This window comes from Trichechus manatus, unplaced genomic scaffold (genome assembly GCF_000243295.1).
Source record: "Trichechus manatus latirostris isolate Lorelei unplaced genomic scaffold, TriManLat1.0 scaffold00154, whole genome shotgun sequence".
NCBI classification, from domain to species: domain Eukaryota; kingdom Metazoa; phylum Chordata; class Mammalia; order Sirenia; family Trichechidae; genus Trichechus; species Trichechus manatus.
The window spans coordinates 248,004-313,459 of NW_004444090.1; the positions used below are offsets into that span (position 1 = coordinate 248,004).

Consider the following 65,456-nt stretch of genomic DNA (forward strand, 5'->3'; position numbering starts at 1 on the left):
CTGCCATCCTTGCTGTGTGAATGAAATTTGCTTTTGAGTCTTCCTACTGCTAAGGATCAAAAGAAAGCATTCCCCAAATCAATAGCTGCATACAAGTGCCAGAGTCTAAACTCATGTCATGGCACCTGAGAGTGATGCTACCTACCAACCTCCCAAAAAACACAGAAGCATGCACACACACACACACAAAGTTTACAGTAGTCCACTTTCATCCACTGTGATACATCTGGTTTTTGCAAAGGCCTAGTAGGTGAACTGAATGGAGACATGATGGAGATCACTTTGCGTTTTTAAGTGTTTGATGGTGGTGCTAATTTCTTCAGTTCCTCTCAGGATGTAGTATTGTTTCTGATATACTTATTCTGGCCAAGAGAAGTAGGGGCCTCGGGGCTTTCAACTGGCCCTTGTGAAGGTTCTATCAGTTGCTAAGTATATATCTCGAGCATAACCACAAGGTGAATCTGTGAAGTCAGTGGACTCATGATGAGAAAAACTTGGATTAAATGTCCACGTATTATCTGACCTCCATAAATCCCCACTCTAACCAGAGAACCCCCCTGGTATGTCAGGTCTCCTACTATCAGTATCAGCTCAGTTCCCATATCTTACAGTACTCAAAAAGTCTGGGTATTTCACTTTCCTCATAGTACAATCACCCCGGCCATAGATCCCTTCGGGGAAAAACTTGTATATATTTATCATATGTATTTGAGGTGGCATTTCAGGTTGTTTTTCAAGAAGACAGGCCTCTTTTTCAACTGATAGACCCTGGTTCTGTGAACTAAACTATATCTGAAAATTGGGTAAGGTACCATGATTTTTCATTGCTGACACTGATGTCAGCCTTCTGCTTGCTGGATTTCAATTTTTTTTATCACACAAATCAAGCACAATCCAAGTCAACTTCCCATCTATCTTAGTTCTAAGGCAACTATGTCTATTAACATCATAGATCCCTGTGGGCCAAGGCTCACTGCCGCTCAGACCTTACCACCCATTATAGTAATTGTGTCCACTTTACCTCTGATGAAGGAGCCCTGGCAACAAAGTGGTTAAGCGCTCAGCTGCTAACCGAATGATCAGCAGTCGGAACCCATCAGCCATTCTGTGGGGGAAGGTGTGGTAGTCTGTTTCCCCAAAGATTACCACCTTGGAAACCATATAGGGTAGTTCTACTCTGTCCTATAGAGTTGCTATGAGTCAGAATCAACACAACGGCAACGGGTTTAACGGGTTACCTCTGATGATTAATGCTGCTACCAGCCTCTGTTATTATGGAATCTCATCATCCCTACTGATATTGATATTGAGAATTCCAGTTCCATGGCAGCATCTCTCACTGTCAACCATGGCCTTCAGAGGATAAACACAGCAAATTTTCTTAAAGATGGGATCCCCTTCACCAGAGCAGTCCTTATGGCTTTAGAGAAGAGATTTTTCTCTGTTACCTCTCAGGGACCACAGGTGTCTCATATAGTAAATCCATTCTAATATTTCCACCATACTGAGACTTCTGACCTTTCTTCAATACTCTGCCAAGAAAGTCCCAGTATCACCACCTCATTTACTGTAGGCCATTGCCATGTCAAAGTTTCAAGGAGCTGTCTCAGCAAATTATTGGGACAAACTACAGGCAGCACACAACAACATACACATACTTGCCTGAATTCTGAGCCAAGACAATGAATTCTCACTTACCTTACTTTCTTGTTGCCCCTCCCCACATTAACCACCTCAAGATCAGATCCTACACGTGTCCCCTTGTTCATCTCGTATAGGTGTATACCCTAGTTCTACAACTCCTTTCATATGTAGGCTGTTTCTTCCTGAAGCAAGTTTCTTAGTTTAGTGCTGCAATAACAGAAATACCGCAGTGGGTGGCTTTAACAAACAGAAATTTATTTTCTTGCAGTTTAGGAGGCTAAATGTCTGAATTCAAGGTGCTGGCTCTAGGGGAAGACTTTGTCAGCTCTGGAAGAAGGTCCTTGTCTCTTATGAGCTTCTATTCCTCCATGATCTTCATGCAGCTTGGATTCTATCTTTCCCCCATCTCTGCTTGCTTGCTTGGTTACTTGCTCAATGTGCTCTTTTTATATCTCAAAAGACATTGACTTAAAACATATCCTACACTAATACGCATAGCCTCATGAACATAACAAAGAAAACCCATTCCCAAATCGGATTATAACCACAGGTAAAGGGGTTAGAACTTACAACACATATATTGGGAAGATACAATTCAGTGCATAACAGCAGGCTTCTACTTCCCTCCTCAGGCTGTGCTGAGACCTGACCCAGGTTATTGTCAGTTGTTGTTGTTAGTTGCTGTCGAGTCAGTTCCGACTCATAGTGACCCTATGCACAACAGGACGAAACACTGCCGGGTCCTGCATCCTCACAGTTGTTGTTATGCTTGAGCCCATTGTTGCAGCCACTGTTAATCCATCTCGTTGAGGGTCTTCCTCTTTTTCACTGACCCTCTACTTTACCAAGCATGATGTACTTCTCCAGGGACTGATCACTCCTGATAACATGTCCAAAGTATGTGAGATGTAGTCTCGCCATCCTTGCTTCTAAGGAGCCTTCTGGTTGTGCTTCTTCCAAGACAGATTTGTTTGTTCTTTTGGCAGTCCATGGTATATTCAATATTCTTCACCAACACCACAATTCAAAGGCATCAATTCTTCTTTGGTCTTCTTTATTCATTGTCCAGCTTTCTCATGCATATGAGGCGATTGAAAACACCATGGCTTGGGTCAGGTGCACCTTAGTCCTCAAAGTGACATCTTTGTTTTTTAACACTTTCGAGAGATCTTTTGCAGCAGATTTGCCCAGTGCAATGCGTCATTTGATTTCTTGACTGCTGCTACCATGGCTGTTGACTGTGGATCCAAGTGAAATGAAATCCTTGACAACTTCAATCTTTCCTCTGTTTATCATGGTGTTGCTTCTTGGTCCAGTTGTGAGGATTTTTGTTTTCTTTATGTTGAGGTGTAATCCATACTGAAGGCTGTGGTCTTTGATCTTCATCAGTAAGTGCTTCAAGTCCTCTTCACTTTCAGCAAGCAAGGTTATGTCATCCACATAACACAGGTTGTTAATGAGTCTTCCTCCAAACCTGATGCCCTGTTCTTCATATAGTCCATATAGTTCCATTCTCCACAATGTTATCCATAATTTGTTATGCTCCACATAGTCATACGCCTTTGCATAGTCAATAAAACACAGATAAACATCTTTGTTATTCTCTGCTTTCAGCCAGCATCCGACATCAGCAATGATATCTCTGGTTCCAGGTCCTCTTCTGAATCTGGCTTGAATTTCTGGCAGTTCCCTGTCAATATACTGCTGCAGCTACTTTTGAATGATCTTCAGCAAAATTTTGCTTGTGTGTGATATTAATGATATTGTTCAATAATCTCTGCATTCGGTTGGATCACCTTTCTTTGGAATAGGCATAAATATGAATCTCTTCCAGTCGGTTGGCCAGGTAGCTGTCTTCCAAACTTCTTGGCATAGATGAGTGAGCAATTCCAGTGCTGTATTCGTTTATTGAAACATCTCAATTGGTATTCCATCAATTCCTGGAGCCTAGTTTTTCGCCAATGTATTCAATGCAGCTTGGACTTCTTCCTTCAGTACCATCGGTTCTTTATTATATGCTACCTCCTGAAATGGTTGAACGTTGACTAATTCTTTTTGGTGTAGTGACTCTGTATTCCTTCCATCTTCTTTGTGATGCCATAGCATACCTGGGATTATTACCACAACACTCCTCATAGCAGTTGCCTTACCCTTGCTTTTCTACAGCTTTGTGACTCAAAATGTGCTCCACTGGCCAGCAGCATTGGCATTACTTGAAAGCTTGTTAGAAATGCCAATCTCAGGGGCCAACCCAGGCTTATTGAGTCAGAATCTGCATTTTACTGGGCTTCCCATGTAATTGTTATGAAAATTAACTTGTCAGGAGCTTTACTCTAGAAAACAGACTTTGAACAAAGCCAGTATACTGTCATTTTGGAGAGTTTCAAAACAAAACCTGTTGCCATTCAGTCTATTCCAACTCATGGCGACCCCATGTGTTACAGACTAGAACTGAGCCCCATAATGTTTCTTGGTTGTAATTTTTACAGAAGCAGATTACCAGGACTTTCTTCCATGGTGCTGCTGGGTAGGTTCAAAGCACCAACTTTTAGGTTAGCAGTTCAGTGCAAACTGTGCCACACAGTGATCTTCGTAGAGTATAATCCCAGTGATACAAGAGAAAAGGGAAAAGGAAATTGATGCAGAGAAAAAAAAGATAGGAAGAAAGCAGATGCAAGGAGGTGCATTACCAAGTCATCACAATTTCTCAAGAAAACACAGCTGGATAATTGGTCACATCATATTACTCCAGAGAGGCTACGCAAAAAACAAAAACAAAAAACAAAACCCATTGTCACTGAGTTGATTCTGACTCATAGTGACCCTACAAGACAGAGTACAACTGCCTCATAAGGTTTCCAATGAGCAGCTGGTGGATTTGAACTGCTGACTTTTTTGGTTAGCAGCCTAGCTCTTAACCACGGCACCACCCACATGGAACCAAAATAACTTGTGGGGAGAAGGGAAAGAAAAAAATGAGCTGGTTCATTTCTGTCCTCTGCCTTCCATTGGTCAAAGATTGTCCCGAAGTGTTAACTTCCCATCACTTCTGGATGTGTTGCTTGGCCACTCCACGTATCCATCTAGGAATCCAGAGCTACTTTGGATCCCGTATGAGCCAGAATCAATTCAATAGCACACAACAACAGGTCATATCTGGGTGCTAGAGCAGTCAAGAATTACCAGGAACCCCAGAAAAACCTTTACAATGAAAGATATAAACCAAATTAAATCCAGAAAAAGAGAAAACAGGAACAGTTTAGGGAGATGAAAACATGAAAAAAAAAAAAAAAAAAAAAACTTATAAATAGTATCAGAGAAGATAGGATAAGTGGAAAAAGTGCTTATTATCTATACAGAACATCAAACATATCAGTTGGAACTGCAATGCAGTAGTATATCTGCTATTTGAACTTATGTCAGTCTCTTTTCTGAAATGTCATCAGAGCTAACTTTGAAATATGAAGATGATTACTCTACAATGAGACTAGAGATGAAAGATGGTGATGCATTCACAAAGCAAAGTGAAAATTTTAAAGGAACATTTAGAGAACAACAACGATAAAAAAATTGGCAATAAAAATATGATCATAGAAATTTTTAAAGATTATATAGAAGAGACAGAGGATAAAGTTCAGGAAATCTCCAGGAAAGTAGGGCATAAGGAGAAAGTGAAGTAAAATAGGTGAGAAAAAGTTTTGTTTTGATTGTTGAACCTCCCGAACTGATATACATATATAAAGACCAGATATATATAAAGACCAGATCAGGAGGTTCAACAATCAAACAAAAGGAGTTTTAGAAATAGATTTTAAAAAGGGGGGAGGGGTGTTGATGGTCAAGATTGTGTGTCAACTTGGCTGGGCTGTGATTCTTAGTGTTTTGGCAGTCGTATAATGTTGTGGTCACTTCCCTGTTGAGATTTGATACGTGATCACCCCCATGATGGGATCTGCTGTGAGTGGTACTGGGAAGGGGGGGCCTGTGGTAGCTCACTGTCCCTTCCGCCTTCATCTCTCTGCCCTCTGCCACCTAGTCTTTCCTCCTCTCCTTGCCGGGGCTTTTGTTTTGTTCTAAATCCTGCAGCCGGCTCCTGTTATCTGACCTCTGGTTCTTGGGACTTGAGCTAGCAGATTACCTGTGATCTGGCCTGCTGATCTTGAAATTCATCAGTCTTCACAGCCTGCAAATGCCCTGCTCTCCAGCCTGCCTATCTTGGGTTTGCCAACACCTACAGCTACGTGAATTAGCAGAAGCCTGCGACAGCCCTGCTTTCTGTCCTGCCAATCTGGGGTTCACCAGCCCCTGAGGCTACGTGAATCAGGAGAAGCCTCTTTCCTACCCCACAGACTTGGGACGTTACAGCCTCTAAAAACCATGTGAGCCATTTCCTTGATATAAATCTCTCTCTCTCTCCTCTCTGTCTCTGTCATCTGCTTTCTTCCTATCTTCTTTTTTCTCTGCCTCAATTTCCTTTTCCCTTTTCCCTATATATATATAGCTTTACTGGTTTTGCTTCTCTAGAGAACCCAGCTGAAGACAGGGAGCACAAAGATAAAGAGAAAATTCACAAAGTAAACCACAAGGTAATTTAAGAAAAATTTTCATATTTGAAGGACTTGAGTTTCTAGATTGAAATGGCCCATCTAATGTTCAACATAATAAATTTTTAAAAATCTACATCAAGACATATCACCGTGAAATGTCATAACACTGGAATCAAACAAAATATAGAATTTCCAGGGGTAAAACTGATTACATTCAACAGATCAAGAATCAGAAAATCAGCGTTCTCAAGAGTAACATGGGAACTAGAAGAAAATGGATGTACATAATGGATATAAAAATCTTCGAGAAAAATATTTCTTATCTTAAATGATCGGCCAAATGCAGGGGTAAAATAAATACATTTTCAAATATTCAAGCTCTCTAACTTTTTACTTTGCATATGTTCTATAACAGGAAGCTCTGGAAGGAGGTATTCTACCAAATCAAGGAAATATACCAAGAAATAGGAAACACTGAGTTCAGGTACAGGGAATCCAATAATAGGGAGAAGAAAGGGGAATCTACTGGATTCCCTTAGTCCCAGAATCAGAGCTGTGCCTAGAGAGTAACTTGTACACATCAGAACAGGTCAGAAAGCTCTGCGATTTGAAACTGATAGAAAATGTAATGTATTTGAATGCACTGAAAGGAGAATTTGATATTTGAGTGGCAGTTAGGTGGAAGGACATTTAAGTGAAAGGAATGATGTGAAATGGAGGCTGAAATGAGCAAGATTTTTTGAGAAAGTGTAAAGTTTTTAGTGTGATTGTGATGTATGGTGTTTGTGAGAAAGTGGTAAGAGATTTGCATAGAAATGTAGGGAAGCTTGTAGTGATGACGTATGCATAATTTAGATATTTTTCTGCAGATATTGTGGAGCCATTGTAGGATTGTAAGATGTTTGGATGTGTCTTAGTAGTGCTGACCCCAGGTGATTCATGGATAATAAAATGGAAGAGAGATTAGAAGACCTACTTACAGCAAGAGAAGCACACACAGGGATCACAATTTTCATATCGATCTTGTGTGTGTGTGTGTGTGTGTGTGTTTGCTTTTTTGTTTGTCTTGTAATTTTTTTTGAAAGCTGGACATATTGTGCAGTACGGTTGAGACTGAGGTAAATAAATTTTATGCTTGTAAATGGCATGACTCTTCTACTAGGCACTTAGTGTGGGGAGTTGAGTCAATCTAGTCAGGATTTTAGCTGGTTTTGGAAGTTATTGTTGCTATGGTTACTCTCAGTGCACCACAAGAGGAATTCTATTCCTCTAGGATTACTTTGTGTTTAGAATGGTGGCTGGTTTCTCAGAGGGTTTTCCTCAATGTCTGCTCCAGCTTTAACTTCAGGTCTTTCTTTTGTTCCTGTGCCTCAAGAGGGATCTCTCCCGACACTGTTGACCCTCTCCCGAAAAGCAGACTGCTATTAGCTTTGACTAGAAGATTGTTAACCTGGCTTGTGGGTAGGGATGCTTACTCTGTTCCTCTGATTCAGTGTCAGCCTTATGCAGGAACTGTGTCCCTGAGGCACAGAGCTGGGAACTTCTCAGTGATCCTACCCTGTCCCTACTTGTAAAAGATATATAATGATCTGGGCCCAGGAGTATTTCTGCCCCTCCCTCAAAGGTAGGGGATTTTTATGTTCCCTTTCCCCAGCTGTAATGATTCTCCACCAGTACACTAACTGCAATAAGGGTTTGCTGTTCTTTACCAACAGCTTGTATTCCTTACGAAAAATTTAGGGGAGAAAGAACTGGGCAAGGATTTATATTTTTTCTGTTGTGGCTGCTATTTCCCTCCCTAGACCTGCACCATCCCCACTTATCTGTCAGTTTGTCTTACTGTGGTGGCTTGTGTGTTGCTGTGATGCTGGAAGCTATGCTACCAGTATTCAAATACCAGCAGGATCACTCGTGGTGGACAAGTTTCAGCTGAGTTTCCAGACTAAGACAGACTAGGAAGGACTCAGCAGTCTACTTCTGAAAAAAATTAGCCGGTGAAAACCGTATGAATAACAGCGGAACATTATCTGATATAGTGCCCGGAGACGAGCCCCTTAGGTTGGAAGGCACTCAAAACATGACTGGGGAAGAGCTGCCTCCTCAAAGTAGAGTCGACTTTAATGACATGGATGGAGTCAAGCTTTCAGGACCTTCATTTGCTGATGTGGCACGACTCAAAATGAGAAGAAACAGCTGCAAATATCCATTAATAATAGGAACATGGAATGTACAAAGTATAAATCTAGAAAATTAGAAATCATCAAAAATGAAGTGGAACACATAAACATCAATATCCTAGGCATTAGTGAGCTGAAATGGACTGGTATTGGCCATTTTGAATCAGACAGTCATATGGTCTACTATGCCAGGAATGACAAAATGAAGAGGAACAGCATTGCATTCATTGTCAAAAAGAACATTTCAAGATTGATTCTGAAGTACAATGCTGTCAATGATAGGATAATTTCTATACACCTACAAGGAAGTCCAGTTAATACCGCTATTATTCAAATTTATGCACCAACCACTAAGGCCAAAGATGAAGAAATTGAAGATTTTTACCAACTTCTTCATGCTGAAATAGATCAAACATGCAATCAAGATGCATTGGTAACTACTGGTGACTGGAATGCAAAAGTTGGAAACAAAGAAGGACCAGTAGTTGGAAAACTATAGCCTTGGTGATAGAAACTATGCCAGAGATCACATGATAGAATTTTGCAAGACCAATGACTTATTCGTTGGAAATATCTTTTTTCAACAACATAAACAGTGACTATACATGTGGACCTCACCAGATGGAATACACAGGAGTCAAATCCACTACATGTGTGGAAAGAGATGATGGAAGAGCTTGATATCATCAGTCAGAACAAGGCCAGGGACCAACTCCAGAACAGACCATCAATTACTCATATGAAAGTTCAAGCTGAAGCTGAAGAAAATTAGAACAAATCCACGAGAACCAAAGTACGACCTTAAGTATATCCCACCTGAATTTAGAGACAATCTCAAGAATAGATTTGACGCTTTAAACGCTAATGATCAAAGACCAGACCAGTTGTGGAATGGCATCAAGGATATCATATATGAAGAAAGAAAGAGGTCATTAAAAATACAAGAAAGAAGGAAAACACCAAAGTAGATGTCAGAAGAGACTCTGAAACTTGCTCTTGAATGCACAATAGCTAAAGGGAAAGAAAGAAATGATAAAGTAAAAGCGTTAAACAGAAGATATCAAAGGGGGGCTCAAAAAGACAAAGTAAAGTATTATAATGACATATGCAAAGACATGGAGTTAGAAAATAAAAAAGGAAGAACACAGTTAGCATTTCTCAAGCTGAAAGAATTAAAAAAAAACAAACTCAAGCGTTGAGTTGCAATACTGAAGGATTCTATGGGCAAAATACTGGACGCAGGTAGCAATCAAAACAAGATGGAAGGAATACACAGAGTTACTGTACCAGAAAGAATTGGTCAATGTTCAGTCATTTCAGGAGATAGCATATGATCAAGAACTGATGGTACTGAAGGAAGAAGTCTAAGCTGCACTGAAGACATGGGCAAAAATCAAGGCTCCAGGAATTGACAGAATACCAACAGAGATGTTTCAACAAACAGATGCATCCCTAGAAATGCTCACTCCTCTCTGCCAGGAAATTTGGAAGACAGCTACCTGGCCGACCAACTGGAAGAGATCCATATTTATGCCTATTCCAAAGAAAGGTGATCCGACAGAATGCAGAAATTATCGAACAATATCATTAATACGACACACAAGTAAAATTTTGGTGAAAATCTTTCAAAAGTGGTTGCAGCAGTGCATCAACAGGGAACTGCCGGCGATGCAAGCCGGATTCATAACAGGACGTAGAATGAGGCATATCATTGCTGATGATGGATCCTGACTGAAAGCAGAGAATATCAGAAAGATGTTCACCTATCTTTAATCAACTATCCAAAGGCATCTGACTGTGTGGATCATAACAAATTATGGATAACATTGCGAAGAATGGGAATTCCAGAACACTTAACTGTGTTCACGAGGAACCTGTACATAGACCAAGAGGCAGTCGTTCAAACAGAACATGGGGATACTGCGTGATTTAAAGTCAGGAAAGGTGTGTGTCAGGGTTGTATCCTTTTACCATACTTATTTAATCTGTATCCTGAGCAAGTAATCTGAGAAACTGGACTATATGAAGAAGAACGGGGCATCAGGATTAGAGGAAGACTCATTAACAGCCTGTGTTATGCAGATGACACAACTTTGCTTGCTGAAAGTGAAGAGGATTTGAAGCACTTACTGATGAAGATCAAAGACTATAGCCTTCAGTATGGATGACACCTCAGTATAAAGAAAACAAAAATCCTCACAACTGGACCAATAACCAACATCATGACAAATGGAAAAAAGATTGAAGTTGTCAAGGATTTCATTTTACTTGGATCCACAATCAACACCCACGGAAGCAGCAGTCAAGAAATTAAACAATGCAGTGCATCGGGCAAATCTCCTGCAAAAGACCTCTTTAAAGTGTTAAAAAGCAAAGATGTCACTTTAAAGAATAAGGTGCACCTGACCCAAGCCATGGTGTTTCCAATTGTCTCATATGCATGCGAAAGCTGGACAATGAATACAGAAGACCGAAGAAGAGTTGACGCCTTTGAATTATGGTGTTGGAGAAAAATATTAAATATACAATGGACAGCCAAAAGAAGGAACAAATCTGTCTTGAAAGAAGTATGGCCAGAATGCTTCCTATAAGCAAGGATGGCGAGACTTTGTCTCACACATTTGGGACATGTTATCAGGAATGGCCAGTCCCTGCAGAAGGAGGACATCATGCTTGGTAAAGTAGAGGGTTAGCGAAAAAGAGGAAGACACTCAACGAGATGAATCAACACAGTGGCCGCATCAATGGGCTCAAACATAACAATGATTATGAGGATGACTCAGGACTGAGCAGTGTTTCGTTCTGTTGTACCTAGGGTCACTATGAGTTGGAACTGACTCAATGGCATCCAACAACAACAGACCTGCACATAGGATGGCTTTCTTGGCACTCTCACCCTACTCCCAATGTTTTTGGTGAGCACTCCTTGAGGTCTCTGCAGAAGAAACTGAAACTGATGCTATTTCCTCTTCTGTTTGTTGCTCCAGGTATTCTATATTCTACACTTGGTCTTTAAAACCTGTTGCTGTCGAGTTGACTCTAACTCATAGTGGCCTTACAGGACAGAGTAGAACTGCCCCATAAGGTTTCCAAAGTTGTAATCTTTACAGAAGCAGACTGCTGCATCTTTCTCCCTCAGAGCGGCTTGTGAGTTTGAACCTTCGACCTTTCAGTTAGCAGACAAATGCTTAACCACTGAGAGATTTGCTATCATTTGATCTTTAACAATTAAAAAAAAATTAGCAGAATTTTTATTATTGACTTGTGCAGTGTCTGGCAGTACCTGCCCCTAGTAAGCAATTTATCCTGCTCTCTCTCTCTCCTTGGAGTCACCACTGTTTCCTTAGATTTTTGTGTTAGCTGCCATATGATTTCAGCTCTCTGATGAGTTCAAGAAAAATTGTGATTTTACAGCTTATCTGGTCTTTTTGTTGTAAGATTGGGAGTGACACTCTTTTCAGCTTTCTGCATACTATGGAGAAGCTAGAAGTTAAATTTTCATTTTAAACAAGCATGCTAGGTGATTACACACATACACACTTGCTTCTGGCTTTCTTGCACTTGCTCTTACTTCTGGTTCCACACCCAACTTTGGGACTTTGGTCTTGCAGCCCTTTGGTCCCATGTCCTGGCTCAATGTGTTCAGCTTTCATGCATGTGTTTATCCACTTTTTCACTTTTTTATGTACCATCTTCCTCTGGTCTCAGATAAGAATTCATTTCAGTACTCTGGTCTAATGGGCCCACCACTGGAGACAGAATGGCAGGGTAACAGTATATATGGCAATTCCTGTTACAATTCTGGGGTAAAGAGTTGAAGCTTAAGTTCAAACTTTCTTAAAACGCCTTTAATATTTTTGGTAAAATGTTTGATTAATTAAACTTAATGTTTTGATAGACTCTATTAGACATGTCTAGTGATCCATCTCATATCTTCTCAACTCATACTTTAGTCATCCAATTTTTATGGCAACCAAGTTTAGTAGATGTAACTGAGAACAGTTCACCTCATCCATACTATATGTCTTAACTTTCTTTCCATAATACAAATGGAAATTGAAAAAATATATATATTTACCTACAGTTCCTCACTTCCAACAAATCAAACCTATAATTTTACATGTTGTTATCTAGCTCTTGTCCATATGCATACAGTAATTTAAGGTGGTTGATAAAAGTTTGTATTCTGATATGGTTTCACCGGTATGAGGTTTTGCTTGTTTGCTTTGCTTAATATGCCATCATAATCGTCTGTTCATGCTGCTAAATAGTCAACATAACCTAATTTAATGACTGCATTCCTATGACTATTCCTGGAGTTCATGTAACCTGATTTAATTAAATGCCCCTTATTGTTGAATATTTAGTTTTATTTTTTCAAAAATTTCAATAATAAACTTTGACATACATATAGCTTTTTTTTTCCTTTTGGGTTATTGAAGTAAATTTACAGATACAATGTTATTACATCAAAGTTGTATAAGCCTGGATATGGTTTTTATATGATTTGTCAATTTTTTTTAGCAAAAATAATTTACAATGTCACAACCAATATATTAATTAGTGAACTAGTTTTACTGTAGCTTCATCAGCATTAATTATTGTCCACTTTAATGCATTTATTTAATAGATGGAAACAGTTAAATCACATTAAATTTGTGTTTTACTACTATGGAAACCAAATTATTTTTATTTATCGTTATTTACTAATGGTGTTTCCTTTTGTATAAATCTACTTTTATCTCTCCATTTACTGAGGTAGAACTTAATATTTTTCTTATAGACAATATGCTAAAACTTATGTAATATAGATATTAACCTTTCTCATATTAAAAAAAAATGTTTTTGCTTTCTTTTCTCTTTTATTTTAGGTCATAATGTCAGTAAATGTCAGTCAACTTACATTTCCTTTAGGTAGTATTACTGGTTTGCCTCCGGCCATTCTTCTCCCCACCCCTACTAATACAGTTGATTTATTTTTTTTCATACAATTTTTATTCACCTATAAACTTTTGAAGGCAAGGGCAGGTCTTCTCCATGGTCAGTATAGTTCACAACATATGAGATCTTTGCCTTTTAAATTTATTCTATGGCTTTCAAGTTGTTTATCAAGTTGTTGACTTTAATTAACCTGAAATATATTTTATGTGAGTGTAGCTCTGAATTATTTTTAAAATACTAATCAATTATCCTAATAAATATTAGCTTCATTAAATATCTCTTCTTTTCCCATTATTTTGTAAGATTGTCATATATGTTAAGTTCTTATGTGTAAAAACACTAGTTTCTGGATTTCCCACACTGTGTTACTATTCTATGAATATTTTTGTCAGTATTTAGTGTTTTAATTTGGTTTCTAGTAAATGTTTTGGCACTTTCTGAACACTTTCATCTTTTTAAATACACACATACTCACACACACACACACACACAAGGGGAAGCAGAATTTGGATCCAACTCACTCTCATTTGATTCAATGGTCACTTTTCATTGATCTAAGTTGTTGGAAGACCAATTCACTAAATTATTGAATTTTTTCAGAATTTTAGTTTTGGTGGTTGTTCTCACCAGTAGTTTCTACAGAGGATTTGACCTGGCAGTTCAGTTAAATGTCAATTTCCCACGTGCTTCCCATTTCAGATGCTGAGGTATTTCTCCAGGACTCAGTACTTAAGATGTGAATGGATGAGCTTTCCTTCAAGCACACTTTATAGCCTTTTCTATGTTTGCAGGCTTATGCCCTGTCCCTGCTTCTACCTCTGCTGGTGAAAAGGCACTTACAAACTCTCCTCAACCTGCTAAGGATATATGCCTGATGGTTTCCCTGCAATTGGTAATTTTGCAAATTGATTTTCAGAGAACTGATCTAGAGCCATCACCAAGCACCACCTCCTACTGTAGTTAAATTATGTTTCCATTCATAAATTAAATGATTTTAGCAGCTGGAAGCAAACTTTTTTTTTGTGGGGGGGAGAACTGGTTTTCACTGAAATTACAGTTTTTATGTAAACATATGGTGCCAAATGACGTACCAAAAGACAATCACCCCCACATCACCTTTACCCTGAAATGTTGTTTTCCCTTGGATTCTTTCCTTGTGCTGGGATGTAGCATTACAGTGTGGATATCGATGTGTGGGTAGAGAGAGGATAAAGGAGAAAATAGAAAGTGGAGAATAAGAAATACAAGATTAAGGGGAAGGTCTCTCTTTGCCTTTACCTTTATATAGCACTTTATCACTTTAAAGCACTTTAAAATACACTGTCTCATCTGCTCTGCTCAATGAATTTTTCAGAGTCCACATTAGTCTATTTTTCAGTTAAGTATATGGAGGCTCATAAAAGTTAAAGAACTTCCCCCAAAGTCATACAGGCAGGAAGTGAAAGAATCTGCACTAGAAACAACCTCTTAACTCTTACTTCTTCGCTTAGCCCTGACTCCTACTTGTACGCTTTTTATATCTCTATCTAAAAGAATGTCAGTCAAATTACATTTCCTTTAGGTATTATTACTGGTTTGCCTATAGCCATGCTTTCCCTGCCCCTGTCAATACAATTGATTTATTTTTTATTTTTCATATAGTTTTTATTCATCTATAAACTCTTGAAGGCAAGGGCCAGGTCTTCTCCCTGGTCAGAATAGTTGACAACGTATGTCTCTTGGATCCCCAAATAATTCCTTCCTTGGGTGGTTTGAATATGGCCAATGAACATTAACCAATCAAGTTGTTTCTAAGATCCTGGCAAGACTTGTAAGACCTAAATCTAAGAATGAGAATAGTGTGTCAGGCTATTTTAAACAATAAATGCAATTGCTCTAAGAACAGACAGCAGAGAGGTTTTGAGTCTCTTTGATTCACTGTGTATCAGCTTGCAATGTCCATCATCTCTCCTAGAAACTGGGGATTTCTAGTTTTCTTCTCTTAATGATACTTATCAATTGGAAAATTTGAGTTCTGGTGTTGAACCAGCTATCTTAAATGGTATTATAATATACTATTCAGTGAGAAAGTTAAATGCAAGAGCATGTTGGGAAAAGAACTTAACAGGAAGGCTGCAACCACTTTAGAAGTGTAAAACTCCTTCCACAGGGGAGTTTGGACACTAAAACTTCCATCAAAGCACAAAAAAATGACATCAGTGGTCTATTATCCCCTCATAAACGAACCAGACCTGTGCAAAGATGTTTGAGCAATGTCAGCGCTTGTCCAATCCATAATAAGGTTTGACATCTGTTAAATCATTAAAGACACAAATAAAATGTTAACCAAGAAGGAGGAAGGAGGTGCTGATAGTATGTATTAGGACTAGAAGTAAGAGGCCAGAAAGAAGTGATTAATTCTTGGATTCTGGAATATCACTATAGCTTGTTGGCTAAACCTTCCCAAGTTCCAAGTCACTGGCACCTACTCTGGTAATAAAAAGACAATGGAAATCTGTATAATGGATGGCTTTAGGGCTTTTAACACTGATATGGTTCTTTCCACAATAAGTGGATATCCTTTGGTTCCTCATGTCATCTTTCTGCAGAGTCCTTGTTTCCATTTCATGGAATATAATTCTCCCTGACCTTAAAGAGAACTTTATCCTTGAACCAGTTCCGTAAGAGAAAAAACAAAGATTGGCCTATAGTTCTCATCCTAGTTTTTACACCCCATTAAACAGTGAATTCTACTTTCTCTATCTTTTGTGTCCAGGGGCATACTATTATGGGAGGCTCATCTGCACAGAAAAGAGAGAAATGTCCCATCAAAACCATTTGCAAGGACAAAGCTAGGTAGTTACTAAATTGTTTTATTGTCATTTTCCTGGACATGAAGAAAGATTGCATTTTTCAGAATCCCCTGCAGGTATGCGAGGCTTTGGGATTGATTTCTGGCCAACAGAATGTGTACAGAAGTCAGAAGTGTCACTTTCTGGCTGAGGCAGTTAAGAGCAGGTATGCTTTCCCCATATACTCTTTTCCCTCTACAGAGCAAACTTGAAAGTTAAGTTCCCAATGGTATAGTTAAAAGAAGGAGTTAGCCTGGGTCCCTGAGTCACCAATTGGAGGAAAGGGGCCCAGAAGAGCTACCTGACCCCATACAGAGCTCTAAAGTGAGTGAGAAATAAACTATCATTGGGTTATGCCACTGTTATTCAGTGGTTGATTGATACTGCAGTTAACATTAATTTCCATGACTAATAAATAACTTTTATAATGTTGATATTTTTAAAAAAGAAACAAGCATGAAATGTATGTGATAATTGTACCATGAAGGGATAGGGATGAATATTCATCCAGTTAAACTCAAGAAAACCCAACTGGCTTGAAGGGGGATAGAGACCAGCTTCCAAAAGTGGGTACGCGGAAACTTCCTGTCACTACAAGAAGAGGAAAAAGAAAGTACCATTCCACTCCCTTAGGCCTGCCAATCAAGGAGAGAACCTTTAAAAAGAATGGAACCTTTAAAAAGAGTGCATCAGCTTCTAAAAGGGACTTCCTTGCTGTGTGGAGATGGATCTGGGGTAGGGATAAACAGGAGAATCCACAACATGAGGAATAGGCAAATAATGTGGACCACCCACCTCATCCCACACAGGCGAGAAATAGCCTTTCAGCAGGACCTCCAACATGTAAGACCCAACTTGTACCCAGGCCCAGAAATGGGAATTTAGGGTGATCACGGGGATATTATCTGTAACGGAGGCAACAGGAAAGTTCAGCAATTGGTGGCAATGCCCATAGCAGCAGGAGCTCCAGAATCACCAGTCTTCCAGAGAGGAAGTGTGTGAATGCTGAGCCAGCAGGACTAGCCTGAGGCTCTGAGTTGGCTAGAGCACCAAGGGCTGCTTGGAGGATAATCCATGAGCACCATTTTCAGGGGAACACAGAGGACTAAGGGAGGGGCAAGGCTGCAGTTCCAATCACATAACTGTATGGGGAGCCAGGAAGTGACTTTGTGAGAATATATTATATCTCTCCCTACCAGGGCTGTTCTAGAGCATGGTTTACTGGTTCTGCCTTTAGGCCTCTTCTAGAATCTATACATTTTAACAGAATGTAGTTGTCTTCTCATTCCTTCTTTCTACTTCTCTTTCCCTGGGAGAGCTTTAGGGAGTTGTCAATAATGGCCAAGGAAACCATGTCATAGGCATAAGCAGGCCTCCCTGACTTCCCTTTCCTGATACCAGATAGATCCCATCGTTGGCTAAACGCTGGAGGCTAGTAAGAGACAGATGAGTACCCAGTAGTCTACTCTCATGCAGTGGGGGAAGTTCTTCCCCCCATGTGCCTCTCTCCTTCTGCCATCATAAGACCTGCCTCTCTTCTGCTATATTACGTGCATTTGCTAAGGAAAAGAGTTGGATATTTGTTCTGGATCATTCCACCTGCATCCCACAAAGAACAAGCACAACCGTTAATGTGCACACATTGGCTGACAAGAAGACAAGACAGCACGATGGGTCAGGGAAGGAGGCCTATGAAGATCCTCCTCCCCAATGTTTAGCAGCCTAGGCCAGACAATAGCAGAGTGTTAGCCTGTCCTGCTTTTTACACCTAATAGATGTTATGAAAAGAGTAATATTTTACTCACTCATAAACATTTACTGCGTACGGTGAGGCAAAACACTGGGTTAGCTCTTTTGGGAACACTAATCTAGACACTCCCTGCACTCACATGGCTTATAATCTAATAGAGACTGTAAGAAATATAAGGAGGCCTGGTGGCACAGTGATTAAAGTGCTCGGCCACTAACCAAAAGGTCGTCAGTTTGAACTCACCAGCCGCTCCACAGGAGAAAGATGTGACAGTCTGATTCCATTAAGAGTTACGGAAAACCTATGGGGGCAGTTCTACTCTGTCCTTACAGGGTCACTATGAGTTGGAGTCGATTCGACTGCAGTGGGTTTGGTTTCTTTGGTGTTTATAAGAAATGTTTTCCGATAACTTTAATACAAGGTAGGATGTATTACACGCCTAGAAGAGGAAAAAATAAAATGCCCTGAGGGTTAATTCAGAGGAGAAAGAGATTACCCTCAGCTGGAAAGTGGATTCAAGATCATACAGTGTTGGTGCCATGTGTCACAACAGAGATTATCTCATTGAAATACTTCAGGTCGGAACTAAGGATGCTAAGTGATTATTCAAACTCACAGAGCCAGTGACAGAGCAAACGAAGGCTTGAGCCTCTCTCTTCTGAGAGTCCACTTGCTATTTCATGCTGCTCAGTACCCTGGCTGCCTCAAACTAAAATAAATTATTTGCTGTTCCAGATTTAGTCATTCAACACATGAACTATCATGAGGTTTCTGACCTTGAGACACTTACCATCTAGTAGAACAGGTCAAACATGCTCACATAAATCTCCATACTTAAGCCCAGACTCCTTTTACCTGGGGTGTCTAAGGTACAAATAACTTTGGAAAACATAATATAGAGACTTAAATATACTGTATTTATATTTAACTCATTATCAAACCATAAGTTTTAGAAGGGGGAAGAGGATGAGAGTTTAGTGGGTAACTGAGCAGGTAAAATATGGAAGAAGGAAGAAAGACAAAAAGAGAAACCCTTCTGAAGGTCAATTATCTGGATTGTCCTAGGTAGTGGCTCCAAGAAAGAGCACTTACCTTCATAATACCTACCACCATTGCTGGGGGTACTCAGTGTAAAAGCTCTACATAGGCACAGGCAGGAGGGAGAAAGAGGAGTGTCACCTTGTATTTTGTTCCTGTCCCAAATCCCTAGTACTTATGAGAATGCTGACTTACTGTAGAACCTGAAAAGCTTAGTGCTAACCTCCTTCCCCCTGTCCTCCCCTCTCAAAAAAGAGATAAATACTCAGAGATATCTGCCTCCTCTTGGAACCCATTCATGCCATGATTCATCCCAACATCAAGGTGGTTGAGACAACCTCCACACCTACTGGTGACTAGGAGTATGGCTGCTGCACAGAGCTGCAAGTGGGACTACAACCTCAGGGAGTGGCCCTCTCCCATCCTCAATGGGTCAAGGCTAGACCTGTCTTACCAACACCCACTTCTCTCTACCAGAAACTGGCCCTACTCTTTAACCACTATGGCCAAGTAGGGAGGATAGAGGAGCTCACAGACCTCACTTATCTGACTGCACTGACATGTCTTCCAGTCTAAACTTTGGAAGTCTCATTTGTTCTGAGTCTCAAAAGTAGAAGCACCTTTGAATGCTGTGTAGCTGTAGAAATGGGAGAAGGAAACTAACATTTGTGGCATGTTGATGACAAAACAGCAATCACAGCCTAACACTGATAAAAAAGTTTCTTAAGTGTCAGGGTCTGTGGTATCCTTCCTACAACCCTATGGAATAGATTCAGAGTACCTGGGTGGTTCAGTTAATGTGCTCGGCTGCTAACTGAAAGGTTGGAGGTTGGAGTCAACCCAGAAGTGCCTTGGAAGAAAGGCCTGGCAATCTACTTCTAAAAAATCAGCCATTGAAAACCCTATCAATCACAGTTCTACTCTGACACACGAGGTCACCATGAGTTGGAGCTGACTCCGTGGCAACTAGTTTTTATGGGATATATTAGCCTAATTTTATAAAGCAAACTGGGTCTGAGAGAGAAATTAAGTGCCTCGTTCAGGGTTACAGCACTGAGTGTAGAAGCCAGCATTTGAATCCAACTCTGTCTCATTTCAAAGTTCTTTCCAGATGCCAAACTGTCTCTATGTAGAAAAGTAGCTACAGTCTAAATGTAACAAAGTAAAAATAGCCCAAGAAGAGTATCTGTGTCTGTTGTGGGAAGGGAAGCAGTCCTTCTCCCAAATGAAGCAGCATGTAAAACACACCATTGCTGCTTCTGCTGATACCATCATCACAGTCGTCATCACCAAAAGGAATGTATTGCTTCCTATAAGGAATCCACGTGATTTCTCCTTGTGCTCAAGAAGGATCAATGAGTTTCACTTTTCACCCTGGCTCAGAAACAAATTTAAAGTTTACCTTTAATAACTATCTAGTACTGCACATGCATATCAGAGTTCTAACTCTCTTCTCATCTTGACCCTGGATTGTGATTTTCTTGTGTCTGGTCCTAACCTCTTACTCACCATTTACATATTTATTATAGGTATTCTCTTGAGATTCCTCAAAACTCTAGTAAAATAAGTAAGATATACATGACATTAATAAGAAAAATAATTTACCTAGGTAGGGCTTTCATCTGTAGCATCACACAGATTCTTTAGTCCTTTGAATTCTATTGCTAAAAAAAAGGAAGAAAAATCAAGACACCATCTGGCTGCCTTTGGAAAGACAGAAGTAATTCAGGTCTTTGATCTGCTCTGCGTGTGGATCAAGAAAGGGAAAGAGGACCAAATCTCCCTGACACAGACAATCGTTTGCTTTATTAAACAAGTGTCTTGCATTACACACAGAGAGTAGTGCATCATGTGGATACACACAAAAAAATTATGATGAAAAGTAGATACTGAGCATGCTGAGTACTTTGAGTTTTGAAACATTAACATCACAGCTGTTTCTAATAATTTTTCTCCAAATGCAAGCATATTTCCACAACATGTACTAATGTAACTGTAACCGCCCCAAAATGTTTCTTTCATTATTTAAATGAAGTCTTCTTAGTAATAACTCTGCAACTGAGAGCCCATAAGCACCTTAGATCACCACCCCAAATACAGGTTACTTTGCATTTATTTTTCCATCGTCTGCCATGATTAAAGATAGGGGTTGTTTGAAATAGTTGACTGACTTACAAATTTTGAAATGTGCCTTATTTATAAACTTGTGAAATGTGCTTTTCTAAGAAAAAAGCAGAGACAACCTCACTAATGATAGAAGTCAAGAAAGTTATTAGGTAGGGTGCCCTGGGAATTTAAATGAAAATTACAATGAAGAAGAAGCTCATTCTTCGCCCACTATCTGGGGCCATAATAACAGCAAAAGGTCGTGGGAACTTGACTGGGAAATATCCGCTAGCTGGCACAGGGCTAAGTCAGTCTGGTTGGTTGGTTCGTCGGTTGGTCGGTCGGTTGGTTGGTCGGTCGATTCAATTAAAAGTCAGGTTAACCTATACTCAAAGGGAAAGAAAACGCATATTGATATCGTACTTCATTCCAATTCTCTCCCTCCATCCATGTTGATACTTCCTTTTCCAGATGGTTTTATACTTTTGTAAAGGGTTGAGGGGCTTCTTCATTTAGTGTCTCTCTCCACGAAGGTTTCACACACGAAGGCCAGGGCCTTCTCTGGGGCTGGTTTATGCTGTATGACTCAAGACTGCCTCCATGGCATCCTCAGTTCAGGGCAATCTACAGGCGCCAGGATGCTTCCTTTTCAGCCCGGGTTCCACTGGGACACAGCTCTGGCCGCTCATGCGGGCTCCCCCTCCCGCCGGCATTCCAGAATCTCCCACAGCTTCTGCAGGTGGGGAGGTGCAGGGGTCGGCGCCGAGCCTGGTGCTGGGTGCGGGGCCTAGCCCCGAGTCTGCAGGACGTGTCTAGCGAGGTTGTTCTGCCCCGGGCGGGACCCGGAGCAGTGCGGCGGTCCTCGGTCCCCAGAGGGCTCCACGTTCCCCCCCCCCACACACACCGGGTTCCCCGGCCGCGCCGACCCGCCCTCAGTCTTCGGGGCTCAGCGGAACCTATCCGCCCCGAGCCCTTCTGTCCTAGCTAGTCTTCTGGTCCTTGGTGCCGAGACCCCGGCGTGAGGGGAGAGGGCGCAGGCCGGGGCTGAATTATCTACCCCCGCCCACCAAGGCCCTCAAATCTGGGCCGGATGCGAACAGCAACACAGCGGGATACTTGTCAGTCTCTCGGTTAACCGCCCCCGCCCCCCCAAGGGGAATATATTATTTCATCAACACCCGGCAGGCAAGCCGAGCAAGTATTATCCCCGCTGTGACACCAAGGAAGCCAGACGCGGGGAAGTTAAGGCCAGTACGCGGTCAGAGTCACAGAACAAATGCGTGCGGAATCGCGTCGTGAGCGGAGCTCAGTAGTCCCCCTGCCTTCACCCCCTAATCCCCTAGAGCAGGGCGGGCCGAGGGCGGGGGCGCAGGCCGAGGCCGGAGGCCAGGGTGCATTCTCGTTGACGCTGGCGGGGGGAAGCGGCGGGAGGTGCGGTTGCCAGGTCATCGAGGGCCCAGGACCGCCGAGCCGAGACCGGAGGCAGCGCATGCGCCGCCGGAGCTCGGAGCCGCGACCGGGACCTGGCACACTGAGCGCAGCAGCAGACACCGGGGATGCACACTTCCCGGGAGCTTCAGGCAGAAAAGCCAGGCCGTGCGCCGTCCCCGGCACTGTTGATTCCCGCCTCTGGAGCCTGAAGATTTCACTCACTTTGCTCTTTAAAGGGATTTAAAAAAGAAACACTTAATACAGATATATAGGAGAAAGTAATATTCTCCTCACTCCATTCCCACCCGGCTTTCCTGAGCTAACCGAGTTTGACAGCCTGGAGCCAATCCTTCCACCCCAAACCATATGCCCCACGCTTCCCCGGCTCTCGGTATCTGGCATTATCGCCTACTCCAAAGCTGTCTCACAGGGTGGGAGCGAGACCCCGGACGCCGAAGCTCGAGTTTGTGCGGTTGTGTGGTCTTATGGGTTCGAGGATGTTTCTGAAGGTTTTGATGATAGTTATTACTTCCACTCGTAGGAGCCGGGGCGCCGCGGGGATCTGGTGTTGGCCTCAGCCAGAACGCGCCCTTCTCGCCTGGCGCGGGGAGGCGCAGGCGCCCCTGCTAATCGATAACCCTCTGCGGGCTCTTAACAGAAGGGGGCTGAGAGGCCTCTTCAAAACTGACGCCCCGGGAGATGATGTATTTATTCTTCGCACTTACTGTGCACTTAGCACCGAAAGGGCTGTTCTTTGCACTTATCAACGAGAACCCACGGCTTTGCTGCCGCCCCTGACGTCGCGGCTGCGGAGCGTGAGTCCGCCCGGAGGCGCACCCACCGCCGCCGCGCTTGCGGGTTCTTTCGGCCTTGGTTCCCCAACAGGTGGCAAGAGCCGGCGGCGAGCCATTGGGACGCCCCTTCGCCCGGCCTGACACACACGCTCCAGGATTCAGTGGCGCTTCCACGCCGCTTCCCGGCTGGCTGCGCGGGCGCCCGGCCTTGCGGACAGGACGCTCTCGGGAAGCAGGCGCGGGGCTCGCGGGAGCCTGGGGCCCGAAATGGGGTGTATTTGCCGGAAGATGAATTTATCTGCGGGCTCGGGGCTCCAAGTAGCTCCACAGCCGCCGCAGAGAGCCGAATCTCCCGTTCAAGTGACGTGAGCAATCAGAGCAACTCCTCTTGGATTCAGAGAGACTCCGGGGTTGTTACTCCCTCTCCCCGGTCATACCCCCTCCCCGTCATATCCCTCTTCTCGAAGTATGCCTCCCAAGCCCTCTTTGATTTTACACACACACCCCACTGGAGAATTCTTGATAATAATTGGGGGTCATTTACCCGTGGTAATACCTTCCTCCCCCAAAACGCCCCTTCCCCAGATGATCCCAACCCCGGGCCAACTCAGATCCCCACTCTGTCCTGGGTAGCAGAGCCCGACTCGCTCTGGCTGGGCGAGCCCAGCAGCGTCTGAGAATGGCTGCTGCAGCAGGCGCGCGGTTCTGGGCGCGCTGCTTTGCGACGCCGCTGCCGCGACGCTGATTTATGCTCCAGCCGCTCGCGAGGACCCCAACGCTTTGGCTGGGTTAATTTTTGCCAATTGATCCTCACTACACTGAGATAGTTTGTAGCTTGAGGCGGATTTTATTTATCACCCTGCACATTTGAAATACAGTCAGACATAAAAATAACTGACTCTGGAACTCTGGCTCAATATTGGAGCCGTCGGGGAATAATTTGGCTAACTGGCTTGGACGTTTCACCTTCTAAACAGAAATGCAACTCTCAGTCAAACTGTAAATCAAATTGTCTTCAGCACTGGGAAAAAAAAAAAGCACCCAAAGCAGAAGGGAATGGGAACTAAATGAAAGAAAACGCAGATATTGACCAAAGCAAAACGAGCTTCAGAAGCCCAGACCGGATTTTAAGTGTGGAATCTCACGGAGAACGTGAATTCCTGAATGTTTTGCAAGCAGGATCCACCCCAGGGATTCTAGGATGACCCCACTACCTGGATTGATTTGCTTCTGTTTACTATTATTGCTGTCGTCGTTATTGTTATTATTAAATAATAAATGATATTCTTAATATATAAATAAACCTGAACCAATCTTACTCTGGGTGAGGTCAGTTTGGGGGTCCCCTTGACTAGTTCTAATTATAAATGGAAACAAGGGGACGAAGAATGGCCTAGGCAGGACTGGTTGGGAGCTCAGGAAGCGACTTAAATCTTGGAAAAGAAAGAAATCAGAAATTTTCCCGCACTTTTCTTGTTCCCAAAATTTTCGGGAATGGATTGAAAAGAATCTGCTAGTGTTTTACTGAGCATCAGGGATCCCTCTCACCCATCTATCGGGAACCCCCTAATAATGAATGCTCAATTTCTTACCGCTCGACGTAGACTGATGAAAATCATGGCCAGGATGAGCCCTCAGCCAGGCAGGAACTGCAAAGGAAGAAAACATACAGGCGACCACTCAACAATTGATTACAAAGGGGAATTCAAAACACAACCAAATAAAACTTCTCCTAGGGAAGGGCGCATCTGCTATTATTTTGCATTATTTTCCCCCCAAGGAAATTTCATTCTAGCGCAACAAAACGGAGACCAGTCTCGTCCCTGATGCCCTATGCTTCCACTATGGAAATCTGAGGATGGTTTTCTTGACCTTGTACCACAGAGACTTTACGCGCAGGCAGCTGCCCCATTCTTAGGGAATTTTAAAAAGTATGTATTTGTTTAAACTCATTTCCAACCAAGACCATTCACATTACTTGCTTCTAACATTTCTCCAAATAAACTGGAACAGGAGAGCGGAGACGCTTAAAAATCCACAAAATTAAATTTAAAAATACCACAGAGGGCTTCAGGTGGAAAATTAGAGGGATTATTTTAAAATAACTGAAGATGAAGAGGGAAGAGACCTTGTTAGTTGCAACGTTTTTATCCACTGATAGTACTGAATATAGGAGCCCTGGTTGCTCAGTGGTTAAAGCGCTCAGCTGCTAACCAAGGAGTCGCTATGAGTTGGAATCAACGCTATGGCAGTGGGTTTGGGTTTTTTGGGTTTAGTACTGAATGTGTAATATTAAATTATTATTGCAGTCAAAACGTGCTTTCACGTTTAAATGAAGGAATTAAAATTAAATCTAATATTTTGATGGGAGCAGGATATTCAAGTAATTGGAAATTTTCTTTAAGAGCAAATGAAATGGTGCGGTTTTGAATTGCCTGGTTCGGTTCTTATCTGGTAGTTTTTATATCGGCCCTCAACTGGCTTAGCTCAAGTTGATATCTCTGCTTCTTCAAAACAGAACTCAATGAAATGCAGCACGCCCTGCTGGGGGGGCACCTCTTGTGTTGTGAGTAATCCTTTGCCAATAGATGACCTGATGTCCTTTTTAGTATAACCAGCTGGAAATTAAAAGAAAAAAAAAAAGCCTCTCCACATATTTATTTTTATTTATTTTATTTCTAATATACCAAGATGAGTTCTTTCTCTTAGGATCCCACACCACAAATACCTAAAAAATTATAATAACCAAAGGTGTATTTCAAAAATTAAATCTACAGATGTAATACATACTGTGAACCCTATAAAATGCGTTTACAATGCTGACTTAAAGAAAGAAATTTATAACTTTCATATGTACCTTCCTTGTGCAATAGGCAACTGCCATATGTTTCCGACTTCCATAATTCAGTTTTTCCTGGACATCTGTAGCAGGTAGTGAGTGCTTCTTAAAGTACATTTTATGTAATTTGAGAAGGAACCCACACCAAAGACTAAAGGTTAACATAAAAAAGCACAGTCTTTCTAGAAATGCTAGTTATTCTAAATTTACATCCCCTAATATGCATGGCGTGAGATAGCTTTTTTTTTTCCCTCCCCCTTTCTTTATGTGACTGAATTTTGAAATAAAGTGATTTGGAAATGTACTATATATACTGAGGATTTTTTACAAGAAATACTTCCAAAAATACCTTAAAGTTTTGGTAGAGTTTCTCTAGTTACTAGTACTCTTTAGCCTTTTGCTTCAACATTCTCATTTGGCTGTCCCTGAAAACCCAAGTTGGAATATATATTCCAGTATGATTATTTTACTGGGACATTTTAAATTTTTTATATTTGAAAGGAGAAAAAACCTTGAGCTTCCATTTTTCATCTGTCCTGTTATTGATACCCTTTTCAAAGGACAGAAGAGTTTTCACAATTGAAAACAAAACAAAACCAAAAGTCATAGTTTGTTCTCAGATTTTTTGCCCGTGTGTTTAAATGCAGGGTCCATTTTCAATGCTATAATACTATTTTTCAATAGCTCCCTTCTTTTTGTGCAATTCCAGTGCCCGGCTTTAATCTGTTAAAAATCTTTTCATTTAGCTGAAACTGAAATGCCTCATCTGTCAGTAGAAAAATATGAATAAATTCCAGCCACATTCTTCATTATATATACATTCAGCAGATTATATAAATGTGCACAGAATTTCCACTGTTTAAGAACTGAGGGTATCTACAGATGTGAAACATGGGAACAGGACCCAATTTACAGCCAATTAGAGGGTGTAATAATTTTTATAAAAAGTTAAACACCAAACCTAGTGGTGCTTAAATGGGGCCTAATCCAGGACATGTAGTTCCATTTTCAATTCATTTTATTAAGCCAGCACACTCAGGTAATCTTTATTTATAGGGGAAAATAGCATTAAATATTTAATTCCAAGAACATGAAGGTGCATATTTTAAGTGTCAGTTTAAACATGATTTTACATAGTACAGACTATTAATATGCCCATTAACTATTTAGAAAATATTATTTAATTTCTCCACTGATTTTCTCAGTTTATGTACAAATCGACCTGTTGCAATGCTGGTATAGCAATGTCCAAACTACCCATCTTAGGGCATTCATTTACATCTGGATGTTAATGTCATTATTTCTTCAAGTTATCTTATATTTGGATCAGGTATTAGTGTTGGGAACAAGCGTGGCCCTTTCTGAACGTTTGCGTTTCTAACCCCTTTCTGTAAGGCTGTAGGAGGAGCTGGGTCAAAGACTGAGGGAGAGAGGGTGGCGGTTTTTCACTCACAGGGGAGAAACTATTGCAGTACCGTCTGACGGCAGAGCAGACACTGCTAGAAACTGTTTGGACGTGAATCCGGAGGCTCATCTGCCCAGCCGCGAACTCACCCTGACTTTTCTTCTCAACACATCACCAGCTTCATTACTTCCTCACTGCCCCTAGATTTAATCGGTCTGAAAGCCCCTTCTCACCTCTCCCCTTTTTTCTGCCCTCTCCAAGCTGTATAACTTTGGGGGAGGAGGAGTGATGCAGACAAGTTTACCCTCTGCGTACACGCAGTGCAAACTGCGCACCTCCCCCTAGCCCCAACCAACCAAAAATCAGCTTTGATTGGAAAATCAATACTAGATAAGAAGGTTCCCGGCACGGAACTAAGTTAAAGCGCTCTCAACCGCGCCGTGCTCTTCCGCCGGCTGCGTGGATTTTTTTGTAGTGGCGCTAGGTCGGTCTCAGCTGACTGGAATCGAGAGGGACAGGTTGTTGGAAAGGAAGGATGGAAAACAGTCGCCAACATGCGGGGGCGTAATATATGTTTGCGCAAGTCCTCGACAGAAGCGAGCCTCAAGGAATTACAGCTCTGGATCGCTTTCTCCACGGGGCCTCGGTTTGCAGCTGCGAGCCCTAGACTCTGCAAGGAGGAAGGCCGCGAGAGCGCTGCGTCTAGCCCCGTGGCCGCCCGAATTTACTCCCATAGTCTTTATAAATTTATACAGTTTGTAATTTATTATTTTTATTCACTCAGATCAGAGAGGGGAGGCGAGAAGAAGAGTATATGCGAAGAGAAGGAAGAAAGTGGGAAAAGGTAGGAGCAGGGAGGGAGAAGAGAGGAAGCCCCAACCCTAGTGTGCGACTCCGCCCTGTAAGTCGGAGTGGCGTCTTAAGTCCCTGGTCCCCAATTAGGATATGGCTCCTTCCCAGATTACGTTACAGAGTAACGCAGCCAAATACGTACCCCTGTTGGTGCCTGAATTTGGCCCTTGTTCACCCCTACTCCTCAGCCTATTTCTGTATTTCTCACTCAGCTAATCTTTTAGCTAATAATAAACATCTTTTTATGGGTAGGAAGGAAGCCTACTTCCTGCCTGTTTGGGAAACTCGGGGACCACCCGATGAGCCTCGACTTCAGGGGCCAAGAACAGACTCTCGGGTGGGACAGGACTCACCTCCCTGGGGCCAGGGACAAACCCTAAGGGAGGCAAAACAATTTCCCGCTTGCGAATCCCGTGTCAAATTTTGAGGCCCGAAAACCAAATGCAAGGATTAAAAACTCCAATAAGTACGTGCCTACGGCGGTTATAGAGAATAAATGTGGGAGGTGGGGTGGGGGAGTCTATCTAGAGAACGAAGTCCTGACGCGTAGGGCTTTTTAAATTTAGAATTTAAAAATAAACCACTGTTTAAAATACGCGTTATCTTATAAGTTAGGTAAGAAAATATATATACATATTCAGTACTGTGAAAACAGGCTCCAGACTGAAAACACAGCGGGAGCTGACAGAATGCGCTTAAAAAAAAAATCCAAACTGTCCGATTTTAAACTGTACCAAGAAGAATAAAGAATAGACCTGATAGGCTTTTTAAAAGCTCCCCCCACTACCCCTAATGTTGCTGCTATCTTGCGGGACAGGGATTCCACTATGTACTGATCTGCAGGACCTGGAGGCGGAAGGATCTTCTGCCCTTCCCTTCTGCCAAGTCCCTGAGCCGGACTCAGTCTGAAAATTTTCTTATCTGAGCAACTTTCATTTGAAATAGAGCCCGGCTGGTCTTGTCAGAGGCCTGACAGTTTAATTCAACTTCAATCGTTTCCTTAACTTAGCTCATCCTCGGAAAAGACATTTTCTCTCATAAAGTGACGCCAGGCACATGTCCCTTGTACTTACTCCTCCACCAATGTTTACACACGGTCAGGTGCACAGACGCGCACTGGCAAACTCATACCACGAACACAAACACACAGGTACACGTGTATATACTCTTAAGCTCACACATGCACATCCAGACATGTGCGCACGCGTGCACTCACTGACCACGCTCTCCTCGCGTGTACACGCGCACGATCCCGGGATCCCGGCTTCCTTTCCTCATGGACTCGCAAAGCGCAAGGGCTTGTCTCCTCCCCGGGAGCCCGCGGCCAGCGCTTTTGAAAAAAAGGCCTTTCCAGGGCGGTGGCCTCGCCTTCTTTCGGAAGGCCGCGCCTCCGCCGTGCCCGCGGTATCGCGGCTTCCTTTCTTCCCGCGCCCAGGAGAGGTTGGACACCCCCTCTCCAAGAGAAAAGATCGAGGTGCGCTCCACTTTACGACCCGGTGGGTTACGGGGTCGAGTATAGCTGGGCCAGTTCGGTCCCGGGGCCTGAAGCCGATTCATCGCGAGCCCGAGGTGGCAAGCAGCGGCGTGGCTCTATCGCTATGGTTTCCTGAACCCAGCCTGGACCAGGACTAAAGGGACTGGCCTTTTCTCCCTGCCGCAGGCGCCCCGCGCACACCTGGGTTATTTCTAAGGGCCCCACTGTATCTGACATCGCAAGGCCCGGCTTTCCAGTTTGTCGACCATGCGGTCACAAGTCCCCGGTGTCCGCACCTTCTGGGGTCTGAACCTCTTGATTCCCAGGATAAAGGTGAAAAAAGTGGCGGACGGAGCGAGTAGAGCGCGGGACCTTGTGATAATGAAAGTGCCCTGCGGGCCTGTGTACTTCTTACTAAACCTGCTTGAGCTGCAGGGCATATAAAAGGACAAGAACCTGTCTACAAAGCAGGCTCAGGCTCGTGTCTGGGAGTCTTGTTTGTCCATAGCGCCCTCAGGTTTCTCTCGACTGGCTGCTCCTCCTTCCCCTGCCGCGGGGCCCAAGTAGAACCTTGGGCTCCAGAGATTCCTAGCCTGGGCCGCAGAGTCTCAAGAGCGATTTCGGTTCAGAGAACGAGACGCGGCGTGAGGGGAGGCTCAGAGGAGACGCGGGTCGCTCCCCCTCGGGGTCATCAAGAACCTGGGCCTGGGGCGGGGCGCTCCGTGCTCGCAACCGGCCAATGCGGGCTTCAGAGGCCCTTGAGACGCTCAGCTTGGAGGGGGCATTCCTCTGGCTACCTCCGCCGCCTTTGCACCCAGGGCCCAAGCCCTCCAGACGGCGGTCTCTACTCTCTGGCCGTCGCCGGTCCTCCGACCCGCTTCAGATTCTGGGTTTGCGCTTATTTTTGAGACTGTAGTACCAGTCCGGAGGCGCTGCCAAGCCTGGAGGCCCACTGAAGACTGGAAAGCCGCAGACCAGTCGCAAAGCCTTTGTTTTACAAATGCAAAGGAACTCTCAGTTGAGTATGTTTTTTCAAGCGTTTGAAAGAGGTCTCCTCCGCACCAGTATTACCGAATCGTTTCTGATCCCAAGGCTGCTGGATCCGGCTGGGCAGCGTGCACGTGCCTCTGTGCACCGCCAGCTCAGATTCCCGCTGCTCCTCAGGAGGGACGGCGGTTCACTCAGCTACAGTGAAAAGGTCGTAGCGGCGAAGCTACTACATGAATCATTGTACCGAAAGCTTAAAGAGAAGTCAAATAGGATAGCTAACAGTTCCCGGAGGTAGAATTGAACGAGGGAGGGAAACGCAATACTTTGTTGTGTATTTTATACCAAAGGTTACGAATAATATGCATCATAAACTTTATTCTACAAGAGATTTGCTCTATTTACACCAATAATGCTGACAAAAAAAAGATCCAGTCGGAAGAAGTACAAAATAAACTGTACGTGTACGTGTTTGATATCATTTTATTAAGAAACGTTGATCTTGTTTTTAAATTGGAGTTTTAAAGAAACAAGTAGACTTTCTAAAAGCCTGATATTAAAGTGGTAAATTGTCAAAAGTAGGGCAAGTAAGTTATGTTAAATCAGAATTTTTAAAAATTTTAATGGGAAATAGTCTTGCACCTTAAAACTTCACTTTTTTTTACGGCTAAATCCATATCATTAAAGACACGTTGTTGCTGTTGTGTGCCATCTCGTTGACTCATAGCGACCCTATAGGACAGAGTAGAACTGCCCCTTAAGAGTTTTCTAAGCTGTAATCTTGACGGAAGCCGACTGCCACAACTTTTCCCCCAGGAGCGGCTGGTCCAACCACCAACCTTTCGGTTAGCACCCCAGCGCTTAACCACAGCACCACCAGGGCTCCTTTAAAGACACACAGAATTAAAATCCCGTGACCTACGTTTTAAAATACCTAACTACCGTGCTTTGAAAGAAAAGGCCAGCTCCGGGGCACACTTTTTTCTGACTAGTTTATATGAAGGACTGAACGATAAAATTCTGCTCTCCCAAATAGAAAGGATTTTAACATTTCTTGAACCCACTCACAAAAGAAAAATCCACGGAGTAAAAATAAATAAATAAATAAGCCTAGTGCCACGGTGGTGCAGAGTGGGCTCTTAAAATGCAGGAATGTTTAAACAGAAACGACGGGCCTGGATTCCCTGAATTCTCCCCGCTGCCAAAATGTTTCGATTTGTAGCAAGCAACCTTAAGTGCTAAGGGAGTAGGACGGGAATTTAAGGTCTCCTGAAGGATTCTTGATATTCTCACTTGGTGATCATCTCGGTTTAAAGCGAGGAGCCTGCATCTTTCCAGGTCCTACTGAGGAAAGCTGGAGAGCCTTAGGGGTCTGGACTGGGTTGTGGGCGGCGGGAAGACCCACCCTGTCCCACCGCTTAGGGCTCACACGTCCAGCCAGACGGCGGCGCTTTTCACCTCTACGTTTTCGCGACCTTGTAAGGAAGTGGGTGCGGGCTCTGCGGCGTCGGCTCCCCCTGATTGGACGGCCGTCTTGGTGATTGACAGGGCCCCGTGGCTCCGCCCCCGCCGCTTTATTGACACTAATGAGCAAATTCTTCCCACCGCGCTCCTGCCTGGAAGTGCTGACAGATCAAGGCAACAAATTTCAATTACAATCCCTAATTTGTGTCCGCAGAGTGTTTTTTTACCCATGTTAGTCCTCTCTGGTGCATCAGTCGAGGCAGATCTTGGAGCTGCAAGAGGAGGTGGAGGGGGTGGGAGCGAAGGAGTGCATCAGTGAGAGGCCGCGCGCGGGAGACCGAGGGAAGGAAGCTTGGCGGGCGCGTCGCTGGTTCCTCGGATCCCAACACAAGCGAGAAAGAGAAAACGCCAAATTTGTTCTTGCTCGAGACGGGGAAGGGGCAGAGTTCGGCCTGCGTGAGGCCCCGAGAGTTGTTTAAATTCTGGTGGGGGAAGGAGAGCGAGTGTGTGCGTGTGCCCGCGTGAGTGTATATGAGAGAGTGGCGCGCGGCCGACGGGCGGGCGCCGGGTGGCGGGGATGGCCGAGAAGCGGAGGGGCTCGCCGTGCAGCATGCTAAGCCTCAAGGCGCACGCCTTCTCCGTGGAGGCGCTGATTGGAGCCGAGAAGCAGCAGCAGCTGCAGAAGAAGCGGCGAAAGCTGGGCGCGGAAGAGGCGGCCGGGGCCGCGGACGACAGAGGCTGTAGCCGCGGCGGCGGCGGCGCCGGAGAAAAGGGCTCCTCTGAGGGAGACGAAGGCGCTGCGCTCCCGCCGCCAGCTGGGGCGGTGTCCGGCCCCGCCCGGAGCTGTGCAGACCTGGAGCGGAGCTGCGGCTCCAGCGGAGCCGCGGGTGAGTCGGCCCCTTCCCGCCTAACTTCTCCCGGGCGAGTCACCGGGGCTGGCCGGTACCGCGGCCGCAAACCTGAACTTCTGAGAGTTTGGGGAGGTGCGTGCACCCCGTGTCCCTACGTGCCGGAGGCAACTCAGCCGCACACGCGTTGGTTGTGGGTGTCAGGGTGCAAAACTTGCTGCTTCCCTTGTCTCTCATGCGCGCAGCTCGGATCACCCTCCAGACAGTTAAAATGAACCTTCTAGCCTTGCTTCGCAACTCCTCAGCCGCGGCTGAGAAGTTTCCTCATCTGTCTCCCTTGGGATCCCAGCCAATGGGTGCTCTTTTTTTCCCCTAACTTTTAAAAGCATGGTGGGTGGAGTGGGAAGCAACAGGGAACCCTCCCCCCCCCCCCGCCAAACCGGAACGAATACCGTAAACAGCTTGTGCAAACCAGGAAGAAGGCGGCATATTCGCAAACGCTTTCCCGGGGGTAGCTGAACCATTCCCCAACCTTCCCTTATTGATTCGCGCTGCACAAGGCCCAGGGCGGTCGCGAGGTTGCTTTTCGCGCTATTTCGGCGCTTCGCTGCTTGGCTAGAAGCGCAGGACAGCCCGGGAGGTTGGCGGGAGAGGGGTCTGAAGAGCTTTCTAGAAGTTGCCTCTCTCCGGGCGGAAAGTGAGGCGCTCGGACGCCTATTGCGAAGAGAGGCCCTGGAGCTGTGGGCCAGGGGCCGGGGCACCAGTTGCTTTGGTTGCGTGCCCTTCGGGGCTCAGGTTGTGTCTGAATCAGCACTGGGGACTCTGGACTCGAGAACCCCGCTTAGATTCCGCTGAGCACGCATTCTAGACCCGGCGGCGGCGCGAAATATTTCTGGGGCCTTGGCCCAACTGACGTCCAGCGGGTGGTCTGGTCGCGGCCCGCGCCTAGCTGGGGCTCAGGACTTGGGGGCCACGCAGGCCTCACTCTAGTGCTGAGTGTTCCCTTGGCGGCCAGAGAGCGGGTGTTTATCGATGGGCCTGTCACAAGGCCCCGATGGCACGAAGGCTTCTCGTTTACTCCTGGTCCTTTCCCTCTTCTCTGCCCCTCCAGGGGGTTCGCGTCTCCCTGGCCGGCTTCTCCTCTAGACCTCTAACCTGTTCCCCCCTCTCTACCCTTTGCTGCCCAGGCGGCTGTGAGGACGGCTTCCTGCAGGGCGCTTCCCCACTGGCGTCCCCGGGGGGGTCCCCAAAGGAGTCCCGGGCGCCCTCCCTTGCCCGGCCCGGGACCCCGCTGCCCTCGCCGCAGGCCCCGCGGGTGGATCTGCAAGGAGCCGAGCTCTGGAAGCGCTTCCACGAGATCGGCACGGAGATGATCATCACCAAGGCGGGCAGGTAAAGGACGAGCTGGCGCGAACGTCCCCCATGTCCCCGACCCTGGCCTCACCTCACCTTTCCTTCAGTTAGGAAGAAGAAGGGCCTGTTGCGCGATGTGGGCTCTGGTTCGAATTTACGGACATACAGGACAAAGCTCCGCACCGTAGCTGACTTTTGAGGCGGGCTTTGCCTATCGAGTACAATCCATGAGGTGCACAGTCCGGCCGCTCTCTTGTTGGATGTTCGGGGAGAAAATCACTGTGCCGACGATCTTTCGCGTTCAGGGTAGTTATAGATTCGAAGTCCGGACATTTATTTAGGCTCTAGTTATCATTCCTGGGACTAGGGAACAGATTTCTTTCTTTCTTTTTTTTTTACACACAGCTCTTTAGACAGGCTATTATTTGCTTTTTCAGATTCGAGACTTTCAGATTGGTTCTTTACCAAAAGATTCCCTGGCAATGTGTTATACTACTTTGATGTTAGACTAGGATGAAAAGTTGCTAAAATCACTAGTGATACATGTTCAACTGCATATAATTGCGAAAATAATTACCCTGCTTTAAGAAAAACATTCTGTTTATAGATCTACAGTTATATGGTTATTTTTTTTAAATGAAATCCAAATTATTAGTCTAAATATGCTGAAGAATATTAAATTTTTGTAAGAATTTATATCAGCTTTTTGAAAGTATAAAATTTGCAGTGCATCAGTTAGTAAAATAAATTGATTTGTTGGCCAGATCATATTAATTTGAGGTAGGCACAGAAATATTTGCATTTTCAAGTTTTCAGTTCATTTAGTGTAGTGAAATCTGTGAATAATACGCTTACTTAAACTTAAAAACACACACACCACTCTTTCAGGGAGTACACATGGTAAAAACCTGGATAGCGTGAAAATATCCAAACTTACTAGAAATTACAAAAACTTATTTTATTGAATCCATATGCTACCTTCTACATTTTCACAGAGCTTTTATTAATGATCCGAATTCAGTCTTCAGCAACACAAAGCAACAGTTGTCTTATAAAGGATGTACTTAAAGACCTTTAGTCTTTATCTTACAGGTGTACTGAAATAGCAGTAAAACAGCCGGCATATTAAACTGTTCTCATGCCTAGTTAGGAATAATGGACTTTCTTTTCTCTGGAAGTGGTCTTTAATGGCATTATTGCTATAGAATAAAAATCTGGTAAATAACAGTACTAAAATTTTGTTATAAGGTTAAATTAGCAAAAATTAGATTAACTGGAAAGTCCTAGACATAAATCATTAGATGACAATTTTAAAAAAAATTCTAGTTTTTTTTTTTTTTAGCTCAAAACAAATAATTTGCTGTTGTATTCCTTGCTATGTAGTTTTTAAAGGGTAGGTGTATTTCCTTTAGTATCTCCTTTGATACATACCTCTGAGAAGCCAAGAGAAAATGCTTATTTTTATTTGTTTTAATTAACAAAGTTTTAAGTAAGTGTGGTTAAATAAGAAATGATTTTTAGTGTTCAAAGAGGGAAAGAATGATTTGGTAAATATACATTGTGTTTGGTTTCTGCTTTCAATAAAGAAGTTTTACTATACCTTTCAAATTTAGAGCAACTTTTGCACTTTACCTTTACCATGTTGCAGACAGGAAGTCCTGTCTCAATAAAGAACATATTGGCTCATTGTGGCTTTTTATAACCCTTTAAAAATTTCACATTATAGTATATTTTACTGCTTTCAGAAATTCAAATTTTTTATTTTTACTATTTGATATATTTTATTATTTGTATTATCAAAGTAAATATACTTATTGACTCGTTTTATAAAATAAAATGTATTATTTAGTGCTATTACTCCTTCAGTATACAATTCTGCTTTTAAACTATACTGACATTTCAGTAAACATGGAACACATGTACAGGGTGCAACAAATTACATTGAAAAACCTCAGTTTTGATATCCCCTGTGTTCTGATTGCTTGAATTACATTTACCAAAGTGAATGCTATAAATTTGTATATATGAAAAATGGAGATTTGAGAGGTTTCTTTGCTTATTCATTCTCCATGTCTAATCAGAAATAAAAACAAACCCAAACCCTCTTTTCCTCCGCCTCCTTTATACATAGGCGCATGTTTCCAGCAATGAGAGTGAAGATCTCAGGATTAGATCCTCACCAGCAGTATTACATTGCCATGGATATTGTGCCAGTGGACAACAAAAGATACAGGTACAGTGACTGGCTACAGAAACTACTAGGATTTTGCAGCCTAGTGCCTGTTTGATCTGTGAGGACTGTGATATTTGTTTCCAGTAGCCTGTAGAATTTCCAGTTACGTAATCCAACCACCCATGGGTTCCAGCAGCCCAGCTGGTGCCTTCTCTTTTAGCAAATGTGGAAACATAATTTTTGTTTTGTTTTTAATAGACACACTAATGTCTTCAAGTATAGCACTTTATCGACAGGGGCCACTCTTAGGACAGTTTGGTATTGGTAAGTCAAATGTGTCTTTTATGTGGGTTCACATTTCGATTAGAATTTTGAGGGATTAGAATTTTGAGGGAAAATGTTAAGTAAAGTTTGTAGATTATTACACAGTGTGTTTCATTTTCTTCGTGATTTTTTAGATCTTCAAATAAATTCACTTTAACTTGTTACATTTAAAATCATATTTGTGGGATTTTTTGCTTTCCTTAACTTATGAAGTTTGATAAAACTATTTCAGATTTTCTACAATTAAGAAAAAATCCTATAATTTATTATGATATTAACATCTTTAAAATGTTAATAAATTGTTACCTTCTGTTGTTTTTGGTTGATCGTTAATTTATATATGTTTAAACCTTATAATATCTGGATTTTGAAATAGAATGTATTTACCTATAATATCAAGTAGACTTTGAAAAGATGTACATTCTTTAGTTTCAAACCAACCTTTGCTCCTTTTCTTCTCCTGGAAAACAAATCCGTAGTTTCTAATTGACAATGATTTTTATCTTCATGAAGTTAAAAGTGCTAACATTTTAAAAAGGAGGTTTTGAGTGTTTGGAAGATCGGAAGATACTGTTTTAAAATTTGGTTTTCTTTGTTTCTGTTTTTTGTAAATAGCTAGAGAGATTAAAAGACTAGTATTGCTTTTAGTAAGTTTTTAAATGAAATCAGATTTTGTTTTTGCTACTTTTTAAAATACAGGGTTGCTTTTTGAAACAAGTTTATGGTGTTAAAATAATATACAGGTTTTAATTAGCATATGGAACTATGAAATACTACAAAAATGACAATATAAATGGCAGTTTAATTATTTGTATTGTGTATAAGTTGTATTGCTTAATTATTTTAGTTAAATCATTAAGATGTTTCGCTAAAATTATCTGACTGCATAACAAAAGCTAAAAAGCATAAACGTTCATTCTTTAAATATACTTTGTTTAAAACCGATACTCTAATTTGGATTTTGTGCTGAGGAAGATAATGTAATTCTTAAAGAGGTTAAAAATTATTACTGCCTCTAAGTTAAGTCTTCTACTTCTTCAGATTTCTTACATGTGTTTCAGATAGTTTATTTTATTTAATTGATCTTATTTATTTGCACATAAAGCAAGGGAATTTCAAGTATTAGTACTATCATTCCGGATTTTAAAAGAGAAACTTGTAAAACATGAGTTTGCTTTCACTTACATAGTTTCCCAAGAAGAAATTTGTTTTTAGCATTTCTATTTAGAGTATTTTACAGAGAATATGTAACATGTAACATTTATTCTCTTAATATAGATTTTTGAACTATTTAATATAAATACTTTTCAAGGGTTTGATAGAGCATACTACTCTGTTTATTTTGATAATGACCAAATTCATATTCACAATGACAGTTTTTCTTGTATTTCTAATATTTCCATTTTATATTCCACTTTTTTCAGCAGTATTAGAGAAAGTTTTTGGGTTTGTTTTCTGATGTCAAAGAGTGGTATTTAGTCAAGTTAAAATGATTGTGTTTTATAAGAATGTAAATAAAATTCAAAAAAGCCCATACTTGTGAACTTATTTATTGAAATTACACCATACCAATTAGAGGGAGTTTTTTAAAAAAAATTATTATTAATTTTGTGATTATTTTTTCCCAAGACAAGGAATTAGAATATAGGAGGCATATTGAGAGCTCAAAAGAAAATGAAATATGTGACCATACTTGAAACTAAGGGCCTCGTCAGAGATGTTATGATAATGTATCATGCTATTTAAAAAGTAATTGGCATACTACACAGGTAGAATTATCTGAGACTTTGCAAATCATTGCTTTAAGTTGTATGCCATGTTTCAAAACACAAATAGATGAAAAATACCTTACTGTATTACTTCATTTAATACCTTTTTCTAAGTGATTAATTAGTATATTAGTTTCTAGTTTTTGAATTAGTGTATTTTAAATTAATATTAATAAATGAAAAATTGAATATAGGATTAATAGCTTCTTACTGAAAACTGTTTAAATGTTTATTCTTACTAAGTCAATATATTTGACATATATAAACAAAAAAAATAGGATGGTTGTCTCTTAATCAAACAAGTAATATTAATTAGCTATGCCATCATTTTCAAAGTTGATTTATATTTCAGTTAGTGATATTTGAAAAGTCTTTGAAAGAGTTTCTTACAAGGGCCAAGAAAGAAAAATGTAGGAGATAAATAAAGGCCTGTATTTTCTGATTATACAAAATTTTAGGATATAACTGAATAATTTATCCTCAGTTTGTAGTGTCATAGCCTTAGAAAAAATAACTAAATGATAATAGATAAAACTTTTTTCTTATGAAAATAAAGTTTACTGGAACTTCTGACAGTTTCCTCTTCCCTTTCCGTTGCGTATTCCATTGCCTACCCTGTCCATAAACCTAAAATGGGAAGTGATCTTGAAGTAGAAAAATTTAATATATTATAACTCTCAAGTGTTTTTCAGATTTGCTTAAGATGAGATTGACGATTTAATAATATTTTCAAGTCAATTGAATATCCAGCTGAAAAATTGAAAAATATTAGAATATCAGGTGGAATGTCTAATGTGAATATGTGTTATTCATAAACATTAAGACGCTTGCATTTATAGTAGTGATAATGTGCACATTTTCCACTAAACTCTGAGTCGTCACTGGGTCATCACTGCCTAAGAGAGTTCTTGAAATGTACCGAAATCTTTTTTTATATACACTGGGTATAAAGAGGAAATACTTACTTTAGACCTAAAAAATAAATGCCCATTTTGGCAGATTCTGTGGAGTTGGAGATTCTAAAAGACCAATAGTCCATATACTGAACCTTGTCATTGTCTTCTAGGTATGTTTACCACAGCTCTAAATGGATGGTGGCGGGTAATGCCGACTCCCCTGTGCCCCCTCGGGTGTACATTCATCCGGACTCACCCGCCTCAGGGGAGACTTGGATGAGACAAGTGATCAGCTTCGACAAGCTGAAGCTCACCAACAATGAACTGGATGACCAAGGCCACGTGAGTAGACGGCCTCCCTAATGCCACACCATTTGATGGCACAGTTTTATCTATATTGTGTGTGACTGAAGGCGACGAACTCTTCTAAGATCATAATATTCCTTTCCTGGTTGATCATAGTGCACATAGTTTGTTCAAAATTAAGATTCTTTTTGCGTCAGAACCTATGCCTATGGCCAGAGAATCCTATGAAGTATTTAATAGGTTAAAACTAGATACTACATTTGTACCAGAATGAAGGAACCTCAGGCAGACATTTTTTTTTTTTTAGTCAAAACATTTGTTTGAAATCCCATAAGGTGCTAATTATTATACTCTGAATATGAGTATTTCGGAATTGGGTTAACAGTGATAATGATTTATTGTGTCCTGCCTGCATCCGGCTCTTTTCCCAGCTGAGACTCATTGCTTCTCAATAACAGGCCCAGGCTTATGCTGTTTGTGTGTTTCACTTACAAGCTCCCAGTTGTTTTGTAATGACATCTAATGTGTCAAAATATGTCACTATAATTTTTTATTCATAAAACTGCTGAAACATGATATGTTTGTCAGAGTTCAGCCATTCCAATAATATAGTCATTTTAACAGTTTATTAATTTTTTTATGCAGTATTGTTCCTAGGCAAGTTTTCTACATTATAATTTTAATGAATAAGTAACTCTAGATACATGCTGATTTCCATTCAGAGTTAGAGTTTCTATTAGGTTTTTGTTATTTGAGAGAGTTTTGATTGAGGCAGGATAGAAATGCGTTTTGAAGAATGCATTATACATAAAAAAAAATCAATTAATTTGTTTCTCAAAGGGATGACATAATAGTATATTTACAAGCAAATCTTTTAAAACAAAAATGTAAACTGTCATTAACCAGTAATACAATGATGACAGGATATGATTTACAAATTGCTAGACAGTTGGGCTTAAAGAAAACATGCAGGTAAATTTCATTGTCTACAAATGTAGTATCTAGATTTTTAAAATGCATCTACTGAAATCTTACATTGCCAGTGCTTTTGTTTATTATCTTTTATAATTTAAAACAATCAGGAAAATAACAGTAGATTTCTTTCCTGAATTCAACTGCATGCCCTGCATTTTAATGCATTACTTCTCATTTCCCTTCTTTTTTATTCTTTGTTTACATAGTCAAGTTTTAACAATTATTTTTAACAATTTTACTTGACTTCAGTGAAAGGACACTGGTTTCTTCTGTAGCATTGATGGGGCTGGAAAATGTTGCCAGCATGTCCATTAAAGGTTCTTTCACTTTTTTTGGAATAGAAAATTTTAGACTAAATGCCATTTAATGTCACTGGGTTTCAAAATCTTAAGTATACCACACTCTTCTGAATTCTGTGGTTTAAGAGTATACCTTTTAAAGAGATAAATAGATCTAAAAGCTATATACTGTTAGATATTAGTTACAAACTCATTTAAAAAATTTAAATAGATATAATCATTTTAGAATTTTAATTATTTTAGGTCAAATTACTGGATCTATATGTAATATCTAATATGTCTAATATTAGATACAGATTTAGTAATGATTATTTATCCATATGATTGTGACTTTGTAATTTCACTACATTTCATTTTAAACAGTATTTGTTTAAAGCACAAAACAAAGATCGTAAAGTAAAGTTCTATTGCTTAAACCTAAATAATTGTAAATATTTCACTATTAGAAAAAAACAGAAACAAAGCATATAATAGGCAAAACCTAGAGAAGTGTGTTGTCTATGGGTGAAAATTTTCCTTTAAGGAATGCACTGTTTTAATGAAAGGAAGCAATTAGTGTGTGAGGGAGAGAGAGAGAGAGACAAGTATCTGTGACATTAGAAGCAAGGAAATTGGTTTTGAGAACGGTAAAAATGTATATACTATAATTGATTACCAAAAAAAAAAAAGTTGCCACTGAGTTGATTCTGACAAATGGCAAGCCCATGTGTGTCAGTGTAGAACTGTGCTTCATAAGACTAGAGGAGAAAGTAGGAGGAAAGATGTTCTTTTTTGTTATTCATGTAAAGAACATTTTTTGAAGATTAAAATGTGGTATAAGATACAAAGCCATGGTGTAGCCTAGAAGGGAAGAGAAGACATGTGCTTAGATAACCAACCTGTCAGCCCTCAGAGAATTCCTGAGGCCACTTTATTCCAAACCAGGAGAGCCTGGGAAAGCTTCATGAAGAAGGTGTCTTTTGTATTCATTTACTCAGTTTGATGCCCCCAAATGAGGCTAGATTAGAGATTAGGAAAATTTGCTTCTAAATCTATTGTTGATTGTGACTTAGGGTCTAAGAAGATTGTAGTACTGTTCTGGTGGGACTTCCTAATTCAGGCGTCCGTTTCCTGATGCAGAGGCCTCTCAGGGACTCTCGCCCATCTGCCCTCAAAAAGGTTGAGTTTTTTTTTTTTCTTTTCCCCCTCCACGATTCTAAGGGAAGTAGCACTAATCTCTAACAAACTGTAGACACAAGAGGAATTTTATAATTTGCTTTCTGAATTGCTTTTCTATTTTTTTCTCAGTTCCCAGCTTTCCTCTGCTAAAGATGTACAAATGGTCAACACATAGTGATTTGAGAACTTCATGTAGATCTGAGACTTTTATTAGTTAAGTACAGAGTTATTGCTGAAACCAAATTCTCACAGATCTGGGACTAGACCTAAGATTGCCTTCACCCTAACATGTAGTCCCTGCATGAGACATGAGATTACCTCCCACTGTTTTCCTCAAAGTGACTTTTCAGGTTTACAAATATCAAGGATTCTTTAGAGAGGGAGAATTCAGAGTAGAAATGTGCCACTACCCAATAGCTAATCTTTGAATGTGGTGAAGGCTTTATAACCCCTTCCTGTTTCTCAAGGGCATATGTAGCCAGTATTTTTTGCCCAGTCACTGTGGGTATCATCACAAAACAAGACTGGTGCTTGGCCAACCCACGTGCAGATCTGTTCGTTTCTATCATTAGCAGGCTTAGGTAGGGTATTTCTTTCTCATCTTGTTCATGTTTCACTATTCACCAGAAATTTGTTGTCTGGAGGGAAAAGTTTAGATGAGAATTTCCCTAATGAATTTGAAGACACTTCACAGGTGGTGCAACTGAAACCTTGGCAGGACATCTACCTGCAGTGCTGAGGGCCTCTAGAGGAAACAGGGCCGTGCAGCCACAGCCAGGGAACTGTGGGAGGGCCTGTAGTCCTAGCTGCTGAGGACTGGATGATACAGAGTCACCCTAGATCTAGGTTTGTTCTCATCCCTTTCCCATTTCACCTTGAGAATTAGGTAGAGAAGCATGATGTAATAGGAGAGGTTGTTGGCGGTCTCCCTGATGGAAGGAACTTGTAACAGCTTAGGGATACAACATGTTACTGGGCAAGTCACTTATCCTCTGAGGCTTAGTTTTCTTGTGTGTTATACTGAAATCAGAGAACTTTGAATGAATCAAATGAGCTGATGAACCTGAAAACATATATTCTTAAAGAGTGTTTTATATATGGTATCATACATGAAACAAAAATAAGACCACCTTGCTATGGAGGCTGTGATCCAGTGTGACAGCTTTGACCCCTACTGTTTGGAGTGAGTTAGTAACCCGTCTCAGCACAACTGCAGGGAGCGAGGCTTCGGTTATCTGTTCTTCTTTGGTCCTTTCTTGGCTTTTCCAACACTGGCATTTAGGTCTTCTTGAGAATTTCCCAATTCAGCAGGTAGCATTTTCCTATTGAGCTGTTCTGTAAGACTGTCTATCAAACCAAAGGCACTTTAGGCCCATAAGAGCACAGATAAGTGATATTGTGCTTCTTTTGACTCAATAAAGTAGGAAAATGTATATCAGCCTGCTATATGAGAAAGCACTGTGTTTATTGGACATTGTCATGTGACTCCCTGTGCTACAAGGTAATGCCAAAATACAAAAAGATCTTCCCTCTAAACAGAACAGAAAGCATGGAACATGCAGATAAATTACTTGGATTTCTGCGATGGCTGTTATCCTTGTGGTCTGCTTGTTCATAAGGCCAGTGTTTTCTCCTGGTTCTACTTGTTCTGTTAAGTAAGTAAAATATTATTGACCTCTCATCATTGTAAGTTTGATAGTTCATTAAAAAGCCAATAATGTTGTCTTACAAAGAAGAATTGAAACTTGTTCAACATTCCCGAAAAGTTTCTAAGGATACAGTAAATTCCTATAGATAATATTGAAAATTATTATTTTACTTGAATAATCTTCCGGTTAGTAATGTACAAATGTACGCATGTATCAGCTGTGTCTGTATTCCACTCCAGTATACCCCACCTTAGATCATTTTTGAAATAAGGTGAAGATATAAACAAATTTAAAATGGCTGTGAAAAATACAACTACTGGGTCCAAATATCTCCTAGATACTTTTCAGCCCTGCTGAGATATTGGGGTTCCGAGCATATAAACTTAGATTTCTATTAGATCTTTTCAAATGAGAATTAGTGGACATATTACTCAGAGTCTATCTTAGTTATCTAGTGTTGCTGCAACAGAAATACCACAAGTGGGTGACTTTAACAAACAGAAATCTATTTTCTCACAGTTGAGGAGGCTAGAAGTCCAAATTCAGGGTGGAAGCTCTAGGGGAAGGCTTTCTCTGTCGGCTCTGGAGGAGGGTCCTTATCTCTTCTGAGCTCCTGCTCCTGAGCCATTTTCATGTGACTTGGCATCTTTCTTCCCCCATCTCTGCTTGTTAGCTTGCATTTAATCTTCTTTATATCTTAAAAGTGATTGACTCAAGATATACCCTACACTAATCTTACCTCCCTAGCATAACAAAGACAACCCATTTCCAAATGGGATTATAACCACAAGCATAGAGGTTAGGATTTACAACACATGTTTCTGGGGAACATAATTCAATCCATAACAGATACTATCCTGAAAAAATGAAAATAAAAAATTTGAATATGCTGATCATTAGAATGTTATGGTCTAGTGTATGTGTCATTGTGGTCTCCTTGTTTATAAACACACACACACACAGATACGCCCACACACTCTGATTAACAGAAAAGAATTTCTCAATGTAGTACTCATCCTTACTACAGGCAGTGTACTCTTATTTTCTACTCTGTTGTATTTAATAATTTATTTAAAAAATGTCCAGTTGCAGTCTTCTAAGTTGGTTTCATAAGCCACTAATGGGTTGTTGAAATTCTGCCCTTTTCTTAGACTTGGAAAGAGAAAAAAGAGAATTTGAAAGAAGTCGCAGATTTGTGTGTGTGTGTGTGTGTATGTGTGTGTGCGCATCAATGTGATGATGAGGGCTATTGTCACCTCTCGTCCTTTTCTCATATTCACGCTGTCTTCTCAACAAACACATCTGATGGGGCGTGATCATGAGCTCTGCTAGCCAGATATTTCTTCCAGTGAAAAGGAAAACTTTAGGGTAAAAACAAGCAAGCAAACAAAAAACAAAACAAAAAAAAAACGACCACAGCACCGGTTACTATCGGAATGTAAAGATATCTTCTTGTGGCAGCTAAGACACTTTCTGGGTGAACTATTTAGGACTATTTGTGTTTGGGCTGACCAGAAATTCTGAATTTCGCCTACTAAACTGCCCACATCCTGAAAATCAGGAAACAGGTTAGACACTGTGTTTTTCCAAGATTTGTTTAAAAGTTTCGCCTCCAAACTCATCACACCCAAAAACCTAAATTCAAGCCTGCATCAGGAAAGATATAGGTTTGCTAACTAAACTCATTAATAAATACCTGAACATGGAATCCCAGCAGCAAATAGAGAATCCCACTGGATAAGGCTATTTCTTCACCCTACCCCCTCAATTTTGAAAGCATAGAACATATAAAGAAGGAGAAAAAATTAATCCACAATCCCATCACCTAGAGATGATCACGGTTCATATCTTTGCATAGGTCCTTCCTACTTTTTATGTAGTTGTGATAAGTTTACAAACAGTTTTGATTGTTTTTTTTTTTTTATTTAACATTTAAAAAGAAACATTTTACCATGTTGTTAAATATCTTCGAAACGCTATTAGTAATGGCTGAATAATACTGTATCCCATTGTGTGGATGTGTTTTCATTTACCTAATCACTCTGCTAATGGAGATTTTAATTATTTTAAATAATGTTGTAGTTATTTATTCTTGTACGTCTTTGCACATGAAAAGCTGTTCTGAATTGAAATATTTCCTTAGGGTAAATTCTCAGAAGTGGAATCATTGGGTAGAAGGCTGTAAACATTTTCAAGGTAGTTGAACCATATTGTCAGATTCCCGAGCAGAGTCTGAGAGCACCAACTTTTCCATCCCTGGGCATCTGTTTTGGAAGCCTTGTGATAGAGGCACTGACCCTGAGCTCTCCAGGCAGACCAGAGAATTTGCAAGTCAAAATACATCTACCCAGACACACAAGGCAGAAGGTGGTATGTCTTTAAAAATTCCCTTTCCCTTGAATGGGCATGTAGTAGTCACCGATGGAGGAAACATAAAGAAAACCTGGAGCGCAAATACTTAATTTTAGGGGGTGGGTGCTGTGGAATTTAAATATCATTTCAATCTCGTTACTAGTTTTATTGGTTTGAGCTTTGTGTTCTATTCTACTCATAAACAAAACATTTACGAATTCTTGTGTTTTCAGTGATGGAAAATTTGATGTTAGATTCATATGATTGTACGTAGGGTTTCACCTAAATAATGATTTTCTTTTTATTTTGTATTTTTATGTGCATTTTACAAATGACTTCTCAGCCCTCCTGTTCCAATTTTGTTATAGTTTATTAAATTAGCATTTCTGCATCCTTGGAAATTTCCCACCATAATTTATTTTACATATTAAGTATTTAGTTACAGTGTCAAGATTGGGCAGAGGTTCCTGATAAATTGGCTTTTCTTTCCTTGACATAGATTATTCTTCATTCTATGCACAAATACCAACCTCGAGTGCATGTCATCCGTAAAGACTGTGGAGATGATCTTTCTCCCATCAAGCCTGTTCCGTCTGGGGAAGGAGTGAAGGCATTCTCTTTTCCAGAAACTGTCTTTACAACTGTCACTGCCTATCAGAATCAGCAGGTATTGTTCTCAGAATTAATATCTTTCTAGACTATTCATTTCAGGTGTAAATAGAAAGCTAGCTATCCTTTTCAGTGTATCTGAATGTTATGAATTATTATAAAGCATTTGCCATATGTGACATCCAATTTTTCTCCATGGTTTTCCAAGTAAGGCTACTCCAGTAAGGACTTCTTTAGACAGGAGTGTGTCTCGTGACTGACTTTTGTTCCGTTTAGAGGCTTACTTTCCATTTTGAGATATCGAATCATAATGTCATATTTAAAATTAGAAAGTGTTTATTGCCTAGGAAATAGAAATGTAATATGTAGAAATCATGCAGAGTATGGGATTTGTCAGTTCATTTTATTTTAAAACTATAGCCCGTGTATTATGAGAAATACTATTTCAGAGGCATTAATCTGGTATACTCATGTTAGTATCTATCCAAAAATGGTTTCTTCTTTCAAGATATTCTTTAATTGTAATAGAGGATGACACATGTGCTTGTAGTCTGAGAAATCAGCAATTGTGGAGTTGTTTTTTCATAAAATTAGAAATAATTTAAGGGACAAATATAGTTCTTGTGCTTAAGAGCTTGGCTGCTAACCGAAAGGTTGGCAGTTTGAATTTACCATCTGCAGCTTTGAAACCATATGGTCGCTATGAGTTGGAATCAACTCGACGGCAGTGGGTTTGGCTTTTTGGTTTTAATGCTGTGTCTATACGTGCCAAGTAGATGGAGAATGGAATTGGAGGCAATTATTTAATCCATGCAGTTCAGGCCGGTTTTCATAACAGATACTTACATAATTGAGGCTGGTGTGACCTGTGGGAGGTTTTTCTTTTAATGTAAAAAAATTGTTTTTCAATGGTTAGCAAAATTATTTGAGGTCTCCACTTCTCTTTACATTTATATATATCCGAGTTAAGACTTCAAGGCTTTATAATCTCTGTTGTGGTTTCTGTTATTTTAAAGTTCTGTCCTGTGCATTCTCCTTTAGGGCTGAGAGACTCATCAGCTCTCCGTCACTGTGGAGACATCAGCCCAGTGCCACAACCAAAGCTGCCCTGTCCTCTCACCCTCACATTGCTACAATATTATATGAGTTCTTAAAATCAGAAAGACCAAAGAAAGAACATGAAATGTAGTCTTTAGAAGGAATAGAGTTAGGAAAACATTCTTAAAATATATTAGAGGCAAAAACAGATATTTTTGTTAGGAAAAAATTAATGCATCAGAAGAGCAGAGGCATTTAGTACCTTATTAACAACCCCAGTTCATATTCCATATTCATTCATTCTCTCTTTCATGCACACAGACAAATTATCTGTGTTATGTGTGTATTTTCAGTGAGCTTCTATGGTACTGTAAGCAAGATAGAGATACAGTAAGCTTTGGTACATGTTGGTAACTAACTCACCAGTTAGCGAACATTGACAAGTTGATGAAGAGAGTAGGAAAATTGGAAGAAGGGAAACAAAATTGACAATGATAAAATGCAACGACATTCACCTTTTAATTTCCTAGCTACTATTTTTTAAGAATTTATGGAAAATTGGTAGACACCTTGGCCTAGTAGTTAATAGTATGGGCTCTAAAGCCTGGGGTCCTAGCGCAGTTCTACTGCTTATCAACGGTGTGATCTTAATTGAGCCTCATTTAAAAAAATAAGTAAAAAAATAAATCTGGGGTAATAACCACTACATAAGTTGTTGTAAGAATTAAATGAGATAATATGCATAAAATTCTTAGCACAGCGTACATAGTATGCACTCAATAAATGTGGTAATGCTAGTAATAAAAATGATAATAATAATTGGAATATATATTTATACAAGGGATCATTCTATAAATCTGTACTCTTTTTTTGTACTTTTAAAAACATGCAATTTTAAAAATATTCTGAAATGAACAGAGAGTTAAGCTGTAAAAATCTGTAAAGAAAGATTCCTTCACTGACAGTGGTAAAACAAAAACCAAACCCGTTGCCGTCGAGTCAGTTCCAACTCATAGCGACACTATAGGACAGAGTAGAACTGCCCCATATGGTTTCCAAGGAGCGCCTGGTGGATTTGAACTGCTGACCTTTTGGTTAGCAGCCGTAGCTCTTAACCACTACGTCACCAGGGTTTCCAACAATGGTAGACATGGTAAATTAATTAGCAAACCCTTTCATTTTATCATTTATAATATAAGTTTTATCCACATACTCAGAAAATACAGAGAGCACACATGTCTTAGGTGTTGTACACCTCATGGGAGGATGGCTAAGAACATGCACAGGACATTATAGGGAGATTGCAGATGACTTTCCAAAGATACCTTTCTTTGCCTTAGTGTTTTTGTTATTAGCCAAGATGATGCAGTCAGAAGTATTAACGATGTAGATTTCATTAAGCCAGTGAACGTAGAAAGCAAAACATGATGAGCCTCTTAGAAAATAGGCTATAAATTCCACTGGACAAAATGGAGATCCGGTAAGAAACAAATGGGGTATTGTTTGTTAGTGTCACATTCAAGATGGTATAACAAAAACAAAAAAAAATTATTTGTAAACATTTGCCCCCCAAATCTTCTAGCCTTAGTGGGCAAGAAGCTGGTTATGAGTATTTTCACGACATGTATAAGATTTAATCCTATTAGAACCTTCAAGTAGTGGTTACCTCTGGTTAGATATTTACCATAGTGCTCTGACAAGGTCAGGACTTGAAAGCTAAAAGAAGAAAAAAAACTTTCAGAGAAGAGCCATAAAGATGATTAAAGAAAAGATAGAAAAGTTAAAGAAGTGTGTATTACCTAATTCTAAAGAACAGAAAATTGAGTGGGACCTTAACAACATTCAAGCATATATAAATGGCTGTCAAATAGAAGCTGGCTATCAGGGTTCCCCACCACCGTTATTGCAAGAGAAACAGGATTAAACCACATCACAAAGTCAGAGGGAGGACCTTCAGTTTATAGAGGATTGTCAAACATTGGGCAAGTTACCATCAGAAGAGTTAGGGATCGTAAAAGCAAAATAAATCTTTATCTATTTACAGATATCGAACAGGGGTGGGAAGTGTCTTCGTCATAGCAGATGAATGTTCTAGATGATTTCTGAAATTTTCTTTTAGCTTTTCTACTAGGATATTAAAATATCTAGAGGATTGGAAATAAATAGAATCCTTCAATAGTTAATTTTGGAATAGGTTGTACTTCTGCAAACATTTCTGTCCATCATAATCTTATATGGCATTTATATAAGATTTGATGTAATTTTTTCTATTCTGCAGATTACTCGCCTAAAGATAGATAGAAACCCGTTTGCCAAAGGCTTCCGAGACTCTGGGCGTAACAGGTAAGTCTTAGTATAGGACATTCTGGCTGTGATAAATATATCTGATGTCTTCTTGTGAATTTTCCATTACAAGTAAGCAGTTAAATTTACTAACATGGTATTGAAATAATTTCTTTTGAGGATTTAAATTTGTTAATACCATCGAGCCTTGGAGGCAGCTTACTTTTGTGTGTAATGATGTGGGCCGCCCTTTCTTGATGTGAACTTTCATGTGTGATGCTGTGTGAAAATAGAAGTTCTCAGAGTGTACATTTCATGCCGCTTCTGAAGGAGTCTTAGGGAAACCTGCTCTTACAGCCCCAGGGGCCTCAATATCCCAAGTCAGTATCGTCTCTGCATCTGTCATTGATTTAGAATTTACTTAGTAATATCGCAGCTATCTATTGATTCTGTCTTCTGAGTATGATAGGATCTCTTGTTTCTTCATATTTCCAACTAGAATACGAAACTACTCCCCACTGCCAAGAGAGCTGATGTTTTTAGTTTCCAAATTTGTCTTGGCTTCTCTGACAGCCGCACACTTGTTTATTTTTTCTGTGTCTTGTTTTATGGTGTTTGTACTAAGTGGGAGAGCTACAATAATGAATTCCACTCTATTACTTCTATCAAAAAGCAGATCACCTAGTTTGTGTGCCAAGATATTTTTGGATTTATTGATATGATTCTATTCCAATACAGTCCAGTGAAACATTTTCTAAAATAACTATTAGTAGTAAGAGTGATTAATAATAGACTAATGTTCTCCAAATGCCTTTTTGAGGTAAGGCTTTGAGCTAAATGTTTTTAAAAGCATCTTGCTTTTAAAAAGAAGTATTTAAGTAATTTTTATTACTGTTTTATTATTTTAGTACAGCCATTATTCTAATACTCTTTGAAATTTTGTATTGATGGGCTGTGTTTACAGGAAGTCAAAATCACCAATTATCTCATTTTAGAGAAAGTTTCATTTCAGATTTTAAAGAGAAAACAATGAAGTAGTAGTCCAGATTTTTAGTTCTTTCAGGTAGGTAATTAGGCAGAGTAGGTGTAGACAGTAACCTTTTTCTCAGAATACACTCACGTGCTTGCAGAGACTTGGTTTCATTTCCATATTCAAGGGCATGGTTTAAACACCAAGTAATATGACAACTAAAACACAAGTCACCTGCTGAGATTAGAGTAGCCTTCATTCAGTCTAATACAGGTAGATTCACAAGACTGACTATTAGCAAGACTTCTCTTGGAAATTCTTCACTCCATAGGAAGGTTTGGATGTATTCCTAACACATACTAGCTGTTTGCTGTATTAAAATTATTCTATCTTGTTTTAGACGTCTGTTTCAAAGTGAAACTTTGCATCTGGATACTACTTGGCTTTTGTTATTTTATATTAACTTGGTTTATCTTGCTGTTTAGAGGAGCTTCTGAAAATTGGGTGTGAACCAAACCATAAGTTAGTAACCTGAGATGGTCACTAGTGAGGGTGACTGAAGGGAACTTTTAGGATGACTTCTCTTCTAACTTGACAAATACTTTGATGGAATAGTCTTGCAGTTTTGGCTTTAGCATAATAGTACTTATCCATTTAAGAGTCTTGTATTACTTTCATTTCACTTTCGAAGTAATAAATTAAAAATATTTTCATAAACATACTTGTGGATAGATAATAGGGAAGGAACTTTGTACAAGTGAGTAGTGGATATATAAAAATGTTTCAGGAAGAATTTTAGATGTCACATAATGAAAAGAAATTTTATTTAACTTTGGTTGATGACAAAAATCAGTGGCGTTGGTGAAAATAAATTGTTAAGCCTCTTGTTTGGTATGGTGAGGTCAAAATGCTAGTTTTGATATGACGCCTTTATTTATTTCCCTTTGGCTGTTTTGGGAATGGAGACAGAGCATCCGTGGTGCTTGCTACTATTTTTCACCTGACTGTAAAGCTTTTAAAGTTTTTAATGGACATACAGAAAATAATTAATTCTGTTTTAATACTTTTTAACTTTTGTTAAAATTATGTGTAAACAGTATCTTAGTACAGAAAAAGCATGTTAAGCCTATATAGAGGCTTCTTACTAGTGAAATAAATAGTTTCACTTTTTTTTTCCCCTCTGTTTATCATAGATGAACTATTACAGTGCTCACTTTGGAATGCTAAATATGTACGTCACTATACCTTGTTTTAAAAAAGTCTGATTTTAACATTTTCCATTGATAAATGCAAAAGATGTTATATGGATAAGAGAGACTGATCAACTTTAAACATTTATAACATCTGTTATTTTCTTAAAAAAAATAAAAAGAGCCTAAGTTATATGTTAGACTTGTTGAAGAGCACAGTGCTATTGGAGACTAGGGGGAGGAGGTGTGATTTTTTTTCATATATTAATTGAGAAGGAAGACATGGAAAAAAAGTTCTGCATATTTCTTTATTCTGCCTGGTTCTGTTGTGCTATTGTTACTGTTTTTTAAAACACGTTTTATTTTTGTTTTTCCCTATATGTGAAATAAATAAATTGAGCAGGACAAGAAATAACATGCAATTATGATTGTTTCAATTGTATAAAACAATTTGCTTTAATTAAAAAGAATCCTTTTCTGGCTATTTACGGCTCCACAGCCTATTTTATAGGAATCAGTAGCTTCAGCCCTTAAAAGCTCTCCTGCAAGACATTTGCCATGTGAAAGAGAATTTATGTGCTGAGAATAGTTTCATTCTTCAGTTAGGGCTTAGGTTTGACCCTATAAAATTTTTTACTCAGGAAGGTACAAAACTTTCTTCTCTTTAAATACTTCAGGAAAAACATAACTATTTTACTAAATAAACTTGGCCATCTGATAGCATAAATTAGGGTGGTGATAAAATGTGGAAATTGTTCAAAGGCATCTTGTATAAATTATCGCCTTGGCTACACTCCTGCAGGAGGTGCCTTTTATCTTTTCTTTAACTAGACAGGAAAAGTCTGCATTACTGGAGAAAATGAAGGCTTTTTTAAAAAAGTCCAGATTCAGCTAATAAATATTTTATAACTGTTTCCTGCAAAATATCTGAAATCCTTTCTGGAACTTGCAGTGTGAAACATCAGCCTCAGGAAAAATACCGATAGCTCCAAATGAGATCACTTGTAGATATGTCACCTTCAGAGCATCTCTTTAAAGCTTAGTGCTATATGTTTGTGATGATCAATAATTTCTCTCCAAGAATTTGTTCTGTGAATTTGTATTGAAGCAAATACTGCTAAAGTAAATAATGCAGTAAGTAATGTTCATCTTTAGTAAATCCAAGTCCAGTGGATGCTCGTTAAATACCTTCTAGTAAACTCCCCTCAGGACCTCTCCATGACCATTTTGGTATCCTCAGTATTTAAAACTACGATTACTAAAATCTCATCTATGTGCTAATAAAAAGCAGTTTTATGTAAATCCATGTCCTATCATTCTATAGCATTAAACATTTTTTTAAAAGTATGTTTCTATAAAGTCATAAAAATTTAGAATTAATATAAGTTGAAATAAGGGTAGTCTCCTAAGTAGCACCCAGCATTCATTAGTCCAGTAGTAAATGCAGCCGGTAGTCATGTGAGATGTTTGGACTGACCAGGCCTGCAAAACTGCCCAGAAATCAATATTTTAATTTACAAAAAATATTACTGAATGATCTTGGATTTGTCCTGTAGTTTGGCCACAGTTAAGATGTCTGATTTGGGAGAAATCACTTAGTATTAACCAACTTTAGAGCTGGAAGGGGCTTCAGAAATTTGGAAGTCTAATCCTCATTTTTGGGAAACTGAAGTCCAGGGAAGTTAAGAAATTTACTTAAGGTCACACAGAGGGTTACAGTGAGTAGCAATCACAGCCCAGTTCTCCTGACCCCAGTCAGGGCTCTTACCTGTAAATAGTCCTCTCTCTGTGGTACACTGATAAGATCTGAAGATGGATTCTGACCTTCATTCCCAGTGTATTGCAGATAAGGCAACCTGTAGGTCCACTCTGTACTCTGTTTTCCCCTGTGGCAGCCCAGTACTGGCACCTGGGTAGGGCTGGTGCCGTCTCCTTGAAGTGCTCTGAGAGCACATTCCCCCCAACCACCTGTGACTTAAGAGATGAGTCAGGTTCATTTGTGCACTCACTTGATGATGTGTTCATGCATGACAGCATGCACATACACACACATCACCCTTCCACACACACAAAGAACTATCTTCTATCTCTGAGATGGGGTAGTAATGCTCCTCATAGAATGATAACAGAAACCAACAAATTAATGGAGAGGCACTAAGCTCTGATGGCCTAAGGAAGCGAGTTCCATGTGTAAAACCTTGGAACTGAAGGGCAAGTAGTGTGAGATGGTTAGATCTACACAAATCACTCACCGGGAACATTTAGAGAGCTTTCAGCATTGTTGTGTAGGTGGTATGGCTCTTTTGGGTGGTTCCTCTAAGTTCATAGTTCAGCATGAGTTGGGGATGCAGGGAATCCAGAGGGGTGGAACCTTGGGTCTAAGCTATTAAAGTTAGACCCTGCAGAGTGTTTAACCATAACAAGAGGATGGCTGAGTATTATTTGACTCTCTAGGAAGCAGGCTGTATGTTTCATGAAAAGCACAATGATATCCAGATTAACGACTGCTTAATGCTGCAGTGGTTGAGGGAAGAGTGGTGAGGTCTCAGGTGTGGCTCTCTTGAGAATGGAACAGTTGAGTGAAGGGCCTCATTCCCAAAACCTAGAGGAGGAGGAGACTGAATCAATCACTCAGGATAGGTGTTACACAGATAAAACCGTCTTAGAGTGTTAGTTGCCCTTCTGTCCAAGGTTTTAAAAGATACACAAACCATGTAATTAGTCTATAATCACCCTATCCTGTCTTGTTAAATATTAACTCATCAAGTGTATGTAGGGGCTTTATTTTTGATGCTAAAGCTAGGTCTGTATACCATGTAGGCTTTGTGAGATCACTGTCCTGCTGCCCTCCCGCATAGTGGGCTGAAAAGCCAGTGCTGCCCCCTCCTGGACCTCCTGTTGCTGGAGGGAGAGCCCAGGCCGGCTGCATGGGGTTTGGTGGAGATAGTACCCTGAGAGAGAAGTCAGTTTTCTTTGGATGAGTGTTCCTCTGAGCTGGATATGAAGGCAGAGAATGATAGGGCAGAAATGCCTCTTAGAAAAGGGATGGCTTTACAGGGGCAAATTTTGTGGCAAAGCCTTCCCCATCAGAGGGAAAAATAATATGACAGGGAGAGAGGATGCATTCCAGACCACAGCAGAGCCTTGGAGTCATAGCAGCTAGGATGAACTGTTTTTACTTCAGCTCCTTGACCAAAGAGGACAGCATTTTACTCCCCAAGATCGGCTGTTTTCTGAGGATGTTAACAGGACATCTTGGGTAGGTTCCAGCCTCTACTGGTCCTGGTGACAGAAAGGTTGCCTGTCCCAGGAGTATTATCTTCCACTTTTGACAAGCTCCTGACCTGCTGTTGTGGGGAGGGGCGGGTGCGGGTGCTGTCATCACCAGTGTTGTTTTCTGAGATGCTTATTACCCACTAACCATATAAAGCACCAACTGCTCCTGACTAGACTTCTCTTGTCCACCTCTGTCTCAACTCTTCCATTTAGAATGGGGTTGGAAGCCCTGGTGGAGTCATATGCATTCTGGCGACCTTCACTACGGACTCTCACCTTTGAAGATATTCCTGGAATTCCCAAACAAGGTAAATCACAAAGTCCCCTGGATCATGTCTGCAGTTTATTTCTGCCTAGAAGCTCAAACCCATTGCTGTTGAGTTGATTCTTGCTCATAGCGACCCTATAGGGCAGAGTAGAACTACCCAATAGGATTTCCAGGTCTGTAAATCTTTACAGAAGCAGACTGCACATCTTTCTCCCGTGGAGGTGCTGGGGGTTTGAACGCAGACCTTTTGGTTAGCAGCTAAGCGCTTTAACCACTCTGCCACCAGGGCTCAGGCAGTGAAAAAATACACAAGTTACTATTTACACCTATAATGGCGACCTCACCACAAACATTCTCCTGCTACAGAATCCATCTGTTTTCTCAACGGGTGTAGGGACCCTCCAGGAAAAAATGCTGTCATGGTCATAGGTTAAATCTTGGATGTTTTAGACTGTTTATATATTGCATTGGAGTCTCTGGGTACTGCAGTTAATATACTTAGCTGCTAACTGAAAAGTTAGCTGTTCGAATCCACCCAGAGGCACCTCAGAAGAAAGGCCTGGCAATCTACTTCCAAAAAATCAGTCATCAAAAACCCTATGGAGCACAGTTCTACTCTGACACACATGGGGTCACCATGAGTGGGAGTCAACTTGACGACAACTTTTGTTTTTAAGATGTATTATATGACCTTTACTTCACCTTAAATCTCTTACTATTAGAGGTGGGCTAGTGGGTTCTGGTGTCAGGAGCACTTCACAAGAAATTGCTGATGCTGGTCCTACTTCACCCTTTCTTGCCAGCTGCTTTCTTCATTCCTTCAGAATGGCCTCTAGGTAGGGTTCTTCTGTGAGGTTTCTGATGAGACGGTCCGGTACACTCCCCTGGACCCAGCTCTGAGTGTCTCCCACAAACCCAAGGCACATGTTTCCTCAGAGGGAGTTGCAGGGCATGAATGAGCCTCCTCTCCAGTCTACTCAGTAGATAGGGCTTTCAGCCACTCCTGCGGTCAGGCTTTCCCTCATGGTCCTGCCCAGCTCTCCAGTGACAACTCCCCATACTGGGTTATAGACGATTATCATGGATTGATTGGGCTTTTAGATTATTTTGTGAAGCTATATAAAACACTGTTGCTAGAGCAGTGAAGGTTTTATAGCCTTTGCAGCCTTTTGGAATCCCCCCTTTCCCCTTAATTTCTGTCAAGTTTGCAGACATCAGTCTGCCAGCAAATCCAGAGAGGGGGAGTCAGCCACCATCACTGTTATTCATTGGATGCAGGGTTAACCGCCCTCTCTAAGTTTCACAGGACTGTTTATTTGTTGGACCTCTGCTCTTGGGTTAGCATGTGTTTTCTGGTTGGAAGTGAGATTTTTGAAGTACTAGACTACTGCCTTTATTGCAATAGCCAAGACTTCCCAAGGCACACACATACGCTTCAGAGGCAAACTGCAGGTATGTTTGAGGCTGGGTGTACCTGTGACCAGTCTGGCTCTTTCCTTTGAGTTACTTTTATTTTCTTGTAAGAAAATATGTTGATCTAGAGTGAGCTTTGCTGAGGGAAAAGGTAAAAGATGGTAGAAGAGAGGGGATGGTTATACTTTGGAACAAGGTATGGAGTAAGATAGAACTTATATTTTATAAAGTTGCTGGTAAAGTCATATGTATTAGTAATGTTTACTAGAGTAAATGAGAAAGCTAATTGAGGGTGGAAATTCTTTGTGGTGGTATCCTAATATTTTCTGCAATAAAAAAAAAAAATAGTTCATCTCCTAGTAAGAAAATTTGCCTTAAAAATACTGAGACAATCTGTGTTTAAATTATTTCAGTCTGACTTCAATTAAATTGGAAATTCTTTGACAGCCAAGACCATCTTCTTTTCCTCTTTGTAACCCCCCTTGTAACAAGCTGCGTCTACCATGTGTTTACAAAATTCAAAGAACAGAAGACTCTTGACGTTTCAACTTTTTTTTTTTTTTGGTAGGAAATACAAGTTCTGCCACCTTACTCCAAAGTTCTGGGAATGGCGTTCCTGCCACCCACCCTCATCTTTTGTCTGGCTCCCCTTGCTCCTCTCCTGCCTTCCATCTGGGCCCCAATACCAGCCAGCTGTGTAGTCTGTCCCCGGCTGACTACTCTGCCTGTGCCCGCTCGGGCCTGACCCTGAACCGGTACAGCACATCCTTGGCCGAGACCTACAACAGGCTCACCAGCCAGACGAGCGAGACCTTTGCCCCACCCAGGACTCCCTCCTATGTGGGTGTGAGCAGCAGTGCCTCTGTGAACATGTCCATGGGTGCCAGTGATGGGGACACCTTCAGCTGCCCACAGACCGGCTTGTCCATGCAGATTTCGGGGATGTCCCCCCAGCTCCAGTATATCATGCCTTCACCATCCAGCAATGCCTTTGCTACTAACCAGACCCATCAGGGTTCCTATAACACATTCAGGTTACACAGCCCCTGTGCCTTATATGGATATAACTTCTCCACATCCCCCAAACTGGCTGCCAGTCCTGAGAAAATTGTTTCTTCCCAAGGAAGTTTCTTGGGGTCCTCACCGAGTGGAACCATGACCGATCGGCAGATGTTACCCCCTGTGGAAGGAGTGCACTTGCTTAGCAGTGGGGGTCAGCAGAATTTCTTTGACTCTAGGACCCTAGGAAGCTTAACTCTGTCATCATCTCAAGTGTCTGCACATATGGTCTGATGAAGCCTTTAAGTTAAACTACGTTTGAATTTGTCTAATGTATTTTCTTCTTTTTCCTTTTTTTTTTAAAGCAATATGGAAGAATCTATCTGTAGCTTGTACATATAATAGGAAATGAAGGCTCATTGAGTTTTTTTACTTTCTCGTGGTGAGACTGTAATTATCTATTGGTATATGTGTATACTGTACATACATTGCATATGAAATTTTGCAGCCTACAAAACCACACTCTCCCTCTACTTTTTCCTAAGTTCATCCAGTTGCACAGAGTACTGGCATAAATGTAGTATGTTTAACCAATGTTCTCAGACTCTTTTAAAAAACAAATGATAAACTTAAAATTTGGCTATGATACTAACCAGACTAAGACTTGTAACTTAATTTATAATAAAAATGCTTTGAACAGTTTCATACTTCAGTGTTGATAACCAGCAGTAACCAGCATAGAGTCTTGTGATTTCTGTTATTCTTGGACACAGTATGTGTGAGAACCTTAAATGCAAAAGCGAGTTGAAGTTGTTAGTATTAGATCTGAGGTATTTATAATCACGAAGAATTAGCTTTTGTGTTCATGCTTGTTCTTATTTACCACAGATATTCTATGACCTTGGGTCTGTAAAAATTCAACCCATAATAATTGTTGTTATTTTCTTAAGAAAGGTGAAAGAGAGACTTGTGATTTTTTTTTTTCCACTTTCCATTGGGCATATCAGAGGCACTTATTCGTCTGCAGAGAATACATTTCTAGTATTTTGATTTTTTTTCTCATTTAGTTTATCAAATAGACCGTTAAAGAATGTTCTGTAAACATTACTAAATTCCAGTTTTCAAAAAGTAAGGAATATATGACATGAGTGGAATGGCAAAATGAAAATAAATTCACCTCAAATTTCTTTGATTACAATGAGAAATATCTATCTTTTAAATCAAGAAGAATCATATTGTCAGCTATTCCTTAGGTTTTTATATAGTTTGTTTTTCCATTCTGGAGATTTTTTCTATCTTGCTTTGAGATTCCTGACCCATGGTCTATAAGTAAAGAAAAAGGCATTTGTGCTTCTATTTATGCCTCATAACTCCTACAACTTGAGACCTGCCCCCCTTCTTAACCTTACCCGTCTGTCTGAGTCTTCCCAAAACAGATACATCCTAGGCCTTTACGGTGTTAAATAACGCTGTAAGGAATTTCAGGGGGTTATCTTCAGCAATCTGTCTTTTGGAAGTTGTGGTGCAAAGGCCAAAGCCCATTATTATAAAGGCCCTCTTGGAGGACTAAGGAGGAAGATACTAATTATGATAAAAGGACTGTAAAACTTTAAAACTCAACATCATTTTTAACCTTAAAACTGGAGAAATGAAAAAACAGCATTCACTTTTTAAAAACTCTTGAAATAATGTATACATTGTTTAAGATTTCAAGACAAGGAACTTACATAGCACATTATGAGAATAGAAAAGGCTGAGAATGAGTGATGAGGAACATCACCATACATCTGTTGAGAAACTAAAATAATGTATCTGCCAAGCGACTCATGATATTTCATATATTTGCCAAACTAAAGGGTATGATTTATATTCATTGCTAAGCCAAATTGCTTTAACTCATCCCTAATTTGGATGGCAAAAGGGTGTAGCTCCTGATTTGCTTCTTCACATTAAAATAACAGAACTGTTAGTTATTTAGGAACAGAATTTGCAAAGGATGTTACTCACATTTAAAGATACTGACAAATTTCCCCATGGATTCCGTAACAGCTCATCAAATTAGTATTGAGTTTTAACTTAAAATTAGCACACAGGAAAATGAAACATTTACAGTTGGTGGATCTATGTAAGATGTTTGTGTGTGGTATTAATAGCTTGACAAAGATTTGGAAAAAGGCTTTGAGAATGAGAAAAGTCCTCATGGTACATCTCAGCCTTCATGCTTGATATCTTTCAAAGAAAACAAGAGAGTTTTCCATCTTGAGAAAACAGACAGTAATGATCTATACTCATATGTATTAATAAGGAGAGAATTTTCCTTTTTGCTGTTGGTAATTTGAGATGACACCACAATACAAGTATAATTTTTTATTAATATTTTTGATAAAATTTAGCAATACTGTACAAATGTTATTTCCTTTAGGTTTTTACTGTAAATATTAATCACTGTGTCATTTCAAAGACTAGCCTTTTATTGCATTAAATGACATATACATTGATAATTGTAATTATATATGTATTTTATTAAAAAGTACTTAAGAAGTTATATTAAAGTGTGTTGTTAAACCCTTTTATGATCTTGGCAGATGATCATTTAAAGTGTCTATAAATGTTGTTCTAAGAATAAGTACACACATGCATACCCCAAACACAAATTATGTAGCTCTCAATTACAAGGCAGGGAGAAATGGGCCTGGTGTTCATTTTTCATGTGTTAAATATAATTTCTTGGTGTGCTGACCATGTCATTGGAGGTGAAGGCCCTGACAAATGTTGAACACATGAAAATTCTAATGTGAGAGGGGGAGGGGAGAGGTGGTGCATGTTGTTTCAGGTCCAGAGGAGAAGGGCAAGGATATAAGAATGAGTTGCTTTCACCATTGACCAGTGATGACAGATCACTTCTAGGCCCCTTGACTAGAAAACATTCCAAGGGATGTTGAGATGGAGTGAGGTCGCTGCTATCATGACCAGTCACATTTTGAAAATTAACACTTGCTTCCATACAAGCTGCCTCCCAGAAGTCAACAGCTTTTCACAAGTGGGGTTCCCAGTTGCTGACCCCGGATTTCTGGAATGTAGGGGGTCAGGAGACCTTGGTGGCCTCCAGAGAGTGTTGCCTATACAGCAAAGGATCGCACTTCTCTTTAATTAGAATTTGAGCAAGAAATCTCACTTGTAAAATACAAATGTCTCCGCTCCCTCAAGACTTCAGCCTATCAGCAACTCATACCTTACTGTGAAATAGATAACATCTTTGGAGATAAGTGGAAGTTTGATTGGGAGAAAAGAGTCATTTCTAGATCAATGGCAGTTCTGGGAAGGTGTGGATGGGGAGGAGAAGGTGCAAGAATAGAGATCCCTAATCAAACTGCAGATTCCCATGAAATCCTGATGCAGAGCCGTTAAAAAGAAACAAGTCAATCACAAAAGGGCAAATACTGTATAAGAACACTGTTACAAAAACTCATGAAAAGGTTTACACACAGAATCTTTGATGGTTACAAGAGAGGAGAGGGGTGGGGAGGGGAAAACACTAGACAATAGATGGAGCCCTGGTGGCACAATGGTTAAGCATTTGGCTGCTAACCAAAAAGTTGGCAGTCCCAATCCACTAGATAAGTGGTAACTTTGGTGAAGGGTAAAACAGTACACAATATTGAGGAAGTCAGCACAACTTGACCAAGGCAAAGTTATGGAAGCTTCATAGACACATCCAAACTCCCTGAGGGATGGGGTTACTGGGCTGAGGGCTGGGGACCATGGTCTTGGAGGACATCTAGCTCAATTGGTATAACATAGTTTATAAAGAAAATGTTCTACATCCTACTTTGATGAGTAGTGTCTGGGGTTTTAAAAGCTTGTGAGTGGCCATCTAAGATACTCCATTTGTCCCACCTTGTCTGAAGAAAACCAAAGACAAAAGGGAAAGATTACTCCAAATGACTGATGGGCCACAAGTACTATAGCCTCCATCAGACTGAGTCCAGCACAAGTAGATGGTGCCCAGCTACCACCACTGACTGCTCTGACAGGGATCACAAAAGAGGGTCCGGGACAGAGCTGGAAAAAAATGTAGAACAAAATCGAAGCTCACAGAAAAAGACCAGACTTACTGGTCTGACAGAGACTGGAGAAATGCCGAGAGTATGGCCCTTGGACACTCTTTTAACTCAGTACTGAAGTCACTCCTGAGGTTTACCCTTCAGCCAAAGATTAAACAGTCCCATAAAACCAACATGTCCAAAAGTCACCGTGAGTCAGAACCAACTCAACAGCACCTAACAACAATAACAACATGAAACCAACATAATATATGGAGTTCAACCATGTATATAGGGTTAAATGGGCACATAAGCCCAGGGGCAAGGACAAGAAGGCAGAAGGGAACAGGAAAGCTGGATGAATGGAAATGGGGAACGCAAAGTCAAAAAGGGGAGAGTGATGGCACATTGCGAGGTTGGCAACCAATGCCACAAAACAATATGTGTATTAATTGTCTAATGAGAAACTAATTTGCTCTGTAAACCTTCACCTAAAGCACAATTTAAAAAAAAAATGATTTTGTAAACTTCTTTCAGGAGTCATGGTAGAGTTTGTAGAGGCTACACCAATGCTCTCTTAGAGAAGTTTGTAAAGAATTCCTTAATTTCAAGGTGTAGCTCAGTGGTGGGTCTTCTCATAGGGGAGTTTATTGGCCATTTGCATGAAAATTTTCCTAAGTCTTCCATTAGGAATTAAATAATTTTAAATAAACAGATTTTGTTTTAATCTTCATTGATCATCATCCTTAAAAAGCAGCTGCTCTTATAAGTTGAGAGTGAGGTTCAATATGTGAAAAATTCACTACGAATACATGATTCCAGCATTCTAGGAACTCAAGGCTTAAAAATAAACATTTTCAGTGATACAAATGAATAAATAATATACATTCAAGTATAGTAACATCCAGTAGGTACAAAAATTTAGTATTCTTCTACATGCTGATAGATTTTCAAGTGAAAAAATTTCTTTGAAATTTGGTGTAGCAAGAACATCATTGCCTTGGGGATTAGGGAACTTGATTTCGAACCATGGGTTTTTCAGTCATAATTTTGGGCAAAAATGTAACCACTTTGGGTCTTAGTTTTCTCATGTATGAAAGGAGAGGCTGAGATAAGATAATATTTACTAACTCTTCAGTTTTAAGTTCATATGATCCTGGTTATAATATTTAGCTTAATATTAAGAAAACAGTTTTATAAAACTATTAAATCTTTTGGAAGTAAATACATTACAAAGAACATAATACCATGAGGATTGTTTTAAATTTATTGGATTGTTTAAAATTTATCTTTTAAATGGAAATGTGCTTTATTTAATCATAATATGTAGGACATATTTAAGTATTTTAATATTTGGAGGAAGCTGAACTTAATGTATTTGCATCTTTATAGTGAACAGAAAAAATTATTGAATAAGATTTCCTTTTAGTATAGCATCTAGTAAAATGTCTAGAGATCATTTCAAGTTCATTGAAAATACATTCAAATCTTCACTGAGAAAACACATTTGTTTTTTTAAAGGATTTTATTCATGCTAAGACTCAGATACAAAAATATGAAGTACTTGATTACTCTGCAGTTTATTAAATTTATACAAAGCTGGATCAACACACACATCCTACTTCCATGTCTTAAATCATATTAATCAGGTCACTGGAATAATTTGGTAATATAGGCCAAGACATTTTTAAAAATAACAACTTTACTAGGATAATTCATGTACCATACAATTTACCTATTTAAGGTGAACAATTAAATGATTTTTAGTATATGCAAGAATTGCACAACCATCACCTGTCACTATAATCAATTTTAGAAAATTTTCATCACTCCCCCAAAAAACTTCGAATCCATTAGCAATCATTCCCATTTTCCCTCTATCCCAGTCTCCCTGACCCTAGCCCTAGGCAACCACTAATCTACTTTCTGTCTATAGAGTTGCCTATTCTGGACATTTTGTATAAACGGAATCATATAGTATGTAGATATTTGTGACTGATTTCTTTCACTTAGCATAATGTTTTCAAAATTCATCCATGTTGTAGCATGTATCACTATTTCTTTTTATTGCTAAATAATAGTCTATTGTATGGATATACCACATTTTATTTATCCACTCATCAGTTGAGTTATAATATTGATCCTAGTTATAATATTTAGCTTAATATTAAGAAAATAGTTTTATAAAACTATTCTATCTTTTGGAAGTAAATATATTACAAAGACTATAATACCATGAGGATTGCTTTTTTTTTTTTTTTTTGTTGAGATGGACATTTGAGTTGCTTCCACTCTTTGGCTGTTATGAATAATGCTTTTATAAATATCTGTGTACAAGTTTTTGTATGGGCTTACGTTTTGTTTCTCTTGGGTGTATACCTAGGAGTGGAATTTCTGGGTCATCTGGCAACATTTTGAGTAAGTGTCAGGTTGTTTTCCACACTGCTACACCTGTTACATTGCCACTAGCAGTGTATAATTGTTCTGATTTCCCACAACCTCATCAACCCTTGTTTGTTATTATCAGACTTTTGGATTCTAACCATCCTAGTGAGTATGAAGTGGTATCTCATTGTGATTTTCATTTGCATTTCTCTGATGACTAAAGTTGTTGAACATCTTTTCATGTGTTTATTGGCTATCTGTATTTATTCTTTGGCGAAATGTCTGTACAAATCCTTTGCCCAGTTTTAATTGGGTTATTTTTCTTTTCATTCTTGAGGTTTAAGTGTTCATTATATATTCTAGATACAAGTTTCTTATCAGATATATGATTCACAATCATTTTCTCCCATTCTGTGGGCTATCTTTTCACTTTCTGAATGGTGTCCTTCACAGCAGTTTTTAATTTTGATGGTGCCTAATTTATGTATTTTTTCTTTTGACGCTTGTGCTTTTGGTGTCAGGACAAAGAAATTTTTTTTTTTTAAATATTTTATTGTACTTCAGGTGAAGGCTTACAGAACAGATAGTTTCTCATGTAAC

General features: G+C 40.2%; 1 protein-coding gene across 1 annotated transcript; it reads left to right on the plus strand.

The window, feature by feature from the left end:
• The first annotated feature begins 32,791 nt into the window (after positions 1-32,791).
• On the plus strand, positions 32,792-58,815 carry TBX18 (T-box transcription factor 18). The gene is made up of 8 exons (XM_004386039.2): positions 32,792-33,167; positions 34,316-34,520; positions 36,613-36,714; positions 39,814-39,985; positions 46,882-47,049; positions 50,308-50,372; positions 55,962-56,056; positions 57,998-58,815. Exons 1-8 carry the CDS (start codon positions 32,858-32,860, stop codon positions 58,720-58,722), a joined length of 1,842 nt encoding a protein of 613 aa, XP_004386096.1. The 5' UTR covers positions 32,792-32,857; the 3' UTR covers positions 58,723-58,815.
• Positions 58,816-65,456: the final 6,641 nt, after the last annotated feature.

Bases quoted from the DNA above. Each gene is read 5' to 3' on its own strand.
- TBX18 (XM_004386039.2), top strand. From the start codon at position 32,858: ATGGCCGAGAAGCGGAGGGGCTCGCCGTGCAGCATGCTAAGCCTCAAG. The intron at 33,168-34,315 runs GTGAGTCGGCCC...TTTGCTGCCCAG, and splicing joins CGGCTCCAGCGGAGCCGCGG to GCGGCTGTGAGGACGGCTTC. The intron at 39,986-46,881 runs GTGAGTAGACGG...TCCTTGACATAG, and splicing joins AACTGGATGACCAAGGCCAC to ATTATTCTTCATTCTATGCA.